Here is a 72,089-nt window from a genome sequence, read left to right as displayed (position 1 = left end):
CCTTTAAATCATGATACATTTTATCTGAGCCAGGGTGGATAGAATATCGGGACTTGTGAGCTTCGTCCATCACTAGAGTTCTCAACTCTCCGTATCGTGGAACCCAAATCCGGTTCTCAAAATATCGGACCCCGTCCGATCTGGTTTCAAGTTGCTCGTTCATGCCCCGCATGAGTTCCGATGGAAGATTTTCATCTTTCAAAGCTTCCAGTTGCGCATCGCGAATCTGATCGGGTAAGCTGGCATGAATCGTAAGTTGCAATGCTCTTACTCGTCTGGGTTTTTCTGTTTCTTTTCTGCTGAGGGCGTCGGCCACCACATTGGCCTTGCCCGGGTGGTACTTGATGGCACAATCATAATCTTTGAGCAGCTCGACCCAACGACGTTGTCGCATGTTCAGCTCCTTCTGATCGTAGATATGTTGGAGACTCTTGTGGTCGGTGTAAATGGTAAACTTGGTACCGTACAAGTAATGCCTCCATATCTTAAGAGCAAACACCACAGCTCCGAGTTCCAAATCATGGGTCGTGTAGTTCTTCTCGTGAACCCGTAGTTGTCTAGAGGCGTAGGCTATAACCTTCTCGAGTTGCATCAGCACACAACCGAGACCTTGTATAGATGCGTCACAGTGTACCTCAAAATTTTCTGTTCCCTCGGGGAGGGCTAAAATAGGGGCGCTACAAAGCTTGGTTTTCAACAGTTGGAAAGCGGATTCTTGCGCGTCACCCCAGTTGTACTTAGTGCCCTTGTGAGTCAAAGCGGTGAGGGGTTGAGCAATCTTTGAAAATCCCTCGATGAAACGCCGATAGTAGCCGGCCAGTCCTAGGAATTGTCGCACTTCAGTCGGAGTCTTAGGTGCTTCCCAGTTTTTGATGGCCTCTACCTTACCGGGATCGACATGGATACCATTCTCGTTGATCACATGTCCTAAAAAGTGAACCTCGCGAAGCCAAAATTCACATTTCGAGACTTTAGCATACAGTTGTTCCTTCTTCAGTAGTTCCAGAATTATCCTTAAGTGCTCTTCGTGGTCAGTCTCGTTCTTGGAGTAGACAAGAATATCATCGATGAAAACAATCACGAACTTGTCGAGGTACGCCTTGCATACTCGATTCATGAGATCCATAAATACGGCTGGCGCGTTGGTTAGGCCAAAAGGCATAACCGAGAACTCGTAGTGACCATACCGTGTTCTGAAAGCCGTCTTTGAAATATCTTCTTCGCGCACTCTCAACTGGTGGTAACCGGATCGTAGATCGATCTTCGAGTAGTAACTCGATCCCTGAAGCTGGTCAAATAAATCATCAATTCGGGGTAAAGGATAACGGTTCTTGACCGTCACCTTGTTCAATTCCCGGTAGTCGATGCACATTCGGAAAGTCCCGTCTTTCTTTCGAACAAACAAGACAGGGGCTCCCCACGGCGATGAGCTAGGTCGGATAAAACCCTTATCCAACAAATCTTGCAACTGAGTGGACAACTCTTGAAGCTCCGCCGGTGCGAGCCGATACGGGGCTCGTGCTATGGGTGCTGCACCGGGTGTCAACTCGATTTGGAATTCGACTTGACGAATAGGAGGGAGTCCGGGCAAATCCTCCGGGAAAACTTCCGGAAAGTCTCGCACAACCGGTATGTCTTCAATTCGTTTCTCCTCCGCGGGTTTCTCAACAATCTGCGCCAAAATTGCCGGATGACCCTTTCGTAGATACTTCTGTGCTTTCATAAGGGTGATGATGCTGTTGGTCATGCCGCTTCTCTCGCCTCGGATCGAAATGATCTCGCCGGAAGGGGTAGTAATGTGGACTATCTTGTCGTGACATATAATCTCCGCTCGGTTCTCGGATAACCAGTCCATGCCGACAACGACATCGAAACTACTAAGCGTAAAAGGAATAAGGTCGATGTCAAAGACATGACCTGACAGTTTCAACTTACATCCCGCAAGTACATGAGTCGTTACTATAGTTTTACCGTTAGCTAGTTCAACAGGAAACTTAGCGTCTAACGGGGTTGGAGTTAGGTCTAAGAGTTGTCTAAAGGCTTTCGACACAAAACTCCTATTAGCTCTAGTATAAAACCACACAGAGGCAAAACAATCGTTCACAAGGAACTTAACAGGTTCCTTACCGTGTAAGGAATGATTTTTATTAACCAAGACATGTTTTTATGGTATTAAACAAGTTTAAACAAGTTCAAAAGCTACTTATTGCGGGCTTGACCTGACCCAATCACAAAAGCTCTTCCTTTCCCATTGTTTCCACCACCACTGCCATTTCCATTACCTCCATTGTTGTTATTATGTTTCAGCTTGGGGCAATCCTTCCGGAAATGACCTTCCTGTCCACATTCAAAACATCCCTTAGTCGTCATCGGTTGCTTAGGAGCACCCTTTGCCGCAAGGTCTCCTCTACATTCTTTCGCTTGGTGACCTATCTTTCCGCATCTTTGACACTTGACACGGTCACACTGGCCAACATGATGATAGTTGCACCTGTTGCACTTTGGATACTTCCCAGCATATCCGCTCGAAACCTGCCCGCTACCGTTGTTGTTGGAGTTGTTGTTGTTGTGATTCTGAGTGTTAAAGCTCCGGGTGAACTCGGGTTTACGGTAGTGTTGTTGCGGTGGGAGGTTCGAGGATGAAGATCTGGTGTTGTCGAACTTTCTCTTCCCGCTGTTCGGGTTGCTGTTGTTGTTACTGTTGCTGACGTGGTCATTACTCGGGTTGTCACGGGCTTTAACAGTCGAACCCCTCGGTGGTAACGCACCCTGGGTCACAGCCTGATCCGTCAGTTTGTGAGCCAAACAGATCGCTTGTTGGATCGTGGCTGGTCTGGAAGACGTCACCATGCCCTGAATCTGCGGTGCTAATCCATCAATGTACATTTCTATCCTCTTGCTCGGCGGATCCACCATCCGCGGACACATCACAGCCAACTCGTGCGAACGAGTAGTGTAGGCTTTGATTTCCGAACCCACCATCTTCAGCGACCAAAATTCTGACTCTAATTTTGAAATTTCTTCTCTCGGACAATACTCCTCTCGCATCATGTTTTTGAACTCCTCCCAGTTCATTGCGTTAGCCAGTTCCAATCCAAGAATTTGCACATTTGCACATCGTCTGGGGACACCTCTGAGTGTGCCTCTGGCTCAGCCGGTTCTTCCTCCGGTTCCTCTTCGGGTTCCTCCTCGGGATCTTCCTCAGGTTCCTCCTCAGGCTCCTCTTCGGGATCTGCCTCAGGCTCAGCCTCAGGCTCTGCCTCAGGGTCGGCTGCGTTCTGAGCAATCTGCATTTGTAGGATATCGCAACGCTCTAACGCTATTTCGGTTCGGGTCCTTGCTTCTTGGAGTTGCTCTTTCAAGTCTATCATTTCGGCTTGCATCTTCATCATAACCTTCGTTTGTTGATCACTAGCCCCTTGCATATCCTTCATTGCCGCCGCCATGCGGGCAACCTCCTCCTTATTCTCGGTTTCGTCTTTTAACAATCTGGAAACGTTCTCTCTCGTGTAGCGCATGTAACCCACATCACGCTCCAAACATGAAACAACGGCTGCGAGAACTCTCTCTACAGGTTCGGTTATGGGTGGTAGGGTGTTGGGATAAGCAGGGTGGTTCGGGTGTGGCAACGGGGGAACTTGTTCACGGTAGACCATACGTCTGATCATGTTAGGGTACCAATCCCAGCTAACGTTGTTTTCGTAAAGGCTTCCGGATAGGCGGTACCTCTTCGGTGCGGGAGCTGCGAGTTCCGGGACTACGCGGGGTGGCGAGGCGGTAGGTAACTGAGGTTCCTTCCCGTGAGCATGCGTCATCGAATCGGATGATGATGAGGGTGGCGTCGACATTCCTACAGGTAAGCCGTGTATGCGCGCGCGTATGAGCGAAAGAGGTAAGAGATAAGATTACAAGACTACACAAACCTATGCAGTGCGTATTATTATAACTAATGGGTCGTCGCGGTTATAGTCTAGTATGCATGCAGTTTCTAGTTCGCTATAACCAATGGCTCTGATACCAATCTGTCACACCCTCAAAATCCACTAACGGAGTTTTACCGTCAGAGGGTGTGAACTGGCAGGATCGGAATCATTAGTTATAACCAAACCAAAGAAAACGTTTAAATGAAAAATAAGTGCGGAAGCGTAAAACCTTAATTCAAAAGTTGCGTCACGCAGGACGACTTAAAACCAAATGTAAATGTTAAAATTAAGTTTGCAGAGTAAGATGTTTAACAATTAATGCATGCTCCTAAACCGCGCGCCCGCCTCGGCTACCTGAGAATAACATACTAAAAGGGGTCAACACGAGGTTGGTGAGTTCACAAGTTATATAAGATAAATCGTTTAGCGTTTGAGTTCAGCGTTTTCGTTAAGTGTTTTGCGTAACCACGTTACGGCGTTTAAAAGTTTTGCGTAACCACGTTACGGCGTTTAAATGTTTTGCGTAACCACGTTACGGCGTTTAAGTGTGTAACCACGTTACAGCGTTTAAGTGTTACCAGATAATGTTATGTCAAATTATATATCGATAGGTAGCTAATCTATACAACAAGTATTACTAAGTGGTTCGAGACCGAAGCTGACTGTTTATCAAGTGCCCGTCACCAGGTCAACCCAGACCATGGTAAGTGTTAGCCAAAATTACACCCACTCAACCTCCAGTTGAGCTTAGCGTCGGGTGGGGTTTGTCAAACCCAGTAGTACTACTCAACAGTGACTCGCTATTCCAAATATTAACCGGTTCGATGCGTGGGACTTCAAGGGTTACGTGCCGCTTAGCCTCTACAAGTGATATATATAATTTATAACAAAATCTTAAATATGTGTTTATCTCAAAAATGCGTTTATCGGAGTATGTTATCTCCCCCAAGTGAAAAACGTTTGAAAACAGTTCAAAGAGCGGGGTAAGTGAACTCACTGTTTGCGAAGAATATTCCAAATTAGATCACCGAGTGATGCGCGTCGTAGAAAACTCTCTAGCGTTCTAAAATAACAAAGAGATTTTCTAAGTATCGGAACGTTTAACGAGTCTCTAGACTCGGCACATAATACCTATGCACCTATCATGTTTCGTGTTTCGTTTGTGAACCGTGTGTGATTTAAACAAGTACAATTGTGATACGATACACGAGTGAGCAATTACTTTCGTGTCATGTATTAATAACATACTTACAAGCAATTATTCCCGTAAGGGCATTTTGGTCAACAAACAAAGACTAACTAACCATTATTCCCCATAAGGGCAATTTGGTCAATTCATGGCAATCAAACTAGCAACTATTCCCCGCAAGGGTATTTTGGTCAAAATACAACAATTATATAAAAACTATCATATTTCATGCATTCCTACACAACTCAGCAGCTAGTTTCATTGTGACAGAATTTCTACTTGAAAGATTGTACTATTTCACCGATCATATCATCTCAATTAATTCACCAAAAATCACCACTGAAACATACATGTCTTAGGTTTCCAGAACATATTTTATATTATTTTTATTCCATATAGATTTCTCATAATGATCAAAACACTACAGTAAACTCATATCAGTCAGATTCATGCACAACAGAATGTTATTTGCAATTCCCGGTAAACGAAAAATCCAATAAATGCAAGACCACTTGGGTTTGGTTCCTAACTCAGTGAGTCAACTTCCAGAAGTGGAACCAACCCAATTGGCCTCGTAGTTCATGAGATATAGAATTTACAATATAACCTAACAGCAGGTCTAACAGCTCAGCTTTGCATCACGTTTTTGTAAAATCATAAAAGTATACTTCCACTTATCCAAAAATTACGAATTTATACTTTATAGAAACTAGACTCAACCTAGTTTACTGCAGTACCCACAATCTCAATCAATTTTCACGTTTACACTTCGTTACAGTCAGTTAAACATCGTACATATATTCTGTCCAGAATCTGTTCACATCAAAACTCAACATCATAACAATCTATGAACTATCATGCATCCATATAACCCTCTAGACACCATAACTACTATCCATGCATATAAATCACACCATACATACAAGATTAGGGTTTGTGTTTTAATTCAAATCAAGAACAACAATCAATCATGTATCAATATCAATCTAGTTATCACTTTATCATCAAATCAATTCAAGAATCACATGAACAATATAACACCTAGAATCGGCCAGCTAGGGTTTGTTATTAACCCAACAAACATCAAATTCAATCAACAAGGATGTGAAGGATGATCAAATATACCTTCCTAGCACTTAGTTCTTGGATCAAAGACTTGAATTGATGGTGTATGTGGGTGTTCTTGTGGACGGCAGCCGTGGAGAAGGGAGGTGAGAGAGAGCCGATCGGAACTTGTAGGTTAGGGTTAGGATAATAATAATAGTTAGGGTTAAGTTAATAATATATTTATAGATATACAAGTTACATTCTAATCCCTCTACTTTCCAAGTGTTGTTTTTCTAGAACATTCTATCATACTTGCACAATAAGTTAACATGACCATAATATTATCACATAGCACATAATCCTAACACATAGTAATCACATAGTTCGTGTTTTGACGTTTGTCGTTTATTTATCAACTCGTTTGCGTTTCGGTGCAAATCCCGAAAGACTACTACACATGTAGTAAATGTTAAGCGTCATTTAAACCCTAGTTTAAATGTAATGAAGTATGCGTTATAGATTCAACGATCTTTAAAGTTTGAATTAACGGAGTTGAGTTAACGAGGTTAACCTGGAATTGACGATTGTCACATGAACAAAAAAAACACAATTAGAAAACCCATTAATTTTTTTTTATTTTTATATAAAATATGATACTCATATAAGATAAAAATACGCTTATTATTATGGTAATTTTTTTTAAAATAATGTCGTATGAAAAAGTTATGGACATTTTAAAATGATAGGGGAATTGACATGTGTCTTGCACGTGGAGAGAGAAAGTCGACAAATATGGGTTATTACCTTAATGTCATTTTCATCAATTTTTATTTATTAAATTAATCTCAGCCATTCAAATCTAAGATCAATGGACTGGATTCCTTCTCACATTTCTCATTTTTATTGTCCTTTGTATTTTAACTTGACCATTTTTTTTAATATCAATATATATTTATATTACATTTCCATCTAAAATCTTCAAATTTACAATATTAAGTCATTTGAAAGAAACATTTTGTTGGCTAATCTTTTTAGTTTTAATATTAAAAGAAATCAAAAGCATATGCCTTCTATAAAAGCATGTCTTCTATAACGCTTTATATTGCAACTTTTTTCATACTCATAGTTATTGGTAAGTAATACATTACTTTTTTCTATTAAGCGATAATGTTTCAATCCTGACCTTATTATATACAGTTAACACACTTCTAAGGGCTTACTAATTATTCTTATTGCTCTATGTATGTCCAACTTATTCAGGGCGCATGACGATTACTGGCGAATCATGGACCAGCGAAAAACATCAAGAAAGTTGGCACTATTATCCATGCGATGATAGGAAATGCGAAAATTATTGTAGATGTATTTAGTGATTGATGAAATTAAATAAAATTAATTACTCTTATTGTCTTTAAGTTAAAGAGTGTGCCAATTTTAAAACGATGATAATCTAGTAACTACATTAAGAACAATTATGCATACACGTATGGTATGAATATTGTGGGAAAATAGTGATTTTTGAAATCATAGTTGAAACACAAATTAAGTTATTCGTTTACCGAAAGGGCAAATGATCATCTTACGACACTCTAATGTTTGTTGCTAAGAACAATATTGTTTCTTGCTTTCCATAACAACCACATACACCGCCACCACTGCTTGAACAATTTCACATTTTCTTTTTATTAACCTGTGTCTATTTGAATAAACTAGCTGGTTATGAATTGATGAGCAGTCCAATGGGTCCGATAGCCTCATTGAAGAAACACTAGGTGAACCCTGGGCAGATTATAGATAATCTGGGGGTTAAGTAATGTTTCTCACGAGGATGAGGTCCAGCAGAGAAGGTTGTTCTTCAGGGGACCTGCAAAACAGACACCGTAAGCTCGTCACTGAGAAGGGGGGGTTCCACCTTGTGACCACCCTCCGGCGTGAGAATCAGACTAGATTGCTCTGAATATAAGTGTATATTAAGAGATTGCTAGATAAGATTGAGATATCAGATGATGTCCTTACCATTCCAAGGTGTTGGAGTATTTATAGACGAAGGTAGGTTTCCTAGAAGGTACAGCCGGCTGAATAGTATTCCTGTTCAACCAACAGTGGACTACGCACAGGCCATGCTGGTTGGTGGATAGGCTACGGCCGACAGTAACAAGGTCGGCTGTACACTGTTCCTTTACTGTCGGCTACGCACTGTTCCACCAACTGTAGGCTGCGCACGTCCCATCGTAAGGGTTGGTGAGTAGGCAGCGGCTAATAGTGACAAACAGTACTAGAGGGTGCTCCTCCTCGTACTGTTGTCGGTGAGCTGTCACCCTGTGATTGGTTCATGGGCTGTTCTGGTCAAATCATCTGTTCTGCACATACCTTAGTAGGTATAGTACAAAAGATCTTCCAGAAGCATACGGACTGGCTCATTTAGGCGGGAGAATTCCCGCCTTGCTCATTCCTTCATGTGACTACTGAAGTAGCTAGTGCCTTGTGCGTGTAGCCTTGCTGTTAGTGCGGGTAGCCTTCCCTGATGGCTTGTATCCGCAACTGCGGGAACAGGCGGGGTACTTCACCATTGGGAGGCTTTCCCTGCGGGTACAGCTGGCGTACTGCGCGTAAGGTTCTTTGAGCATGGTGGGTCCTGCGGGAGCAGTTGGTCGTTGCGCAGACGTCCCTGTTCAGGGTGAGTCTTGCGGGTCCAACTGGGCTCTGCTGGGACCTACCTCTTCAAGTCCCCCCAGTCCAATGTTCTTCTCATGAATTATTAATAAGTGAGGTGAACTTTTGGACTTAGCAAGGGGTTTTGAAAAGGGTTTAGTTTTAGGTTTTCCGTGGTGATTCTTCCCGCGGTTTTCCTGATGTCACGCAGAAATTCCCGACTTTTCTGCTTGATCTTTGGGTATGAAGCGGGTAGGTTTGTAACCTCCTCGCAAGTCAGGAGCGTTGAGTCCCACTTGTGTGGATTCTCCATGGGGTTTTGGTAGTTTTCAACATACTGATCAACTATGCTAAAACCACCAATTCCATCTTGGAGTTTCAAACAATATAGTTCTCGACGTTCCCGTTACACGGGGATGTTATTCCCGTTTCCGCAGGCATGGCCCAGAAGATCCTTCTTGGTTTGAATTCCCTGCAGAGTGCTAAGTATGTGAAGGGTTTTGCCTTGACACTGTACCCGCACTCGTCTTTTGGTTACTTTACTTCCAAGGTATTCCTGGCGTCAATTCCCTGCGGGTGCTAAGTATGTGAAGGGTTTTTCCTTGACACTGTACCCGCACCCGTCTTATGGTTACTTGGTTGCCAAGGTAAGGGGGATTTTCCCGCTTACTTTTGAATCTTTTTGAATTTTGAAATTCGAAGAGTTGGTGAAAGGATAAGAACAGTCCAAACCTCTGAAACGTCGTGCGACGGTTTCTTCTGACTGTGTCAGGACGTGCAGGAAGTTATGGTGACGTGACAGTACCTGGTCATTTCAGACGCTTTTTCAGGCGCGTGGGCGCGATTTTTCGGGCGCGTAGCCGCGAAATTAATGGTACACGTCCTTTCAACAGCTGTTGCCAGCTTGCTTTTTGCCACGTGTCATAGTTTCATTGCACCTTCGATTTCTCTCTCTTCCGCATTAAATTCACCGCATTAATTGCGATTAGTATATAAAGGGGGAGAGGGTCCTTTGCAATTCACACTTTCACTTCTCTCTTCATCTTCAAAACGATTTCCGACGAATACTCATCTTTTCAGTCGAGCATTCCCTTGAAATCGTTTTCTTCTTTCATATCTGCAAGATGTCGTCTCGTGATCTTGAATCTACGGCCGATGACAAGAGTACTGCTGGTGAGTGCCAGTGTGCTCTGCCTGTCGATCTGTATCAGTACGTCGTCAGGAAGTTCATGCTCGAGTCTCTCGAGACTGAGTTTCCTGAACCCCATCAGACGGTGTACGATGCCCCCAGAGGCAAGATCGGGGTATATGCTGCATTCTTTGTTTATGGGAATCTTAGGTTCCCATTGACAAAGTTTGTGTACCGTGTCCTGGAGAGGCACGGTGTGCACCTGACCGAGGTGTACCCGATGGCGATTGCCAAGATTCGGCACTTCGAGTGGGTGTGCCGGATTCTGGGCATTGAGCCCTATGTTGACCGCCTGATGACCTTTTACACCTGGAGGTGCATCCAGGGGTGGTATACGTTGATAACCCGAATTAAGGGTTTGAAGATTTGCGCAACCGAGCGCAGTCTTCGCTCGTGGAAGCGGGAGTTCTTCTACATCTCCGCTCGCGCCATCCCCCTTGCCATGAAATTCAAGAACGGGCAAGCACTTCCCAGCCTTCACGCCTCCAACTACCAGGAGGTGGAATGGTTCTCGAAGATATCCCGGGTCCAATCTCCGGTTTACCGGTTTGCGGAGTCCGGGATGGTGATGCTCGGGATGAGCCGGGTGTGGAAGAATGCGGATGCGCGAAAGATTCCGATCGTCCTCGAATACGGTTCGAACTCTGTTCCTTACGGTATGCCTTGTTTCTTTTTGTTGATTTAGAATCTCTTCTAACTTCTTTCCTGTTTATTTCAGAGGGGAACGACTTGCAGTCGCTCATGCACCCGCGGGAGGCTGACGGTCCCGCTCGGATGGGTACTCGCGCTCTAGACGAGAACGAGTTGCCCATCCTAGAACAAACGGCGGATCGGTTCGTGGAGGTCTATCCGCTAGGCCACGAGATCCTTAGCGCCCGGCGGCCAGGTAAGGCGCTATTCGACCCTCGACCCCTCAATGTTGAAACCTCTGCTGGAATTCCTCTAATCGTATGTTCTGATGAGGAATCCGCAGATGGTCCTCCGTTGGTGCGGAAGAAGGCAGCCGGCGGGAAGGGGAAGGAGAAGGTGGCCTCCACTGCCGATCCGGCGCCTCGGTCTGATTCGGAGACCGAGAGCGAAGAGGTGGCGGGGAATCCCGGTGGTGATAAGACCGCTCCGGAGGCTGCAACGATTGTCACCTCCGGAGAGCCCAGGATAACAACGGTGGCCGGCGTGAAGAGGCCGGCTCCATCGGGTTCATCCCCGCCCGTCCGCACTTTCAGGCTCAAGAAAACCCGTAAGTACAAACTTCCTTTGTCTTTTAACTTCATAGTTTTCCATCATTGATACTTATCTTCTTTGTGCAGGCGTGGATGTTGACGCATTCCAGGGTGGAGTGCAGAGGAGTACCTCTCCGCCAATGACGGTAGGCTTGGTCAGCCTACCTGAGGCGACGACCCAGGCGCCTGCGCCTGCTTCCGCTGGTTCAGTTGCTCACTCTGAGCAGACTGTTCCAGCTGTGATGACGTCACCGCCGGCTGTGAGTGCCATTTTTACCGCATCTTTCACCGAGCCGGCGGTTACGTTTGCTGCGGACTCCGCAGCGGCGACCGCGGCGGACTTCGCCATGCCTCCTCCGTCATCGGCCTCGACGGCCGATCCTTCAGGTACGCATGGGGCTTCTCGCCAACCTCTGCCTCCTTCCCATCTAACTGACCTCTTGGACGGATTTCCCTTGGGTTCAGGTGACGGGTTTGGCGGCTATCGGCCTGTTATTGACCCTACAGGTGCGTAGGGTTCTTTTGGCCTATTATATATATATATATATATATATATATATATATATATATATATTTTTATCATCTTTTCCTAACTGCTTTTTGTTTTTTGCAGTGTCGGATTCCAATGAAGTGTATGTTCCACGATGGAACATCCGCCGAGGAACAACCCGTCGCACACCTGTGGAGTGCGTGGAGTGGGCTCGTCACGCTGCTCCCAGTGGTGCGTTGGGGGAAGCCATGGCTAGCTACCAGGAGGGTAGGCTAAGCAATGAGCTTCGGGTTCTCCTGGCCCGGATGCAGCCGCGCGTCGAGCTGCTTTGTCGTGAAAACGACAAGTTAAAAGCAGCTCGCATTCAGGAAGTAGCTCAGGCGCGGGCTGTCCGGGAGGAGAATAGGAGGCTCTCCGCCGCGGCTGCGGAGAAGGAGAAGGCGTTCAAGGCCCTTGAAGTTGAGGTTCAGGCCCGTCTCGAGGCTCGCTCCAAGGCTGCCCAAGCTGTTAATGAACAGCTTCGGCTGGCTAAGGAAACTGCTAGGAACGCAACTGAAAGGGCCACCAAGGCTGAAGCTGTTGCCGAGCCTCTACGCGTGGAGAATGAAGAGCTTAAAGCCAAATTAGAGGCTCTCCAGCAGGCTCATGATGCCTTGGCGATGGAGGACGCGAAGAAGCTCCAAGAGATCCTGGACCAGAGGGGCGTGCTTGACCACACTGAGCGGAAGCTAAAGGGCGTCGAAGAGGCTGCTGCAAAGGAAGTGTTGCTTTCCAACCTTAATAAAAGTGAAGCCGAACGCGCCTGTACCCAAGCTCAAGCCGCCCTCCAAGAAGCTCTGGTTGCCAAGGAATGGCTTCTTCGAGAAGCGTTGTCTCGGGTAAGCTTTTCATGTCTTTACGCTTTTCTTTGTAAATAGAAAAGGTTCTGATACTTGTATTTTTTCTTTGTAGGTTGTGCATCGGGTCTTCTCAGAGACGTCTTATGACGATGCTATGAGCGCAGCCCTCAACGCTTCTCATGAGGATGGGGAAAAGGCCGGCTTCCTGCTTGGTCTAGGGTTCGTTGAGAAAGGCATCCCGCCTTCCAACTTCCCTTTGTACGATGTGAATACTGAAGTTGTTTATGACCAAGCAGTGAACCAGTATGCCGCCTTCCCGTATCCGGTGGTGGAGAAGGTGAACGAAGTCGCTGCTGCTGATGATGGGCTAGCTATCCTTAAAGCTTTCCTTGAACCACCACGCTCTACTGATGGAGCGGGTCCAAGTGGAAGTGGTCCTGAAGCTTGCTTCTGAAGATCCCTTTCCACCATTAGCGTAGATTTTTTGCTTTTTTATAGCTATCTTTGTAATATTTGAATTTGATGAAATAAAGATTGTGTTAGTTCTTTGCCTTGTTTATTTTACGCATGTTTTGATCTAACTTAGTAATTTCTTTAGTACTTAGATAAGTTAACTTTTTAACGTGGCAAATTATAAGTTTGTTTCGCTTCCTCTTTCATGATTGTGCGGGTATGACCGTCACTTACACTTAGTAGGATGGCTTAACTTTACTTATATCCGACCTGCGTGGAAGTTTTCCTCATCTTTTCCTTTGAAATTTTCTAAGTGTTCAGAATAAGTTAACCTTTGAACGTGGTAGATGATAGGTTAAAGTTTTGCTTCCTTGTTCGTGATTGTGCGGGTAAGACCGTCACTTGCACTTACAAGGATGGCTAAACTTTACTTACATCTGACCTGCGTGTAGGTTTTCCTTAAAACTTGAGATTTCTAGCGTTGTGTTTATGCGGGTTTTGCCGCCTTCCACACGTAACGACTTACTTCTTCCCCCATTTATGCGGTGAATACCGGCACATCAGTGTGGGAAGTTCATAAGTATAAAGGTAAGGCTATCAACACATTGTGAAAGGAGAATCATTTCCATTAGAAGTGGCTCTAGGCCTTTTCTTTACAAGTTTGGAATTGATCTACATATAACATTTGCGTAATTGAGCTCCATTCCATGTTCTTGGGATGGGAGTGCCATCGAGCCTTTCGAGCATGTATGCGCCCTTTCCCAGGACTTCTTTGATAATGTATGGCCCTTCCCAGACCGGGGCCAGCTTTCCTGGGCGTTCTTGGTTCGAAGCCTCGTTGTTACGCAGTATGTAGTCTCCTACTTTGAAGTTGCAGAGTTTTACCCGCGTGTTGTAGTACTTTTGCATTTGTCGCTTGTAGTTCTCTTCACGCACTGCGGCTAAGTCTCTGCGTTCCTCGGTTAGCATAAGGTCCAACCGTCTTTCCGCATCATTGTCTTCTGGCTGAATCAAGACCCTTGGTGAGGGTAAACCAATTTCGACCGGGACCATGGCTTCAGTGCCATAAGTGAGGCTGAACGGGGTTTCTCCCGTACTGGCCTTCTTTAGCGTTCTGTTTGCCCAAAGGACGTGCGGAAGCTCGTCCACCCAGCCGGATCTGTGTTCCAAGAGTCTTTTCTTGATGCCTTCGACGATGCTCTTATTTGCTCTTTCCACCTCACCATTACCTTGCGGGTGTGCCACTGAGGTAAAGGTGTGGGTGATTTGAAGTTCTTTCAGCCACTGTTGTAGCTTCTTGTCAGCAAAGTTGGTGCCGTTATCGCTCACCAGATTCTGTGGAAGTCCAAAACGACAAATAATAAATTCCCAAATAAATTTTTTGATATGTTTTGCGGTTGTTTGGGCTAAGGGTTTTGCTTCTATCCACTTGGTGAAGTAGTCGATGGCTACCACTAGGAACTGAACATTTCCTGCTGCTGTAGGAAATGGGCCTGTCACATCGATGGCCCACTTCTGAAATGGCCATGAAGAAGTGACTGGAACAAGTTCATTCTTCGGGCGGTGCGTGTTGGGTGCGTAAAGCTGGCAAGACCTGCATTTTCTGATGTATGCCAGCGCATCCGTATGCATCCCCGGCCAAAAGTATCCCGCGTTGTTTAGCTTAGCTACAACAGCGCGGGGACCTGCGTGTACTCCACAGATGCCTTCGTGTACTTCCCTTAGGAGGTAGTCAGCATCTTGGTTGTCCACGCATCTTAAGAGTGGGCCAAGAAAGTTACGTCTGTAAAGGATGTCATCGATGAGTTGATAATTCAGTGCTTTACAGCGTAGTTTTCTTGCCTGTGTTTTTGACTCTGGTAGTGTACCTGCCGCAAGGTATTTTATTATTGGTGTCATCCATGTTTCTGTGCCGATTTGGATGACACAAATTTCCTTGTGCGAGACCGAAGGTGTCTCGAGGAGTTCAATGCGGATGTCCTTTCCTAAGTGGGTGAAGGCTAATGATGCAAGCTTGCTTAACGCATCCGCAGATTTGTTTTCACTTCGCTTGACGTGTATGACTTTGCAGTCGTTGAAATCGCGCATAAGGGATTTTGCTTGTGCGAGGTACAGGGCCATTGTGTCGTTCACGGCCGTGTACGTCCCGTTGATTTGATTGGCTACTAACATGGAATCCACGTGGGCTTCCAAGTTTTTCACTCCCATCTTACGCGCAATTCTCAGCCCAGCCAAGAATGCCTCATACTCGGCTTCGTTATTCGTACTTGGAAAATCCAGTCGAATAGCGTAAGTGTATTCTTGGCCTGCTGGGTTGGTTAGTTTCAGTCCTGCGCCTGAACCCTCGTTACTGGCTGCTCCATCAGTGTAGAGTCGCCAGACATCATTGATGTCTTGTGCTGGAGAGGGTTAAGCCTCTTCCTGGCACTCTTTTTCCCGCGATGCAGGCACTTCCGCAATAAAGTCGGCCAAAACCTGGCCTTTTATGGCTGGTCTTGGCTTATACTTTATCGCGTACTCCCCCAACTCAATTGCCCATTTGGCTAGGCGTCCCGATAACTCGGGTTTGCCTAGAACGTTTGCAAGTTTGAAGTTGGAGAGAATGGTGATTGGGTGACCCTGGAAATATCGTCTTAACCTGCGTGAAGCGTGTATAAGTGCTAAGACTAATTTTTCGAGGGTAGAGTACCGGGTTTCTACGTCTGTTAGGATACGACTGACATAATAGATTGGCATCTGGATGCCTTTTCGCTCTACTAGCAGGACTGCCCCGGTTGCTCTATCTATTGCGGAAAGGTATAGGATTAACTCCTCTCCCGCTTTTGGTGCTGTGAGCGTTGGGAGTTCGATCAAGCGTGACCGAATCTCCTGAAAAGCTGCTTCCGCTTCTGGTGTCCAGCGGAAGTGCGTTTTCTTTAAACAGTTTCTCAATGTTGACACGAAGGGAAACGACTTATCCGCGTGGTTTGCCAAAAAGCGATTAAGTGCCACTAGTCGTCCATTCAGTGTCTGAGCCTGTTTGATGGTGGTAGGTGATTCCATTTTGATTATGGCTTCGACCTTTTCAGGGTTCGCTCTGAAGCCATCTTTAGTGACGATGACCCCCAAGAACTTCCCTTCTTCCATTCCAAAGGCACACTTGCTCGGGTTGAGCTTCATGTTTATCTTCCTGAGCGTGTTGAAAGTTTCTTCGATGTCCTTCAACATCGCTTCTGGGTCAGGGCTTTTGATGACCAAGTCATCCATGTAGACTTCCAAGTTCCTCCCAATTTGGGCATGAAACTGGTTGTCCATCAGGCGTTGGTATGTGGACCCGGCATTCTTAAGTCCGAATGGCATCATTTGGTAACAAAATGTGCCATCGGGCGTCCGAAAAGCGGTTTTGTCCTGATCATCAACGGCCATGTGGATTTGATGGTACCCCTTATACGCGTCCAGGAAGCATTTAAGGCGGAACGGTGCCAACGAATCCACCTTAAGATCAATTTCAGGTAACGGATAACAATCTTTGGGGCATGCTTTGTTCAAGTCCTTGAAATCTATACACATGCGCCATTGTTTGTTATTCTTCGGTACCATAACGGGATTTGCAACCCAAGTTTGATATCTACTAACGCGTACGATGCCTGCGTCAAGGAGTTCCTTGACTTGGGTTCTACACGCGTTAGTTTGTTCTGGCCCCATTACTCTGCGCTTTTGTACGATTGGCGTAACAGCCGGATCGCATTTGAGCTTATGCTCTGCCTTACTTCGGGGTACACCAGTCATGTCAGCTGGTGTCCACGCGAAGATGTCAGCGTTTTTTTGTAATAAGCGCTTGAGTAAGGTGCGTGTGGGATCAACAACTGTTGGGCCAATGGAGACGGCATGGTCAGGATATTTGCCGTTGAAGGCCCATCTTTCTGGTTCGGTTATGGTTGGTTTAGCCATCTTTGGTTTGGGTTTAGATGAGACAGATGCGATGCATACCTGGGGAATGCCGGTGATCATCGCTACACCCTCAGCTGTTGGCCATCCCATCATGCCGTGGACTGAGGATACCACGGTGTTGAATCTTGCCATCCCATCTCTTCCGAAGAGAATGTCGTATGTGTGGTGTGGCTTCCTCATTACGACAAAATCCACGTCTTCCGTGCGTGAGTGATTCCCGTCCGTAAGAGTGACGGGGAAAGATAGGATACCCAGGGGGGTGTTTGTGCTGCCATCGAACCCTTCCATCGAGGCGTAGATCGTTTCCAGACGTTCATTGTCTTCGTCATCTAGCTTGTCGAAGAACTGCCTGTACATCACCGTTGACGAGGCGCCGTTGTCAGCAAGAGTGCGAGAAGTGATGTAGTGCCCCAGCTGGCTTTTGATGACGATAGGGCCTTCTTTGCTGGGTCCTCCTGGCACTCGCGGGAAGCGCACCTCAGCTTCCTTCCACGCACATGGTTCTGTCGTTCGCCTTTTTCTTCCTCTGATATTACCATGAACCATGTTGATGCTGATGTCAACGGGCTTTCGTCCGTTGGCTCGGTACCGGTTGTCGTTCCTTCCTCCCTTCTTGATTGATGCCACCAGGTGTGCCAGTCTTCCATCCTTGACGAATGCTTCAACAATATCCTTCAAGGATGTACACTCTTCCGTACCATGATCTTTTGTCCCGTGGAAGTCACAGGATTTGCTCTGATCCGCATTAGGTCGCTGCCGGATCATTGGAGCTTTTGGCCATGGTAGCTTTTCAGTGGCAAATATCTACGTGACGCTTTTGGTGAGTGGCGTCCACCGGTGTTTTTGGCTTGAAGGGTGTGTGTTATTTCTTCCACCAACAAGAGGGTGAGAGCTGGATGAGGTGTCAAAGTTTACCCTTGACTGCCAAATACCTAGCTTCCTCTTTTTGTTCTGCCGGGCGATCCGAACATTGTTTTCTCTGGTCCTTTGCGTGTAGAGGTGTGTACTCTGGGGAAGATCTCTTCCCAGTTGCTTCTCCGTCTCGGCAAAGCGCTTGGCTGCCGTCATGATGGCATCCCATGTGGATGGCATGCCGTCCTTACCCGTCAATGTGCGGATAAGCTCTGGGTATTCGGCGCCCTGGATGAAAGCGGCGCGAACAAGATCTTCACTTATGTTGCCCAGACTTAGCTTTTTGGAGTTGAAGCGAGTGATGAAGTCTAGTAAAGATTCATCCTCCTCTCTGACACAGTTGAGGATCGTCCACTGTTCTTCAGTATATTTCCTTTGCTGGCTGAACTTGTTCTGAAAGTCCGCCCAGTCATAAATGTGGTGGACCGGTAAACGATCGAACCATGCCCTGGCCGCTCCAACCAGAGTCATCTGGAACATATAACACCACGTGGGTTCCGTCCAGTTACTGACGGTTGCCCCCGCAACGAATCTGTTCAAGTGGTCGTCTGGGTCGGATAGACCATCATAAATGCCGATGTTGGACATTTGTTTGGCACTTCTCGGGGCGATTGCTTCCGCAATGTCCCTTGCGAACTTAGACTTTCCTGCATTTGCAGCAGTTGGTCTAAAGGTTTTGGAGAAGTCACGCGGGTTTCTCTCCGCATTTGTTGGTTTAAAGGCTTCCCCAAAATTCCTTGTCGGCTGGAAGTCCGTTTCCTTACGCTTCCCTTTTGCCTTATGGCGAGGGTTTGCGTCGGTATCGGATTCTTTCCGCTCATCGTCTGAGTACTCGCACTCACTGTTCATATTGAGATGTTGGCGAGTACTGCCGAATTCGTCAGCCTGTTGAACTGAACGCAAGCGTTCATCCAACTCAGCCTGGAACTCTTTCTGACGTGCTTCGGCCAACGCCTTAACTTGATCTAGTGTTTGGCGAGGGACCCTCGTTCGTTTCTCCAACTGGGCATCAGTGAACCCCAGTGGAATATTTACTGCACTTGCCCCGGATTGGGTAACCGGGGTAGTGTTCGTAAGATTTGTATAACCGCCGGTGTTCCCAGTTACTGGGGTTGTGGTCACCGGGGTTTCTTGGTCACTTACTGGCCTTGGGACCGGAGTAACGTTAACCATTTCTTCAGAAATTTTGAAAAAACTAAGAATTAGTTCTAGCTTTTATGCACGGATGGCGCCAATGAAGAAACACTAAGTGACCCGGGGCAGATTACGGATAATCCGGGGGTTAAGTAATGTTTCCCACGAGTATGAGGTCTAGCAGAGAAGGTTGTTCTTCAGGTGACCTGCAAAACAGACACCGTAAGCTCGTCACTGAGAAGGGGGGGACCAATATTTATTTATATATTTAATAGACCGTATATGAAAAGTGTAAATTCTCTTTTATAAAAGTGTTACCGAGTATTAGAACGTGTTCGTCTCTTTTGTTGAGGCACCATAACTTTGACTTTATTCTAACGTCAAACAACATTATCAAAAAGTTTAAAACATAGAAAAATAAGCATGTAAATGTATGAGATAACTTAAGACAATCAAACACTAATTAGAAAGGAACAATTTCATATATCCGATTATGCCCTTCTTCAAACATGCTTTGGAAAAATATGTAATTATATCACTCGTCAATTCGTTTGTATACCTATGTAATTTTTATTAAAAATGAGTTTTCTAAGTTTGGACGAAAAATTATCTTTACTATGTGTTCATACATTGGATGTATGATTAATTATGTAAAGTTGTAAAAGGATCCCACACCACAAAAAGCCACAAAAGTAGAAAATGAAGAACATGATTGAGTCATTGACAACTTACCGGTACATGCTAAACTATTCATGAAAATTAAATATTCTAAGAGCACTTGATTATATCTTATCTGTCAGGCTGCTTTGTTATGGAAAGACACCCATGATGTTTTCATGTCACTTAGGCATGTTATTGCCTGAAGCACCACCCCATTCCATGAGAATGAGGTGTTAAATGATGGATTAGTTAACACATTTACGCCTTGATTGCCAAACCTAGCAGGCCTCAAGCTTTATCATTGAAGACAAGCACATGTACAAAACGAGCACATGGTGTCGACCTGTAAAATATTTGTGTTGACTGTTGACCAACACATTGTGCTAACTATAAATTTTGTTTGTTATTTTCATTATGATCTTTATTTTATGATAAATTTCTAGATAATTAAACAAGGTTATGGTTCATAGTATTTTTAATTGTAAAAAAACAGCTTCTTAAATTTACACTCGATCCATTGTCGATTAACTTCCACGGTATATTGTAATTACCTTCCAATGCCATGTACATAAAGTCCTCAACTAAGGTAGGAACCTTAATTTATAGTCATACTAGGTTATTAACTCGTGTACAACACGGGTGAAAATATAGAAATCGGTAAGTAAACACATATATAATTTCAAACGACAAAATATTTTTTAATATGTTATTTGAAACACATCATACAAATACATTCATAGACATACCATATATATACACACATCATACAAATATATTCACACACACATACACATACATACAGTCACACATAAATTCAAGTCTCCAATCTAGTTCAGGGTGATCAGTTGGCCATCTAGTGAAAAGAAGCAAAGATAACTTACAAGTTACAAAAAATAATGACACAAAAAAGAAGCAAACATTACTTTATGAACCTAATACATTACAACTTAAACGCATACATGTCACTTGGCAAGAACAAACAACATTAAGAACACAAAGACACATGATTATATTTTATATCTTCGCATGGCTTATTATCTTCATATTATTCTCCACATGATAGTAAAAAAGATAATAAAATCAAACGGGTCATAATTCGTGCACAAACACATCAAAATTGCTTTGATTCAGTATAACTTTGATAACCATCCTTGACCAAGATAATTTATGTGCACAAATGCACATTAGTTGATGTTGCGCTGCATGATCAACCATGCTAAATTAGGATAGGTTTTCTTGCATTAATCATAAGATTATAAAAAAAATGTTATTCTCTAATCACAATGCAACTATATATCAGTTACTAAATACATATAATAGCATAAAAAATATGAATGAGAAACATACGTATTCATTGGAGTTCACAATTGAAGTTCTTCACTTTAAGCTAACAATTGCAACATCAGGCATTCCATTTAACAAAAGTAATTATATATATACAACATGCTTGTTTTAAATAAAATTATCAAGATAAATGAAGTTACATCACTTATTTACCTACACGTCATCATCAAATATGTGTAGCTATTTCTGAATACTTTGTGTAACAATCTTATCTACGTATAAAAAACAATAAAATTACATATTTAGCCGAAACAAATTTTGACACGTTACCCAACTCACCCTTTGCCACCAAAAAATTAACATTTCAACACGTAAATAATTATCTGAAACAAAACTAAGTAGTACACACAAAAATAATAATAAAATATGCACCTGTAGAACAAATTGATGTTCTATACCGCAAAATTAAAGGAGGATCTATAGCATGTTGAAGACTTGACTTTGTTTGATTTAAAGGTTTCCACAACGGCCTGCTGAGATTCTATAAAAGATTAAAAAATCAACTAAATTGTCATGTAAATTCATAATTGTCAAAAACAAAACTAAAAAAACACTACTACATTCATACAATATAGCCAACAATGGTCTCGTTTAAGCTTGCTAAAAGTAAATTTGTTTAAAACTTATGATAGGGTTAGAAACAAAATATATTTGAGAGTAGGAAAATGGTCATAGACTTAAATATTTGTACGCCATTTTTAAGACAAGCTACAATACTCTTAAAATCAATAATTCTCCTTGTAGTTGTTAATTATTATAGACTACCATTCCCGAGTTGCATCAAGAAGATGCAACGCATTAAGTGACACAAGCATATAGTCATAAAATTAGTTAACAAATGACAATCGGATCTTAATACGGTATTAATATGTAATAACGGCACATAATTTTATTAACTATAACATATTTTGGAAAGTATTAAAAGATACTAATCAAAATTAATTTGTAGTTTCAAAATAATATTTAAACCGAAATCAATAATTGTTACGTGTAATGGTAAATTGACAAGTTAATAAATGCATAATTATGGTAATAATTTGAATATTTTTTAGTACATAATTATGGTAAAAGTTTGAATCTACTCAACAAGTATTTCAGGCATAATTGTGATAAATTTTTCATTAACCAAGCTTTCCAAAAAAACCCAAAAAGTCTTTCAGGCATTTCATCGAACACCAACAGGGTGTATCGACAATTTACCTTAAAAACAATACCAATGATCAGAGATTTTAGAGTTTTAAAGAAACAAATTTACATGAATTCAATCTATAATATGGTACCAAATAATCATAAATAACCAATGAAACAAACATAATATGGTACAAATCTGAATGCATGTCAAACCTTATGACATGTTAATGAAATAAACCTAATAATTTGTCAACATAAAGATTTTGTATGACTAAATACTTTTCCAAGCATCAAATGAACACCAAAACCAACTTAGTTATAAATAAAGTAGTCCTCACATTATCAGCAAAGGGAAATACGTATGAAAAAGCTTATAAAAAAATTCATTGAGACATTTCATCAAACATGTGGAGTGCATGATTGAATGTTACAAAAAAATCTAACTTCTTCTGGTCAGTTCGACCCCAAACTCTGCATAAGAAAGGTTTAAATCAATTAAAATATAAAAGAAATAGATTCAAGCTCAATCATATAATCAGTTATGTACAGATTTCGTCAGAATCTTCATCGAGAAGTAGATTTTATTTTGACCAAAAACACATGAAATCGATGTAATAAGAACGAAATCGATTGCAGATCAAGAAAGTTGAATCAGAATATGTTTGTAACTTATACATTAAAAGTAGATAATATGTTTATAACTTATACCTTAAAAGTATATTACATATCAATTTCAAAGTGATGATATCCATATGTTTTCCACCGTTTTTAATAACAAATTAACATGGGTGGATCAGGTTGAAAAATAATAAAATAATTTGTTACATTAAATCTGAATACTATCGTACATACCTTGAAGATCGAAGAGGGTGACAGACCGTGTGTGAATCGAATTGAAGATTGGAACGACTACGGAGGTCTGACAAAACTGATTGGTTCCCAGAGGAGATTGTGATATCGGCTCTGGTTAACTTAACTGAATGAGGGATATGAAACACAATTAGCTTATATTATTTGAATCGGGTTATGGGTCAGAAGTATTTTACTTTTGAATTATTATATTAGCAAGAAGTTATAAAATGGTTTGGTATTTATGGAAATTAATGTTGATGGGTTGTTGATTAGTTTAATTTATTTTTGAATTATTTAATTGTAGAGAAATTATCTGAAGTGGTTGTTATACATGGAAACAATAGGATTTGACCAATAGGAAGAGACCAAGTGGACATAGCTTTATTGTTTTAATAGTATAGTTAGATTAAACGAAAATAAGCTAATCATTTAACTACAATAAACATAATATTTAAATGCATTAAACGTCATTAATAGTAATATAAATGGGGTTAATGTCTAGTTAAACCTCTTTGACTTAATGACTTGATTTTGGGTTGGTTGGCAATTTAGTCATGAATTAATAAGATGTATGATTGATTAAGAGGTAGTATAAGGATGCATTATCAGTAAGGGGTATATATTTTGACAAAGTGTGAATGGTATCACAATGGATGAGGCTATCGGACCCATTGGACTGCTCATCAATTCATAACCAGCTAGTTTATTCAAACTTTGTCAATGGGAACCTAAGATTCCCATAAATAAAGAATGCAGCATATACCCCGATCTTGCCTCTGGGGGCATCGTACACCGTCTGATGGGGTTCAGGAAACTCAGGCTCGAGAGACTCGAGCATGAACTTCCTGACGACGTACTGATACAGATCGACAGGCAGAGCACACTGGCACTCACCAGCAGTACTCTTGTCATCGGCCGTAGATTCAAGATCACGAGACGACATCTTGCAGATATGAAAGAAGAAAACGATTTCAAGGGAATGCTCGACTGAAAAGATGAGTATTCGCCGGAAATCGTTTTGAAGATGAAGAGAGAAGTGAAAGTGTGAATTGCAAAGGACCCTCTCCCCCTTTATATACTAATCGCAATTAATGCGGTGAATTTAATGCGGAAGAGAGAGAAATCGAAGGTGCAATGAAACTATGACACGTGGCAAAAAGCAAGCTGGCAACAGCTGTTGAAAGGACGTGTACCATTAATTTCGCGGCCACGCGCCCGAAAAATCGCGCCCACGCGCCTGAAAAAGCGTCTGAAATGACCAGGTACTGTCACGTCACCATAACTTCCTGGACGTCCTGACACAGTCAGAAGAAACCGTCGCACGACGTTTCAGAGGTTTGGACTGTTCTTATCCTTTCACCAACTCTTCGAATTTCAAAATTCAAAAAGATTCAAAAGTAAGCGGGAAAATACCCCTTACCTTGGCAACCAAGTAACCATAAGACGGGTGCGGGTACAGTGTCAAGGAAAAACCCTTCACATACTTAGCACCCGCAGGGAATTGACGCCAGGAATACCTTGGAAGTAAAGTAACCATAAGACGAGTGCGGGTACAGTGTCAAGGCAAAACCCTTCACATACTTAGCACTCTGCAGGGAATTCAAACCAAGAAGGATCTTCTGGGCCATGCCTGCGGAAACGGGAATAACATCCCCGTGTAACGGGAACGTCGAGAACTATATTGTTTGAAACTCCAAGATGGAATTGGTGGTTTTAGCATAGTTGATCAGTATGTTGAAAACTACCAAAACCCATGGAGAATCCACACAAGTGGGACTCAACGCTCCTGACTTGCGAGGAGGTTACAAACCTACCCGCTTCATACCCAAAGATCAAGCAGAAAAGTCGGGAATTTCTGCGTGACATCAGGAAAACCGCGGGAAGAATCACCACGGAAAACCTAAAAACTAAACCCTTTTCAAAACCCCTTGCTAAGTCCAAAAGTTCACCTCACTTATTAATAATTCATGAGAAGAACATTGGACTGGGGGGACTTGAAGAGGTAGGTCCCAGCAGAGCCCAGTTGGACCCGCAAGACTCACCCTGAACAGGGACGTCTGCGCAACGACCAACTGCTCCCGCAGGACCCACCATGCTCAAAGAACCTTACGCGCAGTACGCCAGCTGTACCCGCAGGGAAAGCCTCCCAATGGTGAAGTACCCCGCCTGTTCCCGCAGTTGCGGATACAAGCCATCAGGGAAGGCTACCCGCACTAACAGCAAGGCTACACGCACAAGGCACTAGCTACTTCAGTAGTCACATGAAGGAATGAGCAAGGCGGGAATTCTCCCGCCTAAATGAGCCAGTCCGTATGCTTCTGGAAGATCTTTTGTACTATACCTACTAAGGTATGGGCAGAACAGACGATTTGACCAGAACAGCCCATGAACCAATCACAGGGTGACAGCTCACCGACAACAGTACGAGGAGGAGCACCCTCTAGTACTGTTTGTCACTATTAGCCGCTGCCTACTCACCAACCCTTACGATGGGACGTGCGCAGCCTACAGTTGGTGGAACAGTGCGTAGCCGACAGTAAAGGAACAGTGTACAGCCAACCTTGTTACTGTCGGCCGTAGCCTATCCATCAACCAGCATGGCCTGTGCGTAGTCCACTGTTGGTTGAACAGGAATACTATTCAGCCGGCTGTACCTTCTAGGAAACCTACCTTCGGCTATAAATACTCCAACACCTTGGAATGGTAAGGACATCATCTGATATCTCAATCTTATCTAGCAATCTCTTAATATACACTTATATTCAGAGCAATCTAGTCTGATTCTCACGCTGGAGGGTGGTCACAAGGAGGAACCCCTCCCCTTCTCAGTGACGAGCTTACGGTGTCTGTTTTGCAGGTCCCCTGAAGAACAACCTTCTCTGCTGGACCTCATCCTCGTGGGAAACATTACTTAACCCCCAGATTATCTATAATCTGCCCAGGGTTCACCTAGTGTTTCTTCATTGGCGCCATCCGTGCATAAAAGCTAGAACTAATTATTAGTTTTTTCAAAAGTTCTTAAGAAATGGTTAATGTTACTCCGGTCCCAAGGCCAGTAATCGACCAAGAAACCCCGGTGATCACAACCCCAGCAACTGGGGGGAACACCGGCGGTTATACAAATCTTACGAACACTACCCCGATTACCCAAGCCGGGGCAAGTGCAGTAAATATTCCACTGGGGTTCACTGATGCCCAGTTGGAAAAACGAACGAGGGTCCCTCGCCAAACACTAGATCAAGTTAAGGCGTGGGCCGAAGCACGTCAGAGAGAGTTCCAAGCTGAATTGGATGAACGCTTGCGTTTAGCTCAACAGGCTGACGAATTCGGCAGTACTCGCCAACATCTCAATATGAACAGTGAGTGCGAGTACTCAGACGATGAGAGGGAAGAATCCGATACCGACGCAAACCCTCGCCATAAGGCGAAAGGGAAGCGTAAGGAAACGGACTTCCAACCGAAAAGGAATTTTGGGGAAGTCTTTAAACCAACGAATGCGGAGAGAAACCCGCGTGACTTCTCCAAAACCTTTAGACCAACTGCTACAAATGCAGGAAAGCCAAAGTTCGCAAGGGACATTGCGGAAGCAATCGCCCCAAGAAGTGCCAAACAAATGTCCAACATTGGCACTTATGATGGTCTATCCGACCCAGACGACCACTTGAACAGATTCATTGCGGGGGCAACCGTCAGTAACTGGACGGAACCCACGTGGTGTTATATGTTCCAGATGACTCTGGTTGGAGCGGCCAGGGCATGGTTCGATCGTTTACCGGTCCACCACATATATGATTGGGCGGACTTTCAAAACAAGTTCAGCCAACACTTCAGCCAACAAAGGAAATATACTGAAGAACAGTGGACGATCCTCAACTGCGTCAGAGAGGAGGATGAATCTTTACTAGACTTCATCACTCGCTTCAACTCCAAAAAGCTAAGTCTGGGCAACATAAGTGAAGATCTTGTTCGCGCCGCTTTCATCCAGGGCGCCGAATACCCAGAGCTTATCCGCACATTGACGGGTAAGGACGGCATGCCATCCACATGGGATGCCATCATGACGGCAGCCAAGCGCTTTGCCGAGACGGAGAAGCAACTGGGAAGAGATCTTCCCCAGAGTACACACCTCTACACGCAAAGGACCAGAGAAAACAATGTTCGGATCGCCCGGCAGAACAAAAAGAGGAAGCTAGGTATTTGGCAGTCAAGGGTAAACTTTGACACCTCATCCAGCTCTCACCCTCTTGTTGGTGGAAGAAATAACACACACCCTTCAAGCCAAAAACACCGGTGGACGCCACTCACCAAAAGCGTCACGTAGATATTTGCCACTGAAAAGCTACCATGGCCAAAAGCTCCAATGATCCGGCAGCGACCTAATGCGGATCAGAGCAAATCCTGTGACTTCCACGGGACAAAAGATCATGGTACGGAAGAGTGTACATCCTTGAAGGATATTGTTGAAGCATTCGTCAAGGATGGAAGACTGGCACACCTGGTGGCATCAATCAAGAAGGGAGGAAGGAACGACAACCGGTACCGAGCCAACGGACGAAAGCCCGTTGACATCAGCATCAACATGGTTCATGGTAATATCAGAGGAAGAAAAAGGCGAACGACAGAACCATGTGCGTGGAAGGAAGCTGAGGTGCGCTTCCCGCGAGTGCCAGGAGGACCCAGCAAAGAAGGCCCTATCGTCATCAAAAGCCAGCTGGGGCACTACATCACTTCTCGCACTCTTGCTGACAACGGCGCCTCGTCAACGGTGATGTACAGGCAGTTCTTCGACAAGCTAGATGACGAAGACAATGAACGCCTGGAAACGATCTACGCCTCGATGGAAGGGTTCGATGGCAGCACAAACACCCCCCTGGGTATCCTATCTTTCCCCGTCACTCTTACGGACGGGAATCACTCACGCACGGAAGACGTGGATTTTGTCGTAATGAGGAAGCCACACCACACATACGACATTCTCTTCGGAAGAGATGGGATGGCAAGATTCAACACCGTGGTATCCTCAGTCCACGGCATGATGGGATGGCCAACAGCTGAGGGTGTAGCGATGATCACCGGCATTCCCCAGGTATGCATCGCATCTGTCTCATCTAAACCCAAACCAAAGATGGCTAAACCAACCATCACCGAACCAGAAAGATGGGCCTTCAACGGCAAATATCCTGACCAGGCCGTCTCCATTGGCCCAACAGTTGTTGATCCCACACGCACCTTACTCAAGCGCTTATTACAAAAAAACGCTGACATCTTCGCGTGGACACCAGCTGACATGACTGGTGTACCCCGAAGTAAGGCAGAGCATAAGCTCAAATGCGATCCGGCTGTTACGCCAATCGTACAAAAGCGCAGAGTAATGGGGCCAGAACAAACTAACGCGTGTAGAACCCAAGTAAAGGAACTCCTTGACGCAGGCATCGTACGCGTTAGTAGATATCAAACTTGGGTTGCAAATCCCGTTATGGTACCGAAGAATAACAAACAATGGCGCATGTGTATAGATTTCAAGGACTTGAACAAAGCATGCCCCAAAGATTGTTATCCGTTACCTGAAATTGATCTTAAGGTGGATTCGTTGGCACCGTTCCGCCTTAAATGCTTCCTGGACGCGTATAAGGGGTACCATCAAATCCACATGGCCGTTGATGATCAGGACAAAACCGCTTTTCGGACGCCCGATGGCACATTTTGTTACCAAATGATGCCATTCGGACTTAAGAATGCCGGGTCCACATACCAACGCCTGATGGACAACCAGTTTCATGCCCAAATTGGGAGGAACTTGGAAGTCTACATGGATGACTTGGTCATCAAAAGCCCTGACCCAGAAGCGATGTTGAAGGACATCGAAGAAACTTTCAACACGCTCAGGAAGATAAACATGAAGCTCAACCCGAGCAAGTGTGCCTTTGGAATGGAAGAAGGGAAGTTCTTGGGGGTCATCGTCACTAAAGATGGCTTCAGAGCGAACCCTGAAAAGGTCGAAGCCATAATCAAAATGGAATCACCTACCACCATCAAACAGGCTCAGACACTGAATGGACGACTAGTGGCACTTAATCGCTTTTTGGCAAACCACGCGGATAAGTCGTTTCCCTTCGTGTCAACATTGAGAAACTGTTTAAAGAAAACGCACTTCCGCTGGACACCAGAAGCGGAAGCAGCTTTTCAGGAGATTCGGTCACGCTTGATCGAACTCCCAACGCTCACAGCACCAAAAGCGGGAGAGGAGTTAATCCTATACCTTTCCGCAATAGATAGAGCAACCGGGGCAGTCCTGCTAGTAGAGCGAAAAGGCATCCAGATGCCAATCTATTATGCCAATCTATTGAGTTGGGGGAGTACGCGATAAAGTATAAGCCAAGACCAGCCATAAAAGGCCAGGTTTTGGCCGACTTTATTGCGGAAGTGCCTGCATCGCGGGAAAAAGAGTGCCAGGAAGAGGCTTAACCCTCTCCAGCACAAGACATCAATGATGTCTGGCGACTCTACACTGATGGAGCAGCCAGTAACGAGGGTTCAGGCGCAGGGCTGAAACTAACCAACCCAGCAGGCCAAGAATACACTTACGCTATTCGACTGGACTTTCCAAGTACGAATAACGAAGCCGAGTATGAGGCATTCTTGGCTGGGCTGAGAATTGCGCGTAAGATGGGAGTGAAAAACTTGGAAGCCCACGTGGATTCCATGTTAGTAGCCAATCAAATCAACAGGACGTACACGGCCGTGAACGACACGATGGCCCTGTACCTCGCACAAGCAAAATCCCTTATGCGCGATTTTAACGACTGCAAAGTCATACACGTCAAGCGAAGTGAAAACAAATCTGCGGATGCGTTAAGCAAGCTTGCATCATTAGCCTTCACCCACTTAGGAAAGAATATCCGCATTGAACTCCTCGAGACACCTTCGGTCCCGCACAAGGAAATTTGTGTCATCCAAACCGGCACAGAAACGTGGATGACACCAATAATAAAATACCTTGCGGCAGGTACACTACCAGAGTCAAAAGCACAGGCAAGAAAACTACGCTGTAAAGCACTGAATTATCAACTCATCGATGACATCCTTTACAGACGTAACTTTCTTGGCCCACTGTTGAGATGCGTGGACAACCAAGATGCTGACTACCTCCTAAGGGAAGTACACGAAGGCATCTGTGGAGTACACGCAGGTCCCCGCGCTGTTGTAGCTAAGCTAAACAACGCGGGATACTTTTGGCCGGGGATGCATACGGATGCGCTGGCATACATCAGAAAATGCAGGTCTTGCCAGCTCTACGCACCCAACACGCACCGCCCGAAGAATGAACTTGTTCCAGTCACCTCTTCATGGCCATTTCAGAAGTGGGCCATCGATGTGACAGGCCCATTTCCTACAGCAGCAGGAAATGTTCAGTTCCTAGTGGTAGCAATCGACTACTTCACCAAGTGGATAGAAGCAAAACCCTTAGCCCAAACAACCGCGAAACATATCAAAAAGTTTATTTGGGAATTTATTATTTGTCGTTTTGGACTTCCACAGAATTTAGTGAGCGATAACGGCACCAACTTTGCTGACAAGAAGCTACAACAGTGGCTAAAAGAACTTCAAATCACCCACACCTTTACCTCAGTGGCACACCAGCAAGGTAATGGTGAGGTGGAAAGAGCAAATAAGAGCATCGTTGAAGGCATAAAGAAAAGACTCTTGGAACACAGATCCGGCTGGGTGGACGAGCTTCCGCACGTCCTTTGGGCAAACAGAACGCTGAAGAAGGCCAGTACGGGAGAAACCCCGTTCAGTCTCACTTATGGCACTGAAGCCATGGTCCCGGTCGAAATTGGCTTACCCTCACCAAGGGTCTTGATTCAGCCAGAAGACAATGATGCGGAAAGACGGTTGGACCTTATGCTAACCGAAGAACGCAGAGACTTAGCCGCAGTGCGTGAAGAGAACTACAAGCGACAAATGCAAAAGTACTACAACACGCGGGTAAAACTCTGCAACTTCAATGAAGGAGACTACATACTGCGTAACAACGAGGCTTCGAACCAAGAACGCCCAGGAAAGCTGGCCCCGGTCTGGGAAGGGCCATACATTATCAAAGAAGTTCTGGGAAAGGGCGCATACCGGCTCGAAAGGTTCGATGGCACTCCCATCCCAAGAACATGGAATGGAGCTCAATTACTCAAATGTTATATGTAGATCAATTTCAAACTTGTAAAGAAAAGGCCTAGAGCCACTTCTAATGGAAATGATTCTCCTTTCACAATGTGTTGATAGCCTTACCTTTATACTTATGAACTTCCCACACTAATGTGCCGGTATTCACCGCATAAATGGGGGAAGAAGTAAGTCGTTACGTGTGGAAGGCGGCAAAACCCGCATAAACACAACGCTAAAAATCTCAAGTTTTAAGGAAAACCCATACGCAGGTCAGATGTAAGTAAAGTTTAGCCATCCTTGTAAGTGCAAGTGACGGTCTTACCCGCACAATCACGAACAAGGAAGCAAAACTTCGACCTATCATCTACCACGTCCAAAGGTTAACTTATTCTGAACACTTAGAAAATTTCAAAGGAAAAGATGAGGAAAACTTCCACGCAAGTCAGATATAAGTAACGTTAAGCCATCCTAAGTGTAAGTGACGGTCATACCCGCACAATCATGAAAGAGGAAGCGAAACAAACTTATAATTTACCACTTTAAAAAGTTAACTTATCTAAGTACTAAAGAAGTTGCTAAGTTAGATCAAAACAGGCGTAAAATAAACAAGGCAAAGAACTAACACAAATTCAAATATTACAAAGATTGCTGGGTGCATACCCGCATACGAAAGAAGCTATACAAAAACAAAAAATCTACGCTAATGGTGGAGAGGGATCTTCAGGATCATGCTTCAGGACCACTTCCACTTGGACCCGCACCATAAGTAGAGCGTGGCGGTTCAAGGAAAGCTTTGAGAATAGCTAGCCCATCATCAGCAGCAGCGACTTCGTTTACCTTCTCCACCACCGGATGCGGGAAGGCGGCATACTGATTCACTGCTTGGTCATAAACAGCTTCAGTGTCCACATCGTACAAAGGGAAGTTGGAAGGCGGGATGCCTTTCTCAACGAACCAGAGCTTCTTGGAGGGCGGCTTGAGCTTGGGTACAGGCGCGTTCAGCTTCATTTTTATTTAGGTTGGCAAGCAACACTTCCTTTGCAGCAGCCTCTTCGACGCCCTTTAGCTTCCGCTCAGTGTGGTCAAGCACGCCCCTCTGGTCCAGGATCTCTTGGAGCTTCTTCGCGTCCTCCATCGCCAAGGCATCATGAGCCTGCTGGAGAGCCTCTAATTTGGCTTTAAGCTCTTCATTCTCCACGCGTAGAGGCTCGGCAACAGCTTCAGCCTTGGTGGCCCTTTCAGTTGCGTTCCTAGCAGTTTCCTTAGCCAGCCGAAGCTGTTCATTAACAGCTTGGGCAGCCTTGGAGCGAGCCTCGAGACGGGCCTGAACCTCAACTTCAAGGGCCTTGAACGCCTTCTCCTTCTCCGCAGCCGCGGCGGAGAGCCTCCTATTCTCCTCCCGGACAGCCCGCGCCTGAGCTACTTCCTGAATGCGAGCTGCTTTTAACTTGCCGTTTTCACGACAAAGCAGCTCGACGCGCGGCTGCATCCGGGCTAGGAGAACCCGAAGCTCATTGGTTAGCCTACCCTCCTGGTAGCTAGCCATGGCTTCCCCCAACGCACCATTGGGAGCTGCGTGACGAGCCCAATCCACGCACTCCACAGGGGTGCGAAGGGTTGTTCCTCGGCGGATGTTCCATCGTGGAACATACACTTCATTGGAATCCGACACTGCAAAAAACAAAAAGCAGTTAGGAAAAGATGATATATAAAATATATATATATATATATATATAATAAATAGGCCAAGAGAACCCTACGCACCTGTAGGGTCAATAACAGGCCGATAGCCGCCAAACCCGTCACCTGAACCCAAGGGAAATCCGTCCAAGAGGTCAGGTAGACGGGAAGGAGGCAGAGGTTGGCGAGAATCCCCATGCATACCTGAAGGATCGGCCGTCGATGCTGATGACGGAGGAGGCATGGTGAAGTCCGCCGCGGTCGCCGTTGCAGAGTCCGCAGCAAAAGTAACCGCCGGCTCAGTGAAAGATGCTGTAAAAATGGCACTCACAGCCGGCGGTGACGTCATCACAGCTGGAACAGTTGGCTCAATGGAATGAGCAACTGAACCAGCGGAAGCAGGCGCAGCCGCCTGGGTCGTCGCCTCAGGAAGGCTGACCAGGCCTACCGTCATTGGCGGGGGAGTACTCTTCCCTGCTCCACCCTGGAATGCGTCAACATCCACGCCTGCACAAAGAAAAGTATTAAATATGGAAAACTATGAAGTTAAAAATAAAGTTTGTACTTACGGGTTTTCTTGAGCCTGAAAGTACGGACAGGCGGGGATGAACCCGATGGAGCCGGCCTCTTTGCGCCGCTCACCGTCGTCATCCGGGGCTCTCCGGAGGTGACAGTCGTCACAGCCTCCGGAGCGGTGGTCTTCTCACCACCGGGGTTCTCCGCCACCTCTTCACTCTCGGCCTCTGAGTCAGACCGAGGCACTGGATCGGCAGTGGAGGCCACCTTCTCCTTCCCCTTCCCGCCGGCAGCTTTCTTCTTCCGCACCAACGGAGGACCATCTGCGGATTCCTCATCAGAACATACGATTAGAGGAATTCCAGCAGAGGTTTCAACATTGAGGGGTCGAGGGTTGAATAGCGCCTTACCTGGCCGCCTGGCGCTCAGGATCTCGTGGCCGAGCGGGTAGACCTCCACAAACCGATCCATCGTTTGCTCCAAGATGGGCAACTCGTTCTCATCAAGAGCACGAGTACCCATCCGAGCGGGACCATCACTCTCCCGCGGCTGCAGGAGAGACTGCAAGTAGTTCCCCTCTGAAATAAACAGGAAAGAAGTTAGAAGAGATTCTAAATCAACAAAAAGAAACAAAGCATACCGTAAGGAACAGAGTTCGAACCGTATTCGAGGACGATCGGGATCTTTCGCGCATCCGCATCCTTCCACACCCGGCTCATCCCGAGCATTACCATCCCGGACTCCGCAAACCGGTAAACCGGAGATTGGACTCGGGATATCTTCGAAAACCATTCCGCCTCCTCGTAGTTGGAGGCGTGAAGGCTGGGAAGTGCTTGCCCATTTTTGAACTTCATGGCAAAGGGGATGGCGCGAGCGTAGATGTAGAAGAACTCCCGCTTCCACGAGCGAAGACTGCGCACGGTTGCGCAAATCTTCAAACCCTTAATCCGGGTTATCAACGTATACCACCCCTGGATGCACCTCCAAGAGTAGAAGGTCATCAGGCGGTCAACATAGGGCTCAATGCCCAGAATCCGGCACATCCACTCGAAGTGCCGAATCTTGGCAATCGCCATCGGGTGCACCTCGGTCAGGTGCACACCGTGCCTCTCCAGGACACGGTACACAAACTTTGTCAATGGGAACCTAAGATTACCATAAACAAAGAATGCAGCATATACCCCGATCTTGCCTCTGGGGGCATCGTACACCGTCTGATGGGGTTCAGGAAACTCAGGCTCGAGAGACTCGAGCATGAACTTCCTGACGACGTACTGATACAGATCGACAGGCAAAGCACACTGGCACTCGCCAGCAGTACTCTTGTCGTCGGCTGTAGATTCGAGATCACGGGACGACATCTTGCAGATGAAAGAAAACGATTTCGAGAAAAGGCTCGACTGAAAAGTTGAGTATTCACCGGAAATCGTTCTGAAGAAGAGAAAAGTGAAAGTGTGAATTACAAAGAACCCTCTCCCCCTTTATATACTAATCGCAATTAATGCGATGAATTTAATGCGGAGGAGAGAGAAATCGAAGGTGCAATGAAACTATGACACGTGGCAAAAAGCAAGCTGGCAACAGCTGTTGAAAGGACGCATACCATTAATTTCGCGGCCACGCGCCCGAAAAATCGGGCCCACGCGCCTGAAAAAGCGTCTGGAATGACCAGGTACTGTCACGTCACCATAACTTCCTGCACGTCCTGACAGTCAGAAGAAACCGTCGCACGACGTTTCAGAGGTTTGGACTGTTCTTATCCTTTCACCAACTCTTCGAATTTCAAAAAAAAAAAAAAAAAAATTTCAAAAAGATTCAAAAGTAGGCGGGAAAATACCCCTTACCTTGGCAACCAAGTAACCATAAGACGGGTGCGGGTACAGTGTCAAGGCAAAACCCTTCACATACTTAGCACCCGCAGGGAATTGACACCAAGAATACCTTGGAAATAAAGTAACCGTAAGACGAGTGCGGGTACAGTGTCAAGGCAAAACCCTTCACATACTTAGCACTCTTCAGGGAATTCAAACCAAGAAGGATCTTCTGGGCCATGCTTGCGGAAACGGGAATAACATCCCCGCATGACGGGAACGTCGAGAACTATATTGTTTGAAACTCCAAGATGGAATTGGTGGTTTTAGCATAATTGATCACTATGTTGAAAACTACCAAAACCCCATGGAGAATCCACAAAAGTGGGACTCAACGCTCCTGACTTGCGAGAAGGTTACAAACCTACCCGCTTCATACCCTAAGATCAAGCAGAAAAGTCGGGAATTTCTGCGTGACATCAGGAAAACCGCGGGAAGAATCCCCCCGGAAAACCTTAAAACTAAAAACCCTTTTCAAAACCCCTTGCTAAGTCCAAAAGTTCACCTCACTTAATAATAATTCATGAGAAGAACATTGGACTGGGGGGACTTGAAGAGGTAGGTCCCAGCAGAGCCCAGTTGGACCCGCAAGACTCACCTGGAACAGGGACGTCTGCGCAACGACCAACTACTCCCGCAGGACCCACCATGCTCATAGAGCCTTACGCGCAGTACGCCAGCTGTACCCGCAGGGAAAGCCTCCCAATGGTGAAGTACCCCGCTTGTTCCCGCAGTTGCGGATACAAGCCATCAGGGAAGGCTACCCGCATTGACATCAAGGCTACACGCATAAGGCACTAGCTACTTCAGTAGTCACATGAAGGAATGAGCAAGGCGGGAATACTCCAGCCTAAATGAGCCAGTCCGTATGCTTCTGGAAGATCTTTTGTACTATACCTACTAAGGTATGGGCAGAACAGACGATCTGACCAGAACAGCCCATGAACCAATCACAGGGTGACAGCTCACCGACAACAGTACGAGGAGGAGCACCCTCTAGTACTGTTTGTCACTATTAGCCGCTGCCTACTCACCAACCCTTACTATGGGACGTGCGCAGCCTACAGTTGGTGGAACAGTGCATAGCCGGCAGTAAAGGAACAGTATACAGCCGACCTTGTTACTGTCGGCCGTAACCTATCCACCAACCAGCATGGCCTGTGCATAGTCCACTGTTGGTAGAACAGGAATACTATTCAGCCGGCTGTACCTTCTAAGAAACCTACCTTCGGCTATAAATACTCCAACACCTTGGAATGGTAAGGACATCATCTGATATCTCATTCTTATCTAGCAATCTCTTAATATACACTTATATTCAGAGCAATCTAGTCTGATTCTCACGCCGGAGGGTGGTCACAAGGAGGAACCCCCCCTTCTCAGTGACGAGCTTACGGTGTCTGTTTTGCAGGTCACCTGAAGAACAACCTTCTCTGCTGGACCTCATACTCGTGGGAAACATTACTTAACCCCCGGATTATCCGTAATCTGCCCCGGGTCACTTAGTGTTTCTTCAAAAAGAGACGAACACGTTCTAATACTCGGTAACACTTTTATAAAAGAGAATTTACACTTTTCATATACGGTCTATTAAATATATAAATAAATATTGGTCCCCCAATTCAAGCTCCGTTGGACGGTGATAACCAAACTTAAAGTTAAGGATTTATTCTGCACTTTTATTATTGAAATAGGGTGTGGACCATAAATAGATAGCTATGGTTGCTATCTTTACATAAAAGGAACAGATTTTTGTTGGATTGCTTGGAGTGAACGCGTCCTAGAAACTAGGGGTGTTCTTCGGGTTTTTCGGTTTGGGTTCTTCGGATTTCAAAGTTTTAAATGTTGACCCGAAACCCAACCTAAATCTCTCACGGGTTTTTCGGGTTCGGTTAATTCAAGTTCGGGTTTTTTCGGGTTGGGTTAATCGGGTTTTGAGTATCCTAGAAATAAAAACACAAAACCAAATATTTTTAACAACTACGATGCTAAAATTATAAAAACTTATTCTTCTTTGCTTATAACACAAATTATCAAATAATAAACTAACCTAACTTGATAAAATAATTCAAAAGATGAGTAAAACTAACTCGAACCATAATTGTATTCAATCAAGTGTGATTTGGTTGTTCGATTACGTTTGCTATTAGTAACTAACGGAAGACATAAATTAATAATAAGCAATTGATTCATAATAGTTAGAATGAAAACAGTCGATTAAAGTCATTTTCTGATAACTTTAGTGGCTAAGATTTAGCCTATTATACATAAAATTTATTTAATTTCAAAACTAAAAGTTTATTCGGGTTTTTCGGGTTGACCCAAATCTTATAAATCAAACCTGAGAACCAACCCGAATTACTTTAGTTCGGGTTCGGGTTAGTCTTTTCTCGGGTTCGGGTTTGGGTATGAGTTTTTTCGGGTTGGGTTTCAGGTAAAAGTGACAGCCCTTCTAGAAACCTCTATGTGGCTATGTGCATGTGTTCAAGAATGTTACGAATGAAAATATGAAAACAAAAGCGTCATACACGTAAACTCGACCGAAGAACTTTGACGGATTCAAATTGAAAATTTCTAAAGGTGGCAAACCAAACCTATCTATGTTTGACACACCAAACTTCCCAAACAAGTAATTTGTACTTTGAACTAGAAAGTTTAAGCAATTCACGTATTGGCATGCTATATTGGGCTAGACAAATTGTCGTAGATCATAATTCAACCCCTTTTTAAAAATTTGAAAATTTCAAAATGACTAATTTGATTAGTTTCTAGTTAATCCTATACGATGGTTAATATGTTTGTATTGTACAATTATGTCTTTTTGATTCATCAAATGATTGAACTAGCTTTTTAAGAGAGAGGAGCACGGAAGTTCCATACTATAAAAAGGATAATGTACCATTTTTTTAAGCTACACTTTTGATCCTTAACATCTCAATTTGTTTACCATTTTATTTAAAATATGATGTAAACACGAAAACCATGTTATACACATGAATCTCAGTATGAGCATATGACAATACGCTTGCAAGTTGACACGAACATGTTTCGTTTAACACGGAAATATGTTTTGCTTTTGTCTTTTTTTTCATATTTTATACTTTATAATACGTAATTAGTTACTTCTTTTATGTTAAAGATACCTTAGTATGTGTTTCCTCCTAAAAGTACCCAAATATAATGTTGGTTATTACAGCAAGGGAAAACTAACGTACAAATAAAATTGACAAATTGAATTTTAATAATCCCAACTTAATGCAGTTGGCCGATAATAATCCCAACTTTAAAAATAACTGTCACTGGTCCCAACTTTCACATTATTTGTTTTCATTGGACCTCCGTTAAAAAAAACTTAACGACGTTAAGCTATTTTCCAAATTTCAAATTGATATTTTAGGGCTTTTGATCGAATGAGAATACGAGCCGATTGTTGTAAAACTTACTTTCAAACGGTGGTCCAAACGACTAAAGGATGTTTCAATTTCGATGTTTAAACATTTAATTAACAAAAATCAAGCTGTTTGAAACGTCGTTTCGAGTTAAGTTTTACATCAATCAATTCGAATAATCATTCCGATCAAAAGCCTCTAAACATCAACTTGAAATTTGAAAAAAACTTAACGTCGTTAAATTTTTTTTAACGGAGGTCCAATGAAAACAAATAGTGTGAAAGTTGGGACCGGGTGACAGCTATTTTCAAAGTTGGGATTATTATCAACCAACTGCATTAAGTTGGGATTATTAAAATTCCAATAAAATTAATGTGCCAATTATGAGAATCAAGTAGTGTAATTATATATACAAGTAAATAAATATGTAGTTACATCAAAAAATAATTAATTACATAATTACTCTACTTGTATACATAATACTCTACTTGATGTTCACAATTAGAACGTTCATTTTATTTGTATTTGATCCAAACCCATTACAGTAAACAAATTTTTAAAAATTGACAAGAATAATAAATAGGTTAATCCCCGAACTTGTCAGGTTGCCACTAACACCACGCGTTTAGCCGGTTTAGATAAACGTGTTTGCTAGTTGGACCTAAAACTATCCCCAACTCGTTGAAACTCATTACGTAAATTTCATTTCAAAATTGTGTGATGTAGGAAGGTTGTTTAATAAATTTATTTTTATAAAAAAACGTTATTCTTGGGGATATTGGTTTTTAATACTTCCAACTTTTCCTTGTTGGTAGATAACACTCCCAACTTTTGATTTGTCACCCACCACTCCCAACTTTCACCCTATTTCTTATACCACTCCCCGTCTAAATGAACACTAACCTCGTTAATGTTTTAGACTAAAAATGTCATTCAAATTAGTTGAGGGGTTAAAACAGAAATTTTATTTTTAACACATAACCTTCATTTCCGGTGACCTCGTTTTTCCGGCGACCTCATTTTTTCCGAAGAATTTGAGTTTTCCGGCGAGTTGCAGGTTTCCGAACACCATATCCATCATTTTACCGCCCACCGCCCCAAAACCGCAACCACCACCCTCCGCCACCAGCAGTGTCTCACCCAGCCACCTTCCGAGATCGCCTGCGTGCAGGAAAATCGAGTTGCAGGTTTCCGGCGAGCACCATCTTCATCATATCTCCACCGGTGCACATTCTTCATGATCTCCATCACCTTTTTACACCTCTGAACCATCTCCATTTTCTGAAAGACGAGATAGTCGGAAAACTCAAATTCGCCGGAAAAAAGAGGTCGCCGGAAAAACGAGATCACCGGAAATGGAGGTTGTGTGTTAAAAATAAAATTTCTGTTTTACCCCTCAACTAATTTGAATGAAATTTTTAGTCCAAAACATTAACAAGATTAGTGTTCATTTTAACGGGAAGTGGTACAGAAAAATATGGTAAAAATTGGGAGTGATGGGTGACAAATCAAAAATTTGAAATATTATCTAACAATGAGAAAAGGTTGAGAGTATTAAAAAAACAATATCTCTTATTCTTGAGAATATTACAATTATTGAATTTTAAGAGTCTTCTCATAGAAAAGTAGTGCTACGTAACATACATATAAACGATAACAGCACGTGTCGAACCTCCGCCACATTACACACCTACTTTTTTACCCAACCCACAACACGCAACACATCTTTTCACACACTCAAACCACACATTATAAATAAGACTCTTCACATTTTCTTCCACTTTTATTATTTTCATCAATTCATTCATTCAACCAATCTCCAATATGACAAACAAGATAACCGGCAAAACCACCCTACTCCGGCGACAGAAGCTCGCCGTCCTCCTCCACAGCTCCGAACCAAACGTATTCATCACAACCCACCACCCATCGGATGATGATAACACCCACCATCGCCGTAGCAACACCTCACTTCCTAGCCGAGTCATGTCGGCAACTTCATCTCCGGTGTACTTCATGTCACCATTCAACCACATGCCATCACCATACACCAAATCACCATGGATCAATATTAACGATTATATTAATAATAATAATAATAATAATAATAATCATAATACCGGTTTGATCGGTTCATTGGTACGTGAAGAAGGACATATATATTCATTAGCCACTTCTGGTGATTTGTTATACACGGGTTCGGATTCGAAGAATATTAGAGTGTGGAAGAGTTTAATGGAGTTTTCGGGTTTTAAATCGAGTAGTGGATTGGTAAAAGCGATTGTCGTTTCTGGTGACCGGGTATTTACCGGTCACCAGGACGGTAAGATTCGGGTATGGAAGTATAAAAAGAAAAAAGGTTATAAGCGGGTCGGTAGTTTACCGACCACGAAAGATTATATTAAAAGCTCGATGAACCCGAATAATTATATTGAAGTACGACGGCATCGTAATGTTCCGTGGATAAAACATTACGATGCGGTCGCGTGCATGAGTTTGGATGAGGAACATGGGTTGTTGTATTCGGGGTCGTGGGATAAGTCCATGAAGGTATGGAGGCTTACAGATTCTAAATGTTTAGAATCTGTAAGTGCCCATGATGACGCTATTAATAGCGTCATCGTGGGGTATGACTGCCTGGTTTTCACCGGGTCAGCTGATGGGACGGTGAAAGTGTGGAGAAGGGAGTTAGTCGGTAAGACGACTAAACACCTTCTTGTGTCCACACTTTTGGATCAGGATAGCGCGGTGACGTCAGTGGCAGTAAGTGCTGCTGACGCCACCGTGTATGCTGGATGCTCTGACGGGTTGGTTAACTTTTGGGTTTGGGAGAAACACGGGTTTTCACACGGGGGCGTTTTGAGGGGACATAAGTTGGCAGTGCTTTGTGTTACTACTGCGGGAAACTTGTTGTTGAGTGGTTCGGCGGATAATAGCATATGCGTGTGGCGGAGGGAAGGTGATAGGATGCACATGTGTTTGTCGGTTTTGAATGGGCATACCGGACCGGTTAAGTGCTTGGCGGTTCAGGAACGGTCAAAAGATGATGATCAGAGTGATGAATGGGTGGTCTATAGTGGCAGTTTGGATAACTCGGTTAAGCTTTGGCGAGTATCGGAGCAACCACAAATTTGCAACTCTTAAAAGGTTGTACATCGGAAGCATACGGAGTTGCGAACACGAGCGATAGGGTGGAGATCGTCACGATGATATTCGACAGAGGTTGAGGTTTTGATGAACATTATGGTTTTGAAGATCGATCACCAGCATTATGGTTAAGAAGGATTATTTTTTATTTGTTTAATTAAATGTAGATTGAGGACGTTATTTCTCTTGGACATTATATGTTAGTGTTACTGAAAAAATGTAATTATATATTTGTAAATGTTTTGTACATGACTGAGTATATAATTTATAATACATGTTCTCTTTGTTTGAAAATGTAACGAGATATGAATGATACATGTCCTTCTTATATGTATCGAGACCTTATGTTATCTAATAGTGTGCAGCAAGTTATTACTGCAGAATAGAAGTCTCCAATAAAATTCAAAAGGTCTATAATTATAATATTTAAAAACTGAAACAAACAAATTAAGCTCTTTAATGTTTTGTCTTCGCGCCAACTAAGGTCATACCGACATGTTACAGACCTCGGAAATACTTAAGGAATATCGACTGCTCATTTGTCCATTCACTAACGGAGTACCCATTGAAAATTTGTTAGGCTGAGGGGTGTGGGGGGCGCGAGAGGGGGCGCGAGTGGGGGCGCCAGCCAATAATATTGTGACGTGTGGCAGAGAGAGAAACTTGATAAGATGGGTGTTGGTAGTGGTGCTCGCGCCCCGGGACATGGTGTGGAGGGGCGCGAGAGGGGGCGCGAGCGGTTTTTATTTTTTATTTTTTTATAAATGTATTAAAAAAACGTATTATTAAAAAAATTAATCACAAACTGTAGACCTTCTTCCCCGACCAAGCACCGCTCTGCCGGTAAGAACACCACCAACTCCGGCAATCTGTTCTCCGGCAACCCTCCAACCTCGACCAACCATTTTTCCACATACCCCTTTAACCCCAATACCGACATCACCACTAAACTTCTGTACTCGTACTTCCTGACTGTTGATTCAAATCCGGTGCCGCGACCAAGAATTTCATATCTGATTTGATGGGTCCAAGCAATCGCAGTGGTGGCCATTTTCGGGAAAATTAGGGGTCTTGACCTGTTGAAAGATGTGAACTGGTGGTTTTCTTTTGTTCGTCGGAAGCTCGCCGGAAGACCAAGTACTTCTCCGATGCCGGCTACAATAATAATAATGCACAAATTTTTTTTCTTTAATAAACAAAGAGCCCAACGGCTCTATTTACGCATTCCCATGCCGTTCACGAGCGCTACCCCTCTTGCGCCTGCCTCTTTTTCCGCGCTCGCGCCCCTCTCGCGCCCCTCTCGCGCCTCGGTGGTGTGGTGCTCGCACCCCGGGGCGCGAGCGGCTGCCCTCTTGCACCCTTTCTCACGCTCCACACCCCTCAGCCTTAGGCTGAGGGGTGTGGGGGGCGCGAGTGGGGGCGCCAGCCAATAATATTGTGACGTGTGGCACAGAGAGAAACTTGATAAGATGGGTGTTGGTAGTGGTGCTCGCGCCCCGGGGCATGGTGTGGAGGGGCGCGAGAGGGGGCGCGAGCGGTTTTTTTTTTTTTTTTTTTATAAATGTATTAAAAAAACGTATTATTAAAAAAACTCATAAATTATTTAAAAAAACACACATTAATTAAAAAACACATTAATATCTAAAAAAAAATAAAGTACTAAAAAAAAACATTATTCTTATTCTTCGGCTTGGTCTTCTTCGATCAACCTCTTCCGGATACGTTCCTTTTGTTTTTCCATCAGCATTTGGTCGACCGGATTTAGGTTACTGAAGTCTCTTGTAAGGAATTCCAAATCTCTCATTCTTTTTTTTTCCTTTTTGTCATTAGAGACCACCTCCATGGTTTTGTTGAATTTATTGAGGGATTCAACAAGATCGTTGATGTTTACGGCTTCCCCCTCAGCCGGTTTTTTGCCCCTGGCGTCCCTTCCCAATGGCCGCCTCCTCGGCGGTGAAGACGTTTCCTCCCCCGCAACATTTAGGTCGAATCCAACCCGGCAATCCGACCCGGCGGAAGTGCTGTACGCTCCAGACGAACTAGTTTTAGTCTGTTTCGGCCCTACTTCCGCATCAACGTCCGGCGCCACCAGCTCAACCCACTTAGAACACCTTCTCAACCTCTCCCACACATTTACATCGTCCCACGTCTTCACCGTCCCATACCTCCGCATGCACTCCTGCTTCCACTCTTCGACAGTGAAATTATAAACCGCCAAATCGTCACTGCCACTTGGTCTCATACGACCGGCGTTCCTGTTGAACAGATTAGTAAACAAGCCGACAAATTTTCTGATTTCGGTCCACCGACCCGAAATCATATCGGCGTTCCGCTCTGTACTCCCAACGAGCGAATAGAACGTCTCCCTAACCTTTGTCCAAAAGACCTTGCTCTTTTGGTAGTCCGCTGCAAAATGCATAAATAAATTTGTAAGTCATTTAACTTTTTTATTTAACTTTTTTATTAAAAATCATTTTTAAAAACGTTAAAACAATTACCGCAACGCCGATCCTCAGAAGTGACTATCCAAGCCCGACACAGGGCTTCCTTCTCATCCGATGACCACTGAGTGATTTTCCGTTTCGTCCTTCCGGTCGAAGCCGAACCCGACCCGTCCGTTGCAACTTGTTTTTTCCGGTGGACGCGTCTTCTTTGTCCCGCAGCTTCACCTTCTGGTCCTTGTGTCTCCGGAACTACAAAGTTAGGAGACGGTTGTATGTTGGATGGTTGAAAGCCGGATGGTTGTTGCGACCCCGAATAAAACATCGCTTGGTCCGGTGCCGACCATAAATCGTCGTAACTGTAATCTGAATCTAGGTTTGGGTACCAATTTCCAGCCATGTGATATTGGTATGTGATATTGGTGTTGGTTTGGGTTTGATATAGGTTTAATAGAGAGAAAATTGTATGTTTTATTATGTTGGATGGTTTGTATTTGATATAGATATATATAGAGTAAATAAATTTTTTTTTTTATTAAACAAAGAGCCAACGGCTCATTTTCACCATTCCAACGGCTCTTTTCACCATTCCCAATCCCATTTACGCCCCACAGGTCCCGCTAACCCCCTTGCGCCTGCCTCTTTTTCCGCGCTCGCGCCCCTCTCGCGCCCCTCTCGCGCCTCGGTGGTGTGGTGCTCGCGCCCCGGGGCGCGAGCGGCTGGCCTCTTGCGCCCTTTCTAGCGCTCCACACCCCTCAGCCTTAGGATTTTATAGTTAATTTTGCATATTAAACTTATTTACAATTTCCGAAGAAAAGGGCACATAATAATTTCTATCTAACAAAAATAAATAATCTATGATTTGTGTAAAATAAACGTATAACAATGGCATACTCTCTATCTACAATGGTTCCGGTTAGGATTTGCATCTCTAGTTTGAGCTCACTAGATTCGAATTTCTAACGTTTCAAGCTAACCATCAATACTGCTTAGCTTGAAGAGATGTTAAAAAATTTAGTATTTAATAGGGAGCAACTTAAAACTAACATAACTAACTTAATTTAAATTGTGGGCACTGTTTTGAAACCCGGACGGCCCGGCCGGTCGGACCGGGCCAGGTGAGGTATTCGACCCGTTTTTGAAAAACCCGGCCGGGTTTGGAGGGTGGCGGTAGGCCCGGACCCGACGATCCGCGGGTCGACCGGTAAAACTCATTTTTTATTAAATCTAAAATGAAATGTGCATTGTGAGATTTGAACTTGGGTCATTTCCTAGATAGAAGCTTTAATAATTACCCAACGAGTCAACCAACCAAACTTCATTGATGTTTTTATTGATCAAATATATATCATATATATTAAAAAAACAATGTATAAAAGATAAATAAACATTAAAGTTTGTTATTATTATTATTTTTTGTTATTATTAATTTTAATATGTATATGAATTATATATATAAATATATATATATATATATATATTCAAATTATTTATGACGTCATCCGGGTCAAACACCGGTCCGCCCTCCCGGGTCGGTCCGACCTTTGACCCGGTAAGGCGTCCAGGTCGACGCCGGGGCCGGGTCTGAAAACATTGATTGTGGGTAGCTCATACATCTTTACTTGTTTCATTCCATTCCTTCCTCACCCTACTTTCTCAACATCACCACCACCTAACAACAACCACCACCTGACCGCCACCGTCACCATCGCCACCACCACCGCCGCCACGTGACCATAACCGCCACCACCACTGTCACTGCCTGACCACCACCATCGTCGCCGCCACCCTACCATCGACATCACTACCAATGCTACTACTGTCACCCCACCACCATTTTCGTTGCCGAAGCTGTCACCATCACCGTCGCCATTTCAGTTTTTTTTTTTTTTTTGTAAAAAAAAATATATTTTTGGATAGGAATATTTTTATTATTTCTATTTCATTCCTATAATTTTTTTGGATACCAAACAACATAAAGTAATTATTCATTTCATTTCAGGTTAACCAAACAAGACAAAGGAATGGTAATGATCCATTTCATTTCCTTGTTCATTTCATTCCCTCTTCATTCCAATACTTTCAACCAAACATACCCTAGGAGTCTAGGAACCGAAATGCTTGACAATTGGTAACGGTTTGGTGGTTGGGAAGTTATATACTTATATCCCACACTTCCATCTGGCAGTCAATATTTGTTTGTTATAAATGGGCGGCTGGATGCTGATTGAACATTCCGTAATCGATACCATTTTTCAATTTGAGAACTTTTTAATTATTTCATATTTGCTTAATAATTGAAATAATAATAGTGAGCCAAGTAGTTTAATACTTGAAGCGTAACTAGTTTTATCCGGTCTGGTTTTGTTTGAAAATTTTATGCTTTTTTTGTTGAATGCAGTTCAACATTGATTTTGGGTGAACAACTATGATCCTGTGAGTGTCTATACACACATGAGCAAATCACTATCGACAATCTAGTTTTCTTTGTATCAACTCAACTTGTTCGAGTTCTAAGCGTTAGTAACGGTTTTTAATGTTAGTGTTTTGGTTTTTTATTTCATCACTAAAAACCGTTACTTCACTTTTTGACATATGAACACGTCATCGGATTTCCAAGACTGACTTTTAATTACTTCAAAACAGAACGCTAAATTCATAAGTTATACAACTTTGAAACAAAGTACAAGACAAACGGCACAAAGTACAATTATAAACAACGCATGTGCTAGTCGTAGTTGCAAAATCAAGCGCTAAAGGAATCGACGAGCATAGAAACGGTAGCCTCAGAATAAGCAGGGAACACCAACGGCAGTGAGTTGACTCGCTTGACCAAAGCCTCTGACCAGGCCAAGTACCGGTTCACCTGGTTGGGTGACTCCGGCTCAGACGGGTTCGAGCCATGGGCCTTACTCTTGTTGTCGGTTTGCAGCTTCTTCAGCTCGCTGGTCCAAATATCAATCAATCCAGACATGCTTTCAATTTGATTGTGTTCTTTTTGTTTTCAAGCGTTTGATGTTTTTGAGATGTGAATATGGAGATATGGATAGTCGCACTTATATATTGTTTTGGTAGTGAAATCCACGGCGTACATCGTTTGTTGGTTTGGCTGTAGACAATAGTTTCAGAGAAACCGGGATCTGTGTGCTGGTGTTAATGAGGCAGTTAAGGATCTGGATTCCGAGGTAAAATCCATTAAACCAAAACCGTTGACGGCGGGCCCCAGTTTCAACTTTAGTTTAGTTTTGAGTTCCTGGTTTGGTTTATATCCATCTAACTTTTTAAATGGTTTAGATCCTCCCACATATTTTTACACACCATTTTATTTTGAGAAAATTACCTAAATCTCTCTTTTGGAGAGAGAGAAAAAACCAAATAGTTTGTGAGATTTTATTTTTTTAAAATAGCCCATCAAATTCAACTTTCACGTGACATTGAGATATTCCCCGTGAGTTTTCGTGAACCAATCAAAATCTGTCATGTGTTTTCCATTCTCACCTACCACGATAGTATTCATCACAAATCTGTCTGAAGCTTTACTTTTGAAATCAAATATAACTTGAACAAAACCAACTTTAACGTGATGTTTCAAGTTGTTTTTATCGGCAACGTTAGTTTTCAAATAAGATGATTTTTGAGTTTTTTTTTAATTTATCTCCAAAGATGAATTTCAAATGAATTTCAACCTAGGAGATGATTTTTTATTAAAGTTCTTATGTCAAGGCCAATAAGCTTTGAAGCTTCATTTATTATCATGAATCCGACTTCTTATTGAAGCTTCAATTATTTGTTCCTGCTTTTAGTTGTCAGTTCTGTCCCGTAAACCCAAAGAGAATAAACCATTGGATACCTTATAATATTAATTTCCAATTATTAAATATATAATTAGTATAAAGTAATAAAACCTAATTACATTCTTTGTAATCTAATTAACTACAAATCGTAATAATAAATGTAAATTTATAAATCAATTTCATAATTACCAAATTAAGGCAAGAACCTGTCAACTACCGCACTCGTAACTCCGACAGCCGGAGTAATTCCGGCAACCGGAATTTCACCGCATTTTTTACACCTCGGCGTCGGAGTTAAGATCTGACAGCACAACAGACACGAGGAGTGAGATCCAAACCGATTTAGTGACTGGACTAATGTCAAGGCCAATAAGCGTTCTACCACCCAAAAAATTAACACTTCATTGAAAATATGTAACTCATTCACAACTAATTGAAAATAATAACAAACTAATTTGTAATTATCAAATCAGATTCAGATTTACGCAAGGTTCAGAAGGCCATCGAATTCACGACCAAGAAGTAGATGAACAACCCAACCCGAACAGCTTCATACGGGAGTGGGAGAAGAAGAACATGGTTGTGAGGAGAAGAAGAAGAAGAAGAAGAAGAAGAAGAAGAAGAAGAAGATGATGATGATGATGATGATGATGATGATGATGATGATGATGATGATGAACTTTAATTGAAAATCGTCTCCGAAGTTGAAATTCATTTGACATTCATCTTTGGAGATGAATTTCAAAATAACTTTAAAAACCATAAATTTGAAAACTCACATTACCGATAAAAACAGCTTGAAACATCACGTTACAGTTGGTTTTCTTCAGGTTATATTTGATGTCAAAAAAAAAAAAGACAGATTTCGGATGAATACTAGCGTGGTATGTGGGAATGGAAAACACATGGCGTATTTTGATTCGTCCATGAAAACTCACGTGGAATATCAAAAACTCACGTGCATGTTGGATTTGGTGAGCTATTTTTGGAAATTGAAATCTCACGGGCTATATTGCATTTTCTCTCTCTTAAAAAGGGCTATTTAGGTAATTTTATCTTTTATTTTCCTATACGGCTCGTATAGCACATGACTCGTTTCAGTTTGTATATGATGTTGTCGGTCATTGTTTATAGTGTCTCGTATAGCTTTATACGGGTCGTATAGGCCTATGCATGCCGTATAGACAATTTTTTTAAAATTTTTTTATGACCATATATTTAATATATGTGAATGATGACCATACAAATGTTTTTCGGCAGCGATTCACAGTGGTCAAAAGGCAGCTTGAATTTTTCTGCAAATGTTTTCTATACTGTCATATAGGTATAGGTTTTATGGTTTGTCAGAGAGCAATACGAGCCATTTAATGCCAATAGGGCTCGTAAAGGTCGATACAGTCGTATAAGCTGCAAAAAGTTTTTTTTGTCCCATGTCAGTATTCGTACCCTATGCGGCCCGTATAGGCTTATACGAGCTGTATAGACATGTGTGTGTGGGGTGGGGGGGGGAGTGTTGTATGAGGATCACGTCCCATTCAAATTAAATTCTCAATATATATATTTTTTTAAGTTAAGTTCGGTGTCGAGGCTTGTAGGACATGGCCCGGTTCGGTTGGTTCATAGGTGGGCCGTACCATCTTGATTTGGAGTTTGAAAATTAACTGGGCCATATTGGGCTGGAGGCATGCGAATCAAAAAGGCATTTGATGCGGGGTTGTAAATGATGTTGGGTTGTATAGTTGTTTGAGGAAGGAAAAGGGTTCAAAACGGTCTTATTTTTTAGTTTTTTAACCAAGGAAAGAAAGAAAGAAAAAAAAAAGAGGGAAGGGAAGAGAAGGAATTTTTTTAGTTAGTTGTGCTCTTCAGTTAGTAATCAGTCCATTTTTTAGAGGATAATTTATTGGAAAAAACATCAATTTAATCCCTCCTAACTCCTCATACTCATTTCATTTACATCTTAAAAAAACTCAAGAACACCTATTTTTTAAATATTTTTAGTTTTCCTTTCATTTCCCTCATTTAATAAAACTCAAGAACAGAGGCTCGGATACCATCTAAGATGGTAAAGACTAACTAATCATTTTATTCAATAAGCGATTACAATATGTAAAGATAAACTTGGTTCGTTAGCTCAACACTAAAAGCATAAATACTAAATTGGCAGCTAAACCCCGGGAGTTATAAAATGTTGAACCTATCAAATCATTTAAATCAAAGCAAGTCAATCAGGTTGAGGTTTAAAATAGTTCAAATTTCGATATGTTATGACGGTTTATGGTGAACTATTTGGTTTGGAACTTTGAACTAGTGGTCATCTAAATTGAACTAGTTGTTTAGCTTTTATTATTTATTTTTATATATTTTATATACATTTACTTGCATATATGTTTAAAAGCAGGAACGGTTATTATTGTACTACAGTAGAAACTTTACAAAATAATATACTTGGGACCATCAAAATTTATTAATTAAAATAGTTATTAATTAATCGATAAATTTATAATTATTAATTTATATATTAATTAATATTTTATTAATTTATAGTATAATACTTAGTTTACAAATATCTTTCAAGCTTTCACTTAATTATTGTATACAATGCATGTATATCAAATGAACAGCCCAATTTAAAAGAAACATTCAATCTCCCACCTTATTATGCTTCTTGTGTTCAATGTATCACTTTATGGACATTAAAAATATTTTCTATATAAATACAAGATCAAAATAGGTTATCATAAACAAATCATACACACAACATGGCTTCCCATCTTAAAGGTGTGAAAAAAACAACAATGTCAGACGAGATTCGAAGAGCATTATGCAAGCACAACAAGGATAATCCAAGTCTCACTCAAAAGCAATTGCAAGAATGGGTTCGTAGTAACTATGGTTTGCGGTGAGTCAAGCGACAATATCGAATACAGTTAAGCGGTCTTTAGAGTATCTCTCACTTGCTCCCGAAAGAGGCGATTTTAAGTCATTTTTCAAGAAACCTTCATAAATCATTCATATAATATGCTCTATATATAAGGAATTATTAATTTATATTTTATATGAGGTCTAAAGAAATTATCAAAAATGTATTATCTTATAATTTTAGCGAATTATTAATTTAGCACCCCATCCCCGAGTTAGGACCGGCAAAAAATATTATCTTATAGAGTTTATTAAATAATCAAGTATTAATTTATCGAGTTTCTACTGTAGTTTAATAAAAACTAATACATAAAATAAAACTAAAAAAATAATTTTAATTGTCAAAAATAAACCGTTCAAAACATCAAATCAGCATGCCCACACAGCCCAATTGGTTTGATTTGCCATCTTTACAGTTAGCTGTTGGGACATAAGAGCGGACACAGTGGCGAAGTTTGGATTAAAACATCAGGGGGCAGACTTAAAACGTACACAAAATTTCACAAACGAATGAGGACGGGCTTAAATTTTCGGCCGAAAACAGCTAAATTTTACACTACGTATAAAAAATTTCAGCCGGAAACAGCTAAATTTTACATTACGTATAAAAATTTTCGGTCGAAAACGGGTAAATTTACACTACTACGTAAAAAACAGGAGGACGGGACCACCCGGGCCTTAAGCAACTTTCGTCATTGACGGGATTGGGAGACGTAAAATTGGTGATGTGGTAAGATGGTATTGGGAGTTGGTGGGTTGAAAGATCGTCAAGAATAACTATTAATGGGCGGAAACACCATTCAGATCATTTCGATACCAAAATACAATGCCGAGATAGTATCAGGACAACGGGTTTCACTCCGTCCACCCTAATTAATCAATTCTAAATTATAATTACTCATCCAAACAACTCAATCTAATTTGAATATAGGAAAACATGAATGATGGTATTATATATATTATATAACATCTGGTTCAATTCATTCATACATAATATTTATGATTGATGATTCTACATGAATTCAACAACAAAACAAAACATACATTTTTGTAGGTAAAAAAATATTGCAGTCAAACAATTCCCACAAACAATTTCTCACTCCGATTCTTCAACAGAGGCTTCAATTCGAAGAAGAACAAAGCCAATAGCAACCCCAACAAGCGTAATCCCGTTCATGATCGCCGCTATCCTGAATATCTCACCCACCGCATTACACGTGGCCGTAAGTGCACCACCACCGCCGCGAGCTGACGGTTTCTTCAACTCAGAGACAAAGTTAGCGAAGAGTTGTTCGGTGGAAACAGTGGTGCCGAGTGAAGCAACAGTGTTGTGAGCTTTAAGTCCACCGAATGAGTTGAGGCCCTTGATGTAGGTTACCTTGGTGGTGGTGGGTCTGCCAGAAGACCGTGTGGGAAAGGCTGCCGTGAAGTTGACCGGAGATAGGGTGGTTGCCATTGGTGATTGGGTTTACGAAATTTGTGGTGAAATGAAAGTAGAGATGATGAAAAATAATAATAATAATAATAATAATAATAATAAAAGAGAGAGGGAGAGATGGGATAAGGGGGGATATGAATGGTTGGTTGTAAACAAGATGACAAGATGAGGGGAATAGGGAGCTTGTGTTTTACAAGTATACTTTGCCTACTTGCAACTATTTCAAATACTCACTTGCTAACAATATAATTTGTACTATTTTTGGAAATCGATATGACTAATAATGTTGGAAATCTTGTACTATTAAGTGTAATAGTGTAATTTAATTCTATATATATTAACTACTCCTAAGTTATTAATCCATGTGACAAACCTCCAAAGCTTGGGTTCAGAATATAAAGAGGATGTCTAATAATTGAAAGCAAACCAAAACCCGTGAGTATGTTTAAGATTGAGTTTGAAAATTGCTTATTTACTTATTGGTTTTCTCAAAAAAAATAAAAAACTATTTTGAAATTCCAGGATTTAAGGCTTTTTAAAAAAATGTTTTTTTACCCTATCAAAAAGTTAAAATAAAAATGATATTTTTAATGGTCAAACACATTTTACCTTATTGGCTTAAGAAACCAATAAGCTAATAAGGTGTTTTCAAACTCAATCCCAAACATGCTTTAATATCACGAGGAGTTGTGAGGAATATAACAATTAAATATTAAATAGTTAGTAATAAGATTTAGAAATTAAAAAAAAAACAACATACCTTTTAATTATGTGAAAACTAAAGAAGCTAAAAAGTATACGACACTAATTGTCATACTCACTAAAGTCATGTGTAATGGGCTACAAATTTGGGCGATAATGGACGAAAACGCCGCCCTCACAGGCGACAAAATGGGCGAAATTGGGATGCGAGACTAGTTTTTGTCGCCGGCTTGTTCGTTGGAAATATTATTATTACATTATTATGTGTGATATATATATATATATAGAGGATGATTAAAGAGAGAAATGAAATTACTGCGAGAAATGAATATGGGCCACTGATTTTATTTTAGGTTTTAAAAGCTTCGAGATTAATTAAAAAACTATAAATGCATCTCTCACTTCAATTAATATATCTATTAAATTAATATAACTAATCAAATTACTATAATTGAAAAATATTAAAAATTCATTTATTTTCTATCCAAATTTTTATCCTACACAAGTACAATTTATTCATACGTTAAAATTTCTTTCTATCCAAATTTCTTCCAACTCAATATATAAATATCCATCAACACGTAGTTACATTGTGATAAATAATATAAAAAACTATTTTACATGTGTTAGCATTAAATATCAACAAACAAAAAAATACAACATACACAAAAATATATAGCATACACTTGTTCTGAGAATAAAAAACATATAACATACACACAAAATTCATTATCAATAAAATATACACGCACACGAAAACATATAACCTACACATGAAAACTTTATCCTACACAAATACAATTTATTCATACATTAAAAAAATTTTCTATTTAAAACCAATTTATTCCAACTCAACTTATCAATATCCATCAACACATAGTTACATTGTGATGAATAATACAAAAATCTATCTAACATATGTTTGCATTAAATGTGAAGTATACAACCTACACAATAACATATAACCCACACTTGTTATAAGAATAAGAAAACATAACCTACACACGAAAAACATATAACCTACACACGTATAGGATATGTGTATATATGTATAGTTTATATAATTGTTGATGTCGAATTTAATATGCAAGTTGTATGCTTTTTTGTATATTGTACGTTTTTATTACTCAAAACAAGTGTAGGTTATATAATTTTGTGTAGATTGTATATTTATTGTTTATATATAATGGACACATCTGTATGACATTTTTTATTATTTATGAAAACTAAATTAGTGTTTTTATCTTTTTAATTATTTTAGTTAAATTATGTAGATATATTAATTAGAGAGAGATTTATTATGATTTTATTAGTTGTATTAATTGGAGAGAGAGAGTGTGCATTTATTGTTACATTTATATCATTTTCATTTATATTTAAACTTTTAAAACCCAAAATAAAACTAGTGACTCATATTCATTTCTCGTAGTAATTTCATTTCTTTCTTGAACTTAAATATATATATATATATATATAGGGTTAGTATCATTTAAGAACTCTAAAAATGTTAAGAACTCTAAGGAACTCTACACAACCAAACATTTTCTTAATTTTTTTATATACTAACATTATTTAAGAGCAGTTTTATCATATTTTATATAAAAATTTTGATTACATATATAAATAACAAGTTTACATATGTGTAAAATTTATGTACTAACGAATTTACATAGGTGTAAAACAAAACATAAATATGTATAAAACTAGTATTCAAAATTGTAATCGTAAATATAGATATAAAAAATGATAAAGCTACACTCAACTAACATTAACATACAAATTTTTTTATAAAAACAGTAGTTTTCAAGGGTTCTTTCAAGTTTTTAAATAACTTAGCAGTTCTGTAATGATACTCATCATATATATACATATCTATAATAATAATATATATAAACGAAGATTCAAAAATCTTAGGTGTCGCGATGTGGTCGCTCCCCCCTTTTTGAAAGCCACCAGATTACTTGATTTTTGAATGATGCACTCTCATTGATTTAACCCGGTTTGACCCAAATAACTATTACACGGGTTATAACTAAAGGCATCGTTTTCACTCACTCTTCTAACAATAATCTTCTTCAATAACCACTAGATAATCTTCTTTTTATCTTGATTTTATTTTTAGATGGTCATCAATTTGGTTACTCAATTGAATGATTCAAAGAACTGCCTCCTCTTAATCACAACTCTGATCGGGTAATCTTTCTCTGTTTGGTGTTAGATCTGCAAAAGTGGGTTCTCTCTCTCCCTCTCTCAAACCCTAAAGCCGCTGCCTTACAAGGTCGATTAGGTCAATGGAAGTGTGATAAGCTCTCAATTAAGTCACATGTTAACAAGGTCGATCTGTTACTGCTAACACAAGTGAAAGCTCTCTATATTACTTACGGTAAACAAAATTAGTCACATGTTAACAAACTAAAGAAATGCATGTTATGGTTTCTAAAATGTAGATCCATGAATACTTGGTGGCATATTGATTATATATTAGCATTTGTTAGAGAATTTGCATTTTTGACTTTTTACCTTCTTTAGTGACATTATTTTTTGTGTTTAATAATATGATTAGATAAAAATGGCACAATGTTTCGATCCTTCGGTTCAATGGCAGATGCGGTTAACAAAAAGCGCAATGGAATCGAGCTCTATGTCATCCAAAATGTGGAACTCTTTTCCTTTGAAACCAAACAAGAAAGGCGCACTCAAACCCGCCACAAAGTTCAGAATATGTGCTTCAGCAGATGGAACAATTAACAGACTGGAAGACTTGCTAAACTTGGATGTATCTCCTTACACTGATAAGATCATTGCTGAATACATTTGGTAAAATTTTCACTTTTTATATTCACATCTATTAATGCTTCATATGTTTTACTTATCAAGTTTCATACATTTTATGTTTTGAAACAGGATTGGAGGATCTGGGACAGGCGTGCGCAGCAAATCATGGGTATGTAAATATGTAACATGCTGAGTTTTGAGTCTTGATAATAATCTAAAGTCTAAACTATAGTTTTTATGACTTTTTTTGTAGACAATTTCAAAACCTGTTGAGCATCCTTCTGAGCTTCCAAAATGGAACTATGCTGGATCAAGTATCGGACAAGCACCCGGTGAAGACAGTGAAGTTATCTTATAGTAAGTCTTATTTATTGTAACAGTTAAAAAACAGAGCTGTTAATCTTTTAGAAGGAAGTAACTGTAACTGGGTTTTACCTTTTTAGTCCGCAGGCGATCTTTAAGGATCCTTTCCGTCGTGGAAACAACATCTTGGTGAGTGTAATCTTGGTGAACAGAATAACTGCACATAAGTAAAATAGTATTATAAAATATAAATCATATTAATTCTAATTATTGTTTTTTAAGGTGATCTGTGATGCATACACACTACAAGGAGAACCAATCCTGACAAACAAACGTGCTAAGGCTGCTGAGATTTTCAATGACCCGAAAGTTGTGTCACAAGTGCCATGGTATGTTTTTCTGGCTTAAATATTTTTTATTTTTATTTATAAAACTTTTAGAGACTAACTTTTGTTTAATGAAATCTGATATTAGGTTTGGGATTGAGCAAGAATACACTTTGTTTGAAGTGGCCTTTGGGTTGGTTGGCCCACTGGAGGGTACACTTTAATTATTTCTGTGGTATTTTTGTTTAAAATATCTATAATATATATAAACGAAATCTAAAAAATCATGTGTCGCGATGTGGTCCTCCCTACCCCTATGGAGCCACTATATTGTTTTATTTGCAAATTGTGAGCTCTTATTGATTTAATCCGGTTTTGACACATTTGATCCTTGCACAGATTATAACATCTTAAATAGAATATCCAAACGGGTACCATACCAATGCAACTGCTCTTTGTCTTGAGTATATCGATGAACCAGTCACGTTTAGAATTCGCCAGTCAAAAACCTAATTTCGTCATCAACAACCACCTCTCCTTCTTCGTCATCGTTGATCATTCGCCGTACACGATGCACCGTATGACGTCATTCTCCCTCAGGTTTTTCTGATCTATAAACTTATCAGCCAACTAATGTGTTTAGATCAATTCATATGTTTCTTTGTAGGCATAATCGTCATTAACTGTTTAGATACGATTCAATTCAGTGGTTGTTTAATATATTTTCATGATTTTATTAATGAATTCGCTATCTAACTGAGTTATTGTAACTTGATTAGACTCAGTTTGATGATTTATTGTTTCCTTTTGAGGTTTTGGCTTCAGTTATCCTAAATTTATGTTTTTGTTGCTGGTTACGGTGTTGGTTTAGAGTTATGAATATTAATTGGTACTTTGGTGTGTTTTTAGGGTTCATGATCTTCCAAAGTTGAGAATTTAAACACTCAAGTTTTGTGACATACGGCGGGGTCGAGAGCTGCATTCTATATGCTAATAACAATTCTCATGAATATGAAAGTGTTGCAAGTAATTTAGGAGATAGATGTCCAACTGAGTCACCCTCGAACCGTTGTTCTAGCAACAAATCTTCTGGTTCCTTTTTTTCTCAGTGGAGTATAACGAAGAGAGATGAACATGAACATGAATGGGATTGTTTAGAGGATACTACCAGAACAAAATTCTCAGATGTTGATGTAATGAATAAAAACTATGCAAAGCTTTTGTTGGGTGAAGATGCTACATGAAGACGTAATGGTGTTTCGCCTGCTTTAGCTTTGTCTAATGCCATAGCAAATCATGCTGGTACTTTTCAACTTATTTTATATTGTTTGAATTATCAAATTAAACTTCTTTGGACCTGCTTTTAGAAACTTTTGCTCATATATTACTAAAGTTTATACATTTTATTCACAAAATTCACATGACACAAACACAACCTGTGTGAATTTAGTTTATATTTTATATTTTTGCATCCCAGTACTTTAAAATTACATATTTACAACAAGAATAACAATGTATATTTCTCTAATTTTTAAATTTTGACTTAAGGAACCCAACCGTTGTTATGACATAAGCCGCATTCTAAAACGAATTGAAATAAATGTTTAAACGGGTCAACCCAATTTCGTTTATCGAAAACCAAAACCGAACTGTTGAAATTTGAAACCGAATCAGACGGAACTGTTCGAAACGATTTCGTTGACCAAGTGGCAAATTTGTGCAATGTGACCAAGTATAGTTAAACTGCAGGTTCATAGTCAATAACAATAGTTTGGCAGCTTCAAGTCTCATTTGTGTGAAAGGCAATAATAGGTTATTTTGACTTGAGGCCCGGTCTTAATTAATTGTATAAAAGTCAGTGAAGTTGGTTTGTGGGCAATCTGGTTATATTGAATATTGACTTGGTTATATTGTAGCTTAAAAGATAAATTTAATGAAAACGAGTAATAGAAGTTAAAAAGGGTTCTAAAATTCAATCTTAGCATTTAGCATACTTTCTGTTAGGTTAGTATTCTTATTTCAACAAAAGTTTGATATTGGAAAAATTCTAGATATCCATAGTCAATGTTGATGTTTCAAGATTTTATATAAAATCTTAGTCTGAGAATTTAGAAATTTTCAGACTACAAGTTTAATTTTAAAAGTGAATTTTCAAAACATTAATTCGGTGGTGTTGTTAATTGAAGTCAAATATAAAGTCAAAGTCTCAAATTTTGGCAACTTCTACACAAACCTTTTACCATACGTCATATCCAAAACTCAGTTAACCGAAGTAATTTTTTTCTTTTACTGCTATGATCATTTTTGCATGTGTGTTAAGTTTTAACTTTGGGTCATACAATACAAATTACTTTATTGATTTTTGCTAACAACTACAGTGAGATCTCGCCTTTTTTTTTAAACAATTGATCCTGCCTTTATTGATGTAACTTCATTTGTAAAGATTTTTCAAACGGGTCGGGTTGGTTATGAGCACTACCTTGGTTGGATAACGAGTCCAAATGTTTGTATTTTTAAGGTTGTATATTCAAATCCATTAAAAACGGGTTATAAGCAAAATGAGTTTTGCTCATTTAAAAAAATGATCAGTTTTGGTTTGCTTCAAAACCTGTTTGTTTATATTAATTGATGACCAAGATTTTCATACTCCATGATTTAAAAAGAGTTTATATATGTTCAACATAAAGGAAAGTTTGACTTTCGAGGTCAATATTGTGATAATTGTTTTGACCATTATTTGCTATTTGGTATTTTATGGTTTACGTTTACCGTTGGTTTCTTCTTAATTTCAACCGAGTACGTGTCGATTTTATCTATCATTTTCTCTAATACCATACAGGAAAAAAATTATTTTACACTTCATACATAATAATCTGACTCTAGAAGTATATCACGTTCCCTTTTAAGTTACTTTTTCATTTGAATGGACAATGGATCTATTAATATGTAAAAGTTTCAAAATTGCAAGCGGGCCAGGCAACCTCCAAACACTTTTGCTCAGTTTTTTTATTAAGTTGTAAAACAGGCTCGGCTAACCTGGAAAAAATATTACAATCCATTTGCAGATACATGACTTGCATAAACATAAGCTGCAAGAGACTGCAGAAATCTGATTCATAACTGTTTGTTTTCAACATACTGTTAGTTCACAAAGTTACCCATAACATCCATAACTATTAATTAATACTTTGATAAAATTTCATAACTTAAGTGCACAAAAACTAATAAAAGAAAAGTAACATGAAGACATACAAAGTGCCCAAAATTGCTATATGTTTTTTTTTCTGTTACATGCAACCTTACCAAATTTTGTGTTCATAATTAACTAATTAATGCACGCGGTACATGTTGATTTTTGCAGGATATAGTGAAGAGAAAGATGTTGGAAGTTAAATGCATAAAAAATAAGATTGTTTTCTTATCAAGAAGAAATATATATAGTTGTGTACGTATCTTTTTTGATTTGTTATGCCTTACATAATAGACAATTTTTTAAAAAAAATACCCCTGCACATATTTACCAAAATTTTTCACTTAATCTCGAACCTCTTAATATACTATCGGTCTCTCCCTTAAATTTAGACAGACGTCAATTTTATCTGTTAAAAACATGACTGGCATCCAAATTTCGATAAAATAAATGAATTAAATTAATTTATGTTTTGAATATTATATTAATATATTTAACTGGACTCATTTGTTCTTCTTTCATAACTTATAAAACATATGATTTTATAACATAAACAAAGTCTTGACATGGATTGATAAAATGGACATTTTGGAAAATTTCCCATAGTTGGATCATCATATTTGCTTATTTGGTTTGGTATTTTGTCTAGTATGTAAAATGCAATTTAATAGTTACAAATTGTAAAAAAATGTGTAGTCAAATCAGTTACAAAAATATGAGACATTTAGTTTGTCATACGTCAAGTCACGCAAGTTGAAATACCATAGCCATTAAAATCTAAAAAAATTTGTGTATCTGTTTTATTGGTGTGGATGGTTCGGGATAGTGTTTGGGAACAACTTTGATATCAGCGGGAATACCTAGTGACGGATCTAATAATTTTTCTCGTGAAGGGTGCGACCGACAAGCTTAATCAAAATTTTATAAGGGCGGTCGGAATTTTTGGATATAGATAACACTAAAAGCTTTTCTTTTTCTAAAGGCATGAGACTATTTTGATTAATATCTGTAATATATATAAAGGAAAACATAAAAATCCTAAGTGTCGCGATGTGGTCGTTTCCCTTCTTTTTTGGAATAACTAGATTTGCTTGATTTTGAAATAGAGACTTCTCATGCATTTGACCCGAATTCACGGGTATGGGTTTTATCAAACCCAGATATTTCCTAAACGGGTTATAAAATCGCATTAAATTAAAAACTAATTTTCACTAAATATTTGATATAAAAATCCTATAAAGTAGGGATATGCTAAAAATTAATATATGATTTATTTAAAAATATATATATTATTTATAATTAAAAAAACAATTTTATAGTAAAATAATATACGGGTCTTAGGTATAATCAAATCCATATAGCTTTTAAACCGGGTTATGACATCTCATTTATTTGTGAAACAATTTATCATCAAACCATAAGTATATTATTAAATCTCATACAATAAGAAAAAATAAAAATTCAAAAAATAAATAAATATCAGAAACAAATAATATAAAACAATCCTGTAATACGGGGGGTAAAGACTAGTTAATAATAAATGAGTAAAGCAATGCTAATAAAGGTAAGGCTTGGTGGTGGTTATGATGATCACATACTTGGTGCAACTTGTCTTTCTTTAAGATTCACGCCACATGCCACTTTGTGCTAGAAGGACGCCAATAAAATTCAAAATTATGTACTTAAAAAATGTCATGCGAAAAGTTTTTCTACATATGTTATAGGCCCGACTTGATCGATCTAAAACTTCGTTTTAAACCCAAAACTAATTATAGTTTAGGCCCAATAAATTACTAGTCCATTTAAGATTGGGCTATCCTTTATTGTTTTCAACTTTTATAATATAATGAGCTAACAAATTCCAATTTCCAAATTCCAACCTAAACTATTCATTTCACCCTTCTGTTTACAATTACTTATTATTCACTGCTTCTATGCATTTTCCACATTTCATAAACTAAACTCACATTCTTGAGCTTATAGGCTAAAAACTCGAGTGAAATGATCTTGATACCAATCATATATACATGATGAAAGAATCTTGAACCCATGCTTATTTTCGTTTTCTCTAAAAGCGAAATACCCATTTTAACCCTCACCGGAAAACCAAACTTCATCGTAACTTGCGGTTATTTCTAGCGGACACCTTATGCAACAATTTCACAAATCCAAGATAGCTTAGCTTCCCATCCGAATGTCGTATCCATTCACTCACAACTACATGCAGTAGGACCGAAGGACCTAGGCCGAGTTCCTGAGAAACAAAAAGGGTAAAACCATCGTTATATAAAAACCTAACATAAGTTTTAATAGAAGTTAGTGTTAGAACTCGAACTATTACAAAATTAAAACCACAAAACTCAAATATTATAAATTTTTAAACTTATTTAAATGAAACCATTTATATAACTCACTCAGTTTATTGAAGACATCAACTTACCGATGCAAGTTCTTCGATAATGATGGCCCTATTACCATCATTTTCAAAAATCTCATAAGCCGAACGGGCATGTTCTTCCCAGCGATCAAGTACTTCGAGCTGATAAACATTAACCGCAGCCGCACAAAAATCATCAAAGTCCAACTCTAGTGCAGTCAGCTAACCATCAAACATAAACAAACTTTTAGCCAAAACATACACAAGAAGACCATTATTTAGTTAACTAGCAAATTTTAAGACAACCAATTACCCAATTAAGATAGTCTATGATTCGAGCTTCCTTCATTGCATTCGTCGCATGCTTCATCAACGCCTGTCCGGTGTCCACACACAATTATAACATATAAATAATACTCCCTCCGTCCCATTATAAATGTCCTAGTTTGACTTTTCAAGTCTTTCTTTTGCAACTTTGACCGTAAATATTTTTGTTCGTGTCATATAATACTTGATGAAAATTATATCAATGTAAAGTAAATTTAAAACCCAATCCATTCATATATTTTACATCAAGTATTATATAACACAAACAAAAATATTATCGGTCAAAGTTAAACAAGAAAGACTTGAAAAATCAAACTAGGACACTTATAATGGGACGGAGGGAGTATAATCATAAAGCCATGTGTTGTTAAAAAAAATTAAAATAAAAAGAGCAGCGAGACGATGTCTAACCGTTTTAATGCTTCCGACTGTTACACGCTCGGAGTTCGCTAAGTGTGTAAATTGTTTCCTAAGGTAAAAGTGATCATCTGTAGTCAAGGTTTTTGACAATGCCTGTAACGTATAGAAAAAACATGTAATCAGAAAGTTGATACACACAAACATTATACACTTTATTATTTATATGTTTACTTGTGTTAATGTTAATGTAATATAGTTTACACTTTACATAGAGCGTACCCGTAAAGCCGCTTTGCGCAAAGGAGGTGAAGCCGTGTAAGATTTTAACGATCTCAAAACTCGAACATCAATTGGTACTTCTACCGCACTATGATCACGAATCCATGGATGGGCTGAATGAAACAAGAAATGGTGTGACAAAAATAGTATTTAATAAAAGCATGTAGAAGAAAGTATAAGACCGAGCAAACCATGATGAACACTTACTTAGAGCTTGGGCAGCGGTTAACCGTTTACGAGGATCTTTATTCAATAGACCCTTCACAAAATCTTTAGCTATTGGTGATAATGAAGGCCATGAGCTTTCGGTGAAACTAGGAACCGTTTTGAGGACTGCCCGGAAAATGCCTGACTCGGTCCGGGCCCAAAATGGTCTACTACCACATAGAAGAATGTATGATATCACACCTACACTCCAAACATCGGCTTCGGTATCATATGACCTAAGTAGAACCTCGGGTGCTACATAATACGCGCTTCCAACAATGTCGTTAAGTTTTTCATCTGCAAATCGCTACGAGTAATTAACAACTCGTGAATACCGCCTAAAATCTCAAGTAACATAACTGATTATGTGATTATTTTCAATATAATAATAAGTTATAAAATACTAATGGGATAATGTAAATCTGAATACTTCAATAATACATAATTTGAAGAAATAAGTTTTTAGCTTTTTAAATAATCTGAGTCTATTATTTGATTACTACATGCAACCACTTGAAGCACATCTAACATTATTTATTACAATTAATTATTTGATTGTGATTAGTTGATATTAATCAGTTCAAAACACAAATCTAAACATTTGTTAATTCGTGTTTCATTACTTACCTGGCTTAACAAACACAGATAACCCGAAGTCGATGGCTTTTAACGGGGAATTATTTTCCTTCGATTTCAACAGGAAATTCTAATCAAATGAACTAAAAAGAACAATTAGCAAAACATGAATAAATTCGAGGTCAAGTTCAAATATAGAGCGGAAACACAAACATAATAAAAGAGAATATAGTTTGTAGTTTTGGACCTCGGGTTTAAGATCGCGATGCGCTACGCCTTGTAGATGGCAAAATGCAACTACATTTAGCATCTGAATTATAACATTTTTTGCCTCATCTTCGGTGAATTTCCCGCCCCTAAAACAAATTATAAATTCGAAACTAAACTTATGATTTTTAAAAATAATCAAAAAAATCTCTAAAAAGCTATGCATGTTTTTTAGAACCTTGAAAGTATTAGATCAAGAAGCTCGCCGCCTTCACATAATCTGAGAGACGCAAAGTTAGATATATATAACAAAAAAGTTGTTCATGCTTGATAATATTATCTAACAAATTTACCCTCGAGTAAAGTTGTCAAAATACAACTATTTATATATTTTATATGAATTAACTTTTTGTTATTAGAATCATATATCTCACGTGCCAAATATGGGTGTATACTTACTCCATGACTATGTAGACATGATCATTGTCTTCAAAAGCATCATAGAAACGTACGAGGTTAACATGCCTAGACAATTCTTTTAGTATTCTCACCTCTCTTCTCACATCCTCGATCGCAATTGCGGTCGTCATCTGCCAAAAATAATTACATTTCATGTCCTTGATCAATAACTAATTAGGTAGTCGGTTTTGAAAGTGATTAAGTAAAATCATATAATCAACCGTCATAAAATAACTATTGATTGTTTGTGTTGTTTGAGGTTCTAAATTTAAATAATGGAAGATCAAATAATGAAATAAATTAATAGGATATATTAGATACTTCAGGGGATCACGGATATACGGATCCAATTTAATATTATGATTGTGATCAATTAAATCAGATATTATTCATTTTTCACATGCTAATGAAAACTAGAACTAATAGATTATCACAATGAGTCAATATTCACTGGCACATCCAAATATAAGTATCTTGGATGTAATATATAAAATGGTTCATCCATCAAATGTTTTCATATTTTTCTAGTAAGAATACACGCTACCACAAAAATTGACAAGACTTTATTTTTTGACAAAACAGTCACAAAGACCGACTTTTCATAATTTCTTACAAAGGAAACCAAATGTCACTAGTTTGCGACTGTCTTCAATGTTATAGAAGACTTTCATCATCATCATCATCATCATCATCGTACTCAGTATATCCCACCAATAGCAATGCTATGGTAGGGTCTGAGGAGGGTAAGATGTAGACAGCCTTACCTCTATCCCATGAGGCTGCTTCCGGTGAGACCCCCGGCTCGATAGTAGTTTTGCATCAAGCCTAGGACATAAGGCACATAGCACTCAATCATCGGGACACCGGCTGATTGGTACAACTTTGTGACAATTATTTCATCACTAAACAATTTTTTTATTGAAAAAATGAAAGGTTAACAGCAATCCTTTAATGCAAAACGGCAATAGAAAATTAATTAGCTTAATTCCAATGCACCGGATGGCCATGATACGAATTAAAACGTTACATATTATTAAACATTTAATGTTTTCATAATTCACTGGTTAATAATTATTAAATTATCTACACAAAAATTATCATAATTGCTACTGATTTTTTTTAAAAAAAAAGTGTGTATAGAGAAAAGAACAAACAATTTAGTGCCCAAGACAAATATTAAAAATGGGTCTTATATAAATATATTTTTTTTAAATATCAACGTTAATTGTAATATGAATAAACAAAATAACTATTATTGACATATTGTAGCAATAACATTTTTAGGTTTTTTTTGGTTTCTAGAGCATCAAACTCTCATTATATAGGTTTATTTTTTTAAATACATATAATAATATTTTATAAAAATATTTGATTCTCTTATCGAAACCATGCCCTATAAGCCGGCTGAGCCCAGTATGAGTTCGAAGACGGCCCTGATAACATAAACAAGTTTGCGTGTTTGGCCAGTTTATAATTCAAACGGTTCGGTTTTAATAGTTTATCAGTCTAACGAAGTTCGATCAGGGTTAATTTTCTTAATCATCCTTCTAGAAAAAAAAACAAAAACAATTATGTGAAAATAATCACTTTCATATTTCAATACCTTATCCTTGGGTATGACTTTCACGGCGACTTTTTCACTGTCGTGTTCACCGGACTTACACGTGGCAGACACCGTATACCCAAAATGCCCTCGTCCCACTTCTTCTCCAACCTCGTACAAATCCTTAAACCGTTTCGACAACCCGAACCTCTTATCCAAACCCGTCAACACTTCCTGACCATCTTCTGTCCGCCGTCCTCCCATCAGCACCGCCATTATATGCTTCGCCGGCGATGGCGGCGGAAACGCTCCAGTTTTCGGCGTAGAGTTATCGCCGGTTGAGGGCCGTGCCGGAGACTTTTGAATGCCTAATAAGGACTGGATAGGACTGAGGTAAAACGGTGAGGCTTTTCCGGTGACGGATGAATCGTAGGTATCTTCATGTTCTGGTGTCTTGGGTTGTTCCGGTAAGTCGCGTGGTGCGTATGGGTTTCGTTTTGGAGGCTTGGGATTGGATGCACATGTGCCCATGATGATGGTGGTTGGTGGTTTAAAGGTGGACGGAGTATATATATCTCCGTCGTGAGAGAAGGTAGTTTGCAGATAGAATTAATATTATGATTGTCTTCATTTGGTTACGAGTTTCAACTTTCAAGTAAGGAAGTGATGCTATTGGTCTTTTTCATTTATTGTTTATTAATATTAATAATATATATTTTCTTTTAATTGCGTTTGGATCCGTCTCTAATAAACAAACGTGTCTTTCTGAGACGGGATGTCAACTCTCCATACTGATAATGACGTTTCAGGCCTGACTCACCCAAGAGCACCATCAAGGAGGAAACCTACCACTGTGAAAAACCCCAAACCTCAAGAATTACAAGTCTTAACCGTCACTCTCATGTCATTGAGCCAGAAACAATTGTTAATAATAATATTAATATTAATTATTTGTAAATTTATATATAATACCAAGCATATGAGAGCGTGTCATGTATCAAAATGTTCAAACGACGAGGTTTCGTGGAATAGAAGGCAACTTTACATTTTTGTTTTTCACCTTTGAACAACTGTCTCACAATGAAAGAATAGAATTTTGTGCTAGTACAACACCAAATGGTAACATGTTATCTTTACGATTTCTAATTCTAGAACCTTTTTAGGATATGGTCCTTTCATATTTTATATTATCTCAGTTAGTTGTATGATTTTCATTGTAAATTAAAGAACTTTAATTAACGAAACTATGTGTATGTGTAGGTAAACGTACTAATCAGATCACCGCAAACGCACGAAATGTTGGTTCATCGACAACAATGCGGGGGGGTCGGGCGGTCATGTTAACACACGTGCAAACGCACGAAATGTTGGTTCATCGACAACAATCAATGAACTTTAGTAGATAACAGTTGTCCTTTAAAAGAACATCAAATATTTACGTCCTGTTCTTGAGTTTTTTTAAAGGAGAGAAAAAAAAAAGAAAAACTAAGGATATTTAAAAAATGGGTGTTCTTGTGTTTTTTTTTATGATGGAAAGGAAAGGAGTAGGAGGAGTTAGGAGGGATCAAATTAATGTATTTTCCCAATAAATTATCCTCCCAAAAATGAGATGATTACTAAGGATGACTATTTTTTAACATAGTTATCATTTCCTTTCCTCTAATTTCCTTCAAACTCAAGAACACACCTAACTAAAAAAAAATTCCTTCCCTCTCCTTCCCTTTCTTATCCTTCCCTCTCCTTTCCTTTTCTTTCTTTGGTTAAAAAACTCAAGAACAAGGCGTTAATATATCTTTATTAAGTATGACTAGAACTCTGCTTGTTGCACTTTGAGGTTACGTCATGTTTCGTTCAATCTCTAATTACACATGCAACACTTGCCTTGATTTAACAAGACTCATATCATTCAGATAAGACAATTGCATACACAAAATCAATACTTTGTTAGTGATCGATGACTAAGAGCGCTTCCAAGTTCCAACGCATGACCTCCACAAACAGTAATATCAGTTTCACATAAGATTCCAAGCTTAACTAAAAAAACACTACTTTTCTTATACGACGCCAAACATCAAAGCCTATTAAAAATATAAAAGGGTAGGATCAAAAAAGAATTAGACAACTAATAAATTAATTCGTGAAAAATTAACTAAAATAAAGTCTTTTATTTTTTTCCCTTTCATCCTTCTTATATATTGCTATATTTTTTATTGGGGAAAAAAATGTAGATCGCGATATTAATATATGTAATACTACACGTAATAGTGTTATATTATTTATATGTAATATAGCAATATTGATATATTACATATATGTAATCTTGTTATATCACATATATTTAATAGCGTTATATCACTTATATGTAATATTAACAATATTGATGTATTACATACATGTAATATGTTAAATATTGTGATCTCTTTTTATTATTTTTATTATTGTTAAACTTTTTTTAGAAAAGTAACCTTAAAATAAAAGAAAAGAGAATATTTGTTTTACAATAAAATCATGTTTGGATCAAGTTATTACGAGTTCTCTGTTAGCTATCTAGTTATCTCTTAATCCTTCCTCTATATATGTGTGCATGTGCGCGTGTCTATGTGTGTTTGGGAGTCGGGAGTGGAGGGCCACATGGTTGGTTTGTGGGAGGCATGAATATTTGAACGAGCAAGACGGACGAATGCCATAGTGAGGAGGTTTGTTGAGGATAGGTCTTTGAGGGGCGGACAAGTCCACATAGGACCCTAAAGTCCTAAACATATATACCTATCATGTGAAAGCATTAGGAGTTTAAAATTTTCTAGTGCTATGACTTCTTGGATCACTGATAATAACATACGGGAATCTTGAGTGGTCTCAAAAATAAACAGTCAACCATCTTCTGGCCTCCAAAACTTTGCTCTCACAAATTGTGATCATAAGAGTCTCTAGTGTAAGGCTTGACGTCAACATATGCTTTTTGTAATAACCACACATAACTCTTTTATGATTTATCGAAACATAGAATTTTATTTAATTTACATAAATATAGACTAACATGACTGTTAACTAGATAGTTATGTTAATGTTTTGATATAAATAATAGAACATGCATGTATCTTTATTTGTTTAAATACAATGACAATTAAATGACAAAATAGACACAGATATTACGCCCTTGTAGACAAGGCACATATGAAATCATAGAAAGAAGACTTTGACCCGTTATCAAAGACCTCACCCGGTTTTCCATCAAAGTTAGAACCGATAACTTTATCTAAAATAGACCTAAAATATAAACTTTATAGCACACTTTTATTTAAAAAAACAGATTATCTTAACTTTTAGTTTTATAAATAACAATTTTATTTAATTTAAAGTAATATATTTACCTGCATATGGAGTGTTTTTATTCTCAAATGTGCCATGATATAATATGTGCCTTTATGGACACTTCCATTCTACTTTTAGGTTTTGTTGTATTTCTTTGACAAATTTTGATAGAAAAATATTATGGTCGAAACCATAGTTGTCTTCCTTTTAGTTTATCATGTCTTAATCATTTCTAAAGTATGTTTTCACTTATCATTGACGATTATTTTGATTTTTTCTTTCATTTAAAACATATTTTTTAACATGTTTAAAATCAGATTCAAGGACGAAAGAGTTGTGTTATTATGTAAAAAGTAACACTATATATCATAGTAAGTTCTCAACTACACTTACAAGTTCATGATCGGTTAAACCGGAAATCGCTAACGTACATTATTATTGTTGGTTCCATTAAGAGCTAATGACCAGGACACAAATAAACTAGCTAGTTTTAAGCGACTAGGCCTGTAAACGAACCGAACGTTCGGTGAACTGTTTGTGAATTGTTCGGCGGGAAGTTCGTTTATGTCCGTTTAATTAATAAACGAACGAACATGAACAAAAAGTATGTGTTCGTTTAATTAAACGAACGAACATGAACACATGTTCCGTTCGTTCATTTATGTTAATGAACGTTCGTTTATGTTCGTTTATTTATGTATTAATAAATAAATAATTAAATATTATTTGAATGTGTCATCTGATTAAAGTTTTATATTTGTTAATTTGTGTTGATTTAAGTGTTTTCATTTATGTTTGTTTGTGTTCATATAATTCTTTTATCTTGTTTAGTTATATTCGTTTAGAATTTAAACAAACAAACATAAACGAACACAAATGTTCATTTTTTAAATAAACGAACATGAACATAAATATTTGTTCGATTAGTGCTCGTGTTCGTTTAAAGTTAAATGAATGAATACGAACATGCCCTTGTTCGTTTTCGTTCAATTCGTTACATGTTTCATTATTTATATTAATGAATACATCGGTCTTAATCTCTAGGCTATGCCGATTTTATTTGTGTTCGTGAACACATTAATTTCCTTAATGAACGAACACGAACATAAAATCTCGTTCGGTAAATGTTCATGAACCGTTCGTGAACACGTTATTTCCTTAACGAACGAACACGAACAAGGCATTGTTCGTGTTCGATCGGTTCGTTTACAGCCCTATAAGCGACCATTAGCCAACCACCAAACCTACCTTCTCTACCGACTTCGGTCTGAAGTGGCCGGTTAAACTAGTTGAAATGGTCACGGGTGGACCAGTAGAAATCTCGATATAAGAAGCATTCTGCTTCAAAACGTTATTCGTGATGCCATAAGAAAATTACAATATGTTTCAATATAACTCTAACTTTCGGCAGATGATGGTGTGATTAGGTGTAATTATTAAAATTTGGTTATCTATCTATTAATCTTTAATATAATGACAAATATTTTAAAGATTTTTAATTAAAATTTGATGGCTACTATCTATATGACACCATGTGGTGGTTGTCTTGTATATGAATAACCATAATCATAAAGAAATTAAAATAATATTAATAATTTTCATAACATGCATATAAAAGGTACTCTATATGCATTTAAACGTGTAAAGGTTATTTGTTACATTTTTTTTACTAAAGGAACACACATAAATTGTTTGTGATGAGTTGGATTCTACACTTTTAACTATAAGATAACTATGTATATTTAGTTCCTAAAATTATTTCAAAGAAACTGAACTTGGAAATAAAATTTGTCAAATATTTTGAAAGGAATTGGACTACATTAAAGAAATATAAATTATGATCAATTTAAGTGACAAACCAATAATTTGAATCTTTCAACTTGTCGCGATTGTCATCCTTGTCAACGCCTCCCAACCACCCCCGCCTTTGTCGTCACCATCCCCGTCACCAACTTTGTCATGGTGGTGGCAAAAACGACAACACAAGTGACTAAACTACGAGGTGGTGGGATGCAATGATGACACAATGAAGGTAATGTGGTAGTGATGGCGTGTAGGAGTGACGACGACGGGGAACGACCAGTCAAGTAGGGTGGCAATTGCGAAGGCAACAAGAGGAGGAGGTCGAATCTATAGAGTGTAGAATAATGAAATCCCTATCTTACGTTATGTATTATTAATCAACTATTTATAAAAGTACAATGAGTATAACTAATGAAACCCTAATCAAACCATGTCTACTAACTTTGATAATTATATAATAACAAACTCTAACTTATATGCTCTTTGCAATACTCTCCCGTAGTTAGAACATAGCAAATCAAACATTAAACTTAAGCGAAAAGTTAACATGTGATTATAATAAGAACATAAATTAAAAAGAAAACAATAAATGACAACGAAATCTACGACTGTGATGCCATAAGGTATACTCTAACTCATCTTAACTTCACATAAGCACAACATCACTCATTTTTCTCTCTTTCACTACATCTCACATAAAGGAAATGGTTTAATCACTTTAACTTCATCTCACCTTATTAATTGTTAATTTAATATATTGTTATCTGTCTTTTAACCCGTTAAAAGCATAATCCAATGCCCATTTTCAACATATTTAACATAAGTGAGTAGTGATTTAATTCATCTTTTAAGTGTCATGTCATATTAACTTATTTTTGGGTTAGAGTATACCTCATGGCCTGACTATGTCATATTAACTTATTTTTGGGTTAGAGTATACCTCATGGTCTGACTATGATGTATTTTATCTCATGGCCTGATTTAATTCATCTTTTAAGTGTCATGTCATATTAACTTATT

At 39.8% G+C, this 72,089-nt stretch overlaps 3 protein-coding genes and 1 pseudogene across 3 annotated transcripts; 2 read left to right on the top strand and 2 right to left on the bottom strand.

Moving 5' to 3' along the window:
- Positions 1-40,286: 40,286 nt before the first annotated feature.
- On the top strand, positions 40,287-42,100 carry LOC143582972 (protein JINGUBANG pseudogene; annotated as a pseudogene).
- A 9,881-nt stretch (positions 42,101-51,981) lies between these two features.
- On the bottom strand, positions 51,982-52,341 carry LOC143582982 (uncharacterized). Its single transcript, XM_077065419.1, has one exon. The coding sequence runs from the start codon at positions 52,339-52,341 to the stop codon at positions 51,982-51,984; it is 360 nt and encodes a 119-aa protein (XP_076921534.1).
- Positions 52,342-55,316: 2,975 nt separating this feature from the next.
- On the top strand, positions 55,317-56,668 carry LOC143582971 (glutamine synthetase, chloroplastic-like). The gene is made up of 7 exons (XM_077065413.1): positions 55,317-55,359; positions 55,589-55,842; positions 55,930-55,969; positions 56,054-56,157; positions 56,244-56,292; positions 56,386-56,492; positions 56,578-56,668. The coding sequence occupies exons 2-7, from the start codon at positions 55,595-55,597 to the stop codon at positions 56,651-56,653; spliced, it is 624 nt and encodes a 207-aa protein (XP_076921528.1). The 5' UTR covers positions 55,317-55,359; positions 55,589-55,594; the 3' UTR covers positions 56,654-56,668.
- A 4,902-nt stretch (positions 56,669-61,570) lies between these two features.
- LOC143582970 (CDPK-related kinase 5-like) lies at positions 61,571-66,575 on the bottom strand. Its single transcript, XM_077065412.1, has 11 exons — positions 66,015-66,575; positions 64,412-64,542; positions 64,191-64,232; positions 63,993-64,101; positions 63,797-63,875; positions 63,170-63,466; positions 62,963-63,075; positions 62,735-62,836; positions 62,310-62,372; positions 62,060-62,218; positions 61,571-61,873 (listed from the first exon to the last, which is right to left on the bottom strand). The coding sequence occupies exons 1-11, from the start codon at positions 66,483-66,485 to the stop codon at positions 61,733-61,735; spliced, it is 1,707 nt and encodes a 568-aa protein (XP_076921527.1). The 5' UTR covers positions 66,486-66,575; the 3' UTR covers positions 61,571-61,732.
- Positions 66,576-72,089: the final 5,514 nt, after the last annotated feature.

This window comes from Bidens hawaiensis, unplaced genomic scaffold (assembly GCF_021521415.1).
Source record: "Bidens hawaiensis isolate Kalapana, Puna unplaced genomic scaffold, B.hawaiensis_p1.1 tig00032093_1, whole genome shotgun sequence".
In the NCBI taxonomy this organism is placed as follows: domain Eukaryota; kingdom Viridiplantae; phylum Streptophyta; class Magnoliopsida; order Asterales; family Asteraceae; genus Bidens; species Bidens hawaiensis.
This window is presented reverse-complemented; position numbering and strand designations above follow the sequence as displayed.

Excerpts from the sequence above, each read along its gene's own strand:
- LOC143582982 (XM_077065419.1), bottom strand. The coding sequence starts at position 52,341 with ATGGCAACCACCCTATCTCCGGTCAACTTCACGGCAGCCTTTCCCACA.
- LOC143582971 (XM_077065413.1), top strand. The coding sequence starts at position 55,595 with ATGGCACAATGTTTCGATCCTTCGGTTCAATGGCAGATGCGGTTAACA. Across the intron at positions 56,158-56,243 it reads GACAGTGAAGTTATCTTATA|TCCGCAGGCGATCTTTAAGG; the intron begins GTAAGTCTTATT and ends TTACCTTTTTAG. Across the intron at positions 56,293-56,385 it reads GTCGTGGAAACAACATCTTG|GTGATCTGTGATGCATACAC; the intron begins GTGAGTGTAATC and ends TTGTTTTTTAAG.
- LOC143582970 (XM_077065412.1), bottom strand. The coding sequence starts at position 66,485 with ATGGGCACATGTGCATCCAATCCCAAGCCTCCAAAACGAAACCCATAC. Across the intron at positions 64,233-64,411 it reads CATGTCTACATAGTCATGGA|ATTATGTGAAGGCGGCGAGC; the intron begins GTAAGTATACAC and ends TGCGTCTCTCAG. Across the intron at positions 62,837-62,962 it reads TGCGCAAAGCGGCTTTACGG|GCATTGTCAAAAACCTTGAC; the intron begins GTACGCTCTATG and ends TATACGTTACAG.